A 72089-nucleotide genomic window follows, 5' to 3' on the forward strand; every position below is an offset into this window, starting at 1 on the left:
CCATCCTTTGAAATCAAACAACCTTTTGATTTAGAGTTTACTGCCCTATGCTGCCCCCTACTGGAGGTATTAGCTACTGCACGAAGAAGAAGAAGAAAGGTAAAGCTCAAGAGGAGCAGAATAAAACATTGATGCAGGACATGCAAGTCGGTGAATGCTGAGCCAGCCTCGTCTCTTATTAAGGGACGTCTTAAAGGTTTTGGTCGTTCTCATGGAAACGGTGGAGATGGTCAGAGTACCTGAGTGGAGAAATTAATATAATTTAAAAAAAGTACTGAAGGTATTTGCTAATATGATCAAAATGGGGTTTTGAGTTCATTTAGTTGTGGGTTGAAAACTCACTTTTTAGCACAAAAAGCGGAGCAGTCTCTGCCGATACTCTCGCTCCAAGCAGTCTTGTACAGAACCTGAAAAAAACATAAATCACAGTGAGCGGTTTAGATGCGTTTCAGTGAGGTCGTTAATGGTGTAACAGCAGAAGCTCCTTGGCGGTTGAGAGGAGACCCACCAAGAAGACCAAACAATGCAGGAACAGAGTGTAGAAGAACGCAACGGTTCTGGCTATCTTGTTGGAGAGAATCACACGACCCTGAGAGACACAGGTAAACATGGGGATTAGTCAACAGGTTGCACTGAATGTGTGTGTGTGTGTGTGTGTGTGTTTGAGGCTTACTAGGCTCAGAGTTGCTTTATCCCAGGGGCTCAGGCTCAGGTATCGGCGCTGACGTTCCTGCAAACACAGAGCAGTTTCCCTCAACAAAAACGCACCATCTTTGGAAAGTGTGAATACATGCTGGCTTTACGCTTTCAGACGTTTTATATCCTGTGGGTTCTTCAAGGTATTTTCCTCAGAAAAATATTTGAATAATGAGGTGCAATTTTAGAATATTCATTTGTTTCAATTTGCCTGTGGATGGACTTTTAATTCAGCGCCTACATTTCTCAGAATGACTTTCAACAATGCCCAAAGAATTTGACAGGACATGCTGTGTATATGCCATCATCAATAATGTGACAGCGATAAAAATCACAGCTTTTTGAGTCACCTAGTTAAAGCACAACACGCCTGACACACAATACTTTATGTTTAATGTAGAGAATCTACAAATAAGAATTTGGCCTTTGATTGTGTAGGACTGACACCAGATCTACTGTAGCTGTGCTGGAAACACGGAGCTCTGTCATCCATGTTCGGTCAGTTATCAGAGTGATAAACTACAAACTAACAGTAATAGACCAAGAATTGTCGGGTGGGTTCATGAGATTTTCATTTCTGTGTGCGTCTTGTACCTTCTTGCTGAAGGAAGCAAATGGATCCAGTCTCTCCTCGTACTGGGAGGAGTAGCGCATCACAGTGTCGTCACTACCTCCAGCCTAGCGTGCAAAGAAAACATCGAAAATTTCCACCAAAATACTTGAAGGCTCATATTCCACTAAATCAACGAAACATCAACAAGAACGTCATACATGCAGAGCACATTCATTCACATACACACACGCATGCACACGCATAGACGCACTCTGCCAGGGTAGCTCTGCAGGAATTTTATTTTTTCGTAGAGCTTGATGTTGTCTGCTCTCAGGCTGTCCAGTTCATTCTGCAGGGCCTGCATGGTCTGCTGCATGGAACGATTCTCCTGCAGGGGAGCAGAGGAAACAAAGAGATGAGAAATACATTCCCACAGAAAAAGACACAGGAAAACAGAAGGCGTGTGTGTGTGTGTGTGTGTGTGTGTGTGTGTGTGTGTGTGTGTGTGTGTGTGTGTGTGTGTGTGTGTGTGTGTGTGTGAGAGAGATCGTGACTCACAGCTTCCAGCTCCTGATTGCGGGAGCGAAACCTCTCCCTCTGGCTGGAGATGATGGAGAGCAGAGAGTCCATCTGGCCCTGAGGAAGCTCAGGATGGGGGCTCACACCTGAACCTGGAGATTAATCAAATCATTATAATTCTTTTCCTCTACTAACTTGCAGTATATGGTTATAGATACTGTACAATCTACAAAAAAAACTGGTAAATATAACTATGGTCTGTGGTTAAAGGAATAGCTTGGATTATTCAAAGTGAAGCTGCTAACAATCACCTCAAAACTCCACTCTGTCTTGACTGTCACATGTAAGAAACACTTAAATCCTTCTAATCAGGCTAGTTTTAAGTATGTAAACAAGACAACCCCCCACAGGGCCTCAGCGCAGCAAGTTTTCCTCATTTCAATCAGAGGTTGCGGAGTTGGCAGCACAGCGCCAGACTTCAGTGTCGTCACCATTTTTGCCTGCGAGAACTGACACTACATTTGTGCGCTCCCACCTCTTTTACGGCAAAGACTTTTCATTGTGGAAATTTCAGAACTTAAAAGTTGGGAGATTAAGCCACAGGGCTTGCCTTAATTAAAAAAAAAACGTTGTGAGCTAGCTTACAGCTAACATCAGTACAGTCGATACAGTACCGTGGCTGTTCGGGGCCCATTAGCACGATTAACAGTCCTGCAAGTCAAATTGTCTGCATACACCCCCACAGTTTAAATTTAAGCTTTAAATGTAAATAAATGAGTTCTTATTAGCTTATTTGTACTAATTCAAACAAGTTCAGTTCACTTTGAGATATTGTGGGCAGGATGCTGCAATTTTTACCTTAGTAAAGGGTAAAATTGTTAATTCTTGTACAGTAAAACCAAGTCAACTTTTGAAATACAACAACCCACCAGTAAACATTGCAGTGGCCTCTTTGATGGGCTGCGGGATGTTCCCCATGTCGCTGACATCTGACCCGTCTGCGTCGGGGCGCGGCAGGGAGGACATGCCCTGGATGGTGCTCAGGTCGTACTCCAGCTTCAGGATGAGCTCCTTCTGCTCCGCACTTGTCCGCACTGCAGACGAAAACTCCACCTGCAGCTCTGCATAGCGGGCTGTCGAGAGCAGAGAGATGAGAGAAAGACCATTTGTGGATTATTTCTAAATCAGGTTTTTTGTTTGTCTTCAGATTTTATTTATTTGGGTGGCAAAATAACTCACCTGTGGAAGCTGTAAATGGCAGAAGCAGTCGAACATCACTGACACCCCTGAAAGATTCCCCTGACTGACACACACTCCTACCGAGTCTTCCCTGATTTTATAACTGGTCTTTTTCTCTGAGAATACTTATTTTACAGAACCATCCATGTGTTCAACACAGTACATTTCATTTTTGGCAAAGAAAAAAACAAAAAAAACCAAAAAAAAAAAAAACACCACAGCAAACTTTTAGTATTTGTATAAAAGAGATTTACTTCAATTATCACACCTAGGGTGCATGTGAATAATAATGATGATGAATCAAATGTCAATCATAACAAATACATTGTGAACGTTTCATACAGTGATATTGCTTTTCAATGTTGTAGAAGGGACTGTTTTACAGTGCTGAGAACAAACAACATGATACGTTTAGTAAATAGAAAGATAAAGAAACAATGATACATGAGGAAAAACGAAAGGGAGGGAGACCCCAAAGGAGAAAAAGCATCTCAGGAGTGACAGAAGTGCTAGGGAAACGACTTTCAAAAAACATCTTAACCATCCCTTTACAGTCATGCAGCCTTTTGTACTACAACACACATGTACGCGCACACACACTCACAAAAATTCTTAAAAAAAAGCAGTGGGAGAAGTTATGACAATTATTACTTCCACATTGTTGATGACAGGTGTGAAATCATCTAAAAACACTCTGAACTCGCTAAAGCCTCAACAAGCATTTTAAAGCTTTCCAAAACGGGGGAGTGAAGATCTCCCCAGGTCATTTGGTTGTCAGACTACACTGTGGGTTTAAGCTATGGGTGAACTGAAGCGACGACACAAGGTAGCAACATTCAGAAAACTGTAAGCTACCTTTCAACAGAGGTGGACAACTATTTCACTATTTGGCTTTTTGCTTCCTGTTTTTAAGTCTTGCGAGCGTTCACTGAAATGTTTGTTGTTCCAGAGTTGATCTCCGGGTGTTAAAATTGTACGGCTGAGCATGAAATAACTGAAGCAATAAGAGCAAATGGTTTAAGACTTAAAATTAGCTGAAGCCAATGTGAGGGGTGAGCGAAAACAACAAAAAAAAAGCACGCAAGTTGAGGGGGGGAGTTTAAAGGATGAGTGTATTGTGCTGTATTATGTGTGTACGTATTACTGAGTGTGCTATGCATACAGCACCACTGATTCGGAAAGTGTTTCCTTACAAAACCCACTTCATAAGATATATTCTAAAAGTATTACAAAAAACATCTGAGGTTTTTCTTTCTTTCTTTTTTTTTTCCTGAATATGGTGACCAGTGCTGCTGTTCGGGCTTCCATTACAACTAATATGTCAAATGAATAACCACTACTTCAACAGATCATACAGTAAAGCTTTACAACTTCAGAAAACATGATATGATATACAGCATCTGTTACACCTTTACAATGTTATTCAACAGTGTATAGAATCATCTGATTTAAATTTGTAGAAAAATATCTGTGGATCATGGAAAAGTCCTGAATCGTCCCTTCTCTCCTCCTGCCTTCAAACAAAAGCATACTGTGACAATAGTGAATCAATAGCTACTTGATTGACTGTATTTACACGCCTCTTTTCCAAATAACCATTAGAATTGGCACACGTCATTATCAATACCTGTAGTGCCGTTATTAATGTCACAGCAAACCTGACACAAACAGAAAAATACAAAATGCCCTATGAATAAATTCAGTGTTATTACAGTGTACGCTGTTTCTGCATGCTTCCTCCTTCATTCAATGCTCTGGCCTTTCGCTGCTAGTTAGGTTCTGTACAACGTAAGAAATGCATTGTGGGAAAATTGTCTGAAATAAGACCCGGACCGAAGCACGTCTGCAGGTCAGTCATAAGATCACACAAGTTCGTTCTCTCCTTTTGCTCTTTCACTGCACTCCAGCAATTATGTACAACCCTCTCCAGAGGGCTGAGAAACCTCGACTTTAAAGTACCAATAGTGAAGTCTATGAGAAATAAATTTGGATCAGGATGTGGAATATATTATGAACAAATCAGGTGAAACCGTCTACATCTAATGACATCACTAGTTTGGTGCCCTGCTTGGCAGTTAAAGGCACAAATCTGATGATCTCACATGGTTTAGGTGGAGTTGATGGATCTGGCTATAAAATGGCTAATGGGTTAAGTGCTTATACTATACAGTAGCTATTCATCACCATAAAACATACTGTGGTTGTCCAGTCCGAGCAGTCCGACAGAAGGCAACAAGCCTTCAGGATTCTGCAGAAGACGGATGTTTCACATCAGTCGCCCACAGCAAGAGCCAACGTTTGTGGAATTTTACAATTATTAGATACATTAGAAAATCCAATTTTAGCTAATGCATCTGAATGCAGTGCAATGAGTTTATCAGTATGTTTTGATAGGCTGCCAATATATCTGGATGTACATTCAGGGAAAGGGGAGGCTTAAGGATGGACTGAGGAGATTTTGGACAGAAACCATGACAGGTGTTTACTCATAATATCTACAACTGTACAGGACAACGGCCTTTTCTGTCACACAGCTATGTGAAGTTTGAAATAACGGGCTGCTGTATAAGAGTCTCTCAGTTCATCATGTAGAAAAGATGGGCACAGCTATCTTGTGATTTAATTTTAGTGTTAGGATGCGGATTAAGAGTCTGTGCTTGGTTCACAACCACTTTTAAAAAAAGGCATACATTTCCCAGGATCCTGGGATCGTACTCTGTTGTAGTGTTTACAGACCCTGTCCTCGGTACGTCTTCGAAAAAAGATCCTAATAAGTGCTTTGTCACGGACTGCAATAAAAATTCTGCATAATCATAGGCTGGCTATCTGTTCAATCTGGCTTAGCACACCTGCTAGCTGGTACACTTCTCTAATCTCAATTTGGCAGATATGACCTCTTTCAAGTTAACATGTGTTCTCAAGTTTAGGTAATTTCATTTGACCTATTTGACAAAGTGTATACATTTGGACCTGTTAATTATGTTAATGTGATTAACGAGTGGGCGAACTCTATCTAAAGAAAGCTGCATGCCCTGCCGAGCGTTAGTGTTGGGCTTGCCCAAGAAACAGCCAAAAATAAAAAAAAAACCTTATGGGAGATAGAAAACAGGAAAAGAGATATGCTATCATATATTCACTGATCTTGATATGTCCTTTGATTCTCTAGCTAGCAATTTAAAAGCATAACTGTTGTGGTAAAAGCTTTATGCTTATGGGAGCATGAACTGTAGCAAACACATTTTTCAAAGCTATTGAAATGACACTAAACTTTAGGATTCATGAATATACAAACAAATGAGAACTAGTACATCTTTGTAAATATTAACCAATACTGCCGGCAGTCTATACGTCTAATAAAAATGTTACTTGCCCTCAGGAACAGTATAATCCCTTAAAAAATAGACAACTCAAATGATAAGACATTAAATGAAAAATACAGCACCTATAAATAAGCAGAATAAAAACCAAACTATAAATGCAAAATAGCAATAAAACCAAGCTACAGTAAATCATAGTATTACACTACTTTGTGAGAAGATTAATGTAATGGTAACGCATCAAACAGCTTAAAGAAGGGTGTCAGTTGTGCACTAGTAGTGTGTGCAAGTAGATACGAAATATGACCCCACTCATTGAAAACACTGAACACTCCTCAATCGCACACACGCATGTTTTGACAGGCATGTGTGTACACGCACCCACGCAAACACACGCGCGCACACACACACACACACACGCACGCACACACACAAAGGGGAGGCAGTAGGCTGACAGGCACTGAGGGCTTGTGTGGGACAGGGAGGAAGTGATATGCCTTATAATTTGTAGTGTATACAGTAGAATTCAATGCAAAAGACTTACATCCCTGGATACAGGATAGACTGGAGGAGAGTGGTAACTACTCATACCAGGGTTGGGGTGAATTCACTTTCAATCAACAGAAAGTACAGATTAATCAGGTACTGTACTGCAATATATTCGCTAAAACCCAGGTTTTCAGTCAGGAATTTCATTATTGATAATCTACGTCTTAAAATTAATTCTGAGTGAATTGACCTCTACCCTGACTTACATGCAGGCAGATACAAATGCACACAAGACAAACAAACACACACACACACACACACACACACACTCTTCCTGATTTGGCCTATAAAAAGATGTGTGTTTGTGAACAGAGAAAATTTGTCGGTGGTGCAGACACACACACATACACACCCAGCTGGTTCAGTGCTGGGTAACGCTGTGATGTGCACAACCTAAAACAACAAGAGACACGTATAGCATCACCATGTCAGACAGCTACAGTACTACGTGAATTCATTGTATCGTATTTCAAGAACGCAACATTATTCCATTCTAATTTGTTTTTTTGTTTTTTTAAACAGTAACTTGTTATTCTCTTATTTTCTGCTCTCATTTTATACTAATTAAAAATGCTTCCTAAAATTCCCTATTTTGTACTCTTTAGAGTCAATAGACTGTGCAATCTCTTATTGGCAACCAAATTGCAATATCAAAAAAAGAGATCATCCTTCATCCTTAAAAGAAGGGCTTAAGGAGGCAAAAAGAGGGTTCCTTCCTTCCTCTTCAGATGAGTGCGTGTGTTTGTGAGGAATTAAGAGATCCTTCTGGCCATCACATGGCTGTCAGCAGGATAGGATATGGGACACAACAGGTCAAAGTTCATCTTTCTTACATCAGTAACCATGGCAGCTCAGCCGGCAGGCCTTCCACTACCCTCTTAAGAGTGTAGGAGTGAGATAAAAAAGAAAACATGCTGCCATTGAGAAGAGAAAATATACACACACACACACACACACACACACACACACACACACCATTTTTGGGCGTGTGTACACACACACACACACAAACACACACACAGGTGCACACTGACACAACCCCTAACATACAAATACGCACACACACACACGCAGTGAGTGAAAAAGGCAAAGGGTTTGTAACAGTCACTCTACAGTGTGAAAAATGAGGCGTCTCACTGAGTGAGGGGAGGTTTGTGGACACTTGGGAGGTGAGAAGAAGAGCGGAAAAAATCTCCTTTAAGAAAGTGAGAGTTCTTGTAAGAGAGTTCCTGTCTCTATCTATCATCTATCAGTGTCTATCACTGTGACAGCTGCTGTGTCAGGCCTTGCCTGTTTTACTGAGTCCAGGTTTCAACCCCAGCTGTGGGTCAGACCCGAGCTCAGGACTAACCAGTCTGGTGCACCAGTGGCTGGTGATAGGGGGAGGTACAGCAGGGCCGGAGGCCAGCAGGACGGCTAAGTGCTTTTCTCAGTACAAAAACAAAACTCAGTTTAAAAAAAAGGAGAGACACGTAAGTTCTCTTATTTTGTTCTTCTAGGTATTCAGTAAATCTTCTTTTTAAGGGTTTTGCCAACCACTCTTTGTTTCTTTCCTCTTTTCGGAAAGCTTCTATGTAATAAAAATGGCTGCTGAGCTTGACTTTGGCTGTGTCCACTCTCCAACTGGAACAGAGCAGGAGGGGTCCAAGGTTAGAGGTCGTGAGGTTATGAGACAAGAGGGATGAAGGATGGTCAGAGGGAGCTAGAACTCCCACTCTGAGGGATCCTCTTTGCTGGCAGCCTTCTCCAGCCTGTGGATGATGTTATTGAGATTGGCTGCTTTCTTCTTGCGCAGATTGTTGTCCCTGGGGTTTCTGGCAGGGCCAGAGGCTGGGATGTTAGTACTAGAGGCAGAGCTACTGGAGGATGCCTCTGTGAGGCTGAAGAGCCCCAGTCCACCCTGTCCACAGCTGGAGCCTGGCCCGGCTAAGCCTGAGGTGGTGCAGTCTAGCTGGGCAGGGGAGTTATTGGAGCCCCCTGCCTCAGACTCAGCCTCCATGTCGTGGTCTTTGCATGCTCCTCTGTGATCCTCCAGGCCAATGCCCAGTCCCTGGCGTGTCTCCACTGTGCCCTCTGATTCTGTCCCGTCACAGCTGTCCCCCTCTCCTGATTTGGACCCGCGAAGGGAAGGGGAGCCCCCCTCACTGCCAGGCCCTACCCCTCCAGCGGCCTGGATCTCCTCTATGAAGAGCTCTCGCCGGATACGTGACCTAATACAGACACATGAGTTCAGTCATGCTACTCACAAACTGAAAAGAAGTGTGAAGATGTGTCAAATGTGACACATTTCAAACTTTAATGATCCCAAAATGTCGTTAACAGCGCAGCATGATTCATTGTGCAATCAAATACAAAAACTGTCCTTGATAATTGACTTATTCAAAATGAGATTATAAATCACAAACCTGCTAATCGATTTCACTGAAATGAATGATTTTACAAGCAACAAAAATGCTGTTTTTATATGGACATGCCCTTTAACGAACAGCTTATGAAGCAAACACTAGAGGGCGGTGTTCAAACGTGTCACTTTTCCCAGAGCTGACCTGTAATTGTGGAACCAGTTGATGACTGTGCTGGTCTTCAGGTTGAGCTGGGAGGCCAGCTCCTCAATGGTTTTGGGGGAGGGGTAGGGCTTCTGCTGGTAGGCCTTTTTCAGGGCCTCCTTCTCCTCAGGGCCCAACACCACCCTGGGCTTCTTAAGGTGCTGCTGTCCCGGGCTCTGGGAGCCCTGCATGTAATCTGGCCCCACTAAACCCCCGTCCACAGAGTGGCCATCACTCAAGGAGCTCAGCCGCCTCTTCATGTAAGCTGAACAGAGACACAAAAACAAGATGGGGAAGTCAGGACCTCAGAAAACACATTCACTTAATGAATAAATATGGAGCAATTAAATCAATCAAATCAGCAGCAGATTCATATTTTGGTCTAGAATTTGAGTGATGTCTATAGACTCTGTGCTGTAGTTAACAGTGGCTGGTTTCTTTGTTGATGAGCATGAAATTTGACATGAAATCTTCAGGATTCATTGATTGGACTATAGACACAACACAACTACAGGACAGACAGAAAATTAATCAGCACCAATCAGCTTTGCTTGTTGTCTTTCTCTACTATGATAATAAATTGAACATAAGTTCGGGACCTTTTGTCAGACAAAACAAGGCATTTGAAGGCGTCACTGTGGACATTTTTCTCAATTTGCTGTATGTGTTGAGACAAAACATTTAACTGATTACTCAATAATGGAAATAATTAGTTCCATTAGTCGCAGCCCTACTCTGATCTGTATTGACTAGACTGTTTTCTAATATTTTGCAAATGTATGGGCATTTTCAACTTCGGCAGACTGTAAACAGTAAACCTTTTCAACATTTGGGTCAGACAGTCACGTTCATCAGGCATCGGTCACAGTGGATGTTCCGTGTTTTTTTCCATGTCCTTAAAGAATGCATGCCATCAGTTCATGTTATGAGCTGACTGTTGTACAAGGTTCTAAAAGAAAAAAACTAAATGGCCATCCCCTTCAAGAACCACTAGGTGGTGCTATCCCCTTTCTTACAAATTCTAACAATGAAAGCATCTCTTCCATTTTACAGCAAACAGGCAGCGCCATTCACTCCGGGCACCGGCGGCTGAAAATGAACAGCTCATGGCAGCTTTGCATGAGGTTGACATTTTCTCAACCCCAATACATGCTACCAGATATATTAGTGTTGCAGGGAAAAACCCCTCAGAGCAAGGTTAGACCACTCTGAAAGTTATGTGCTGCCTCGCAGGCTTGTACCACAAGGGTGAGAGGTCAAATATGGCTGCTCTAGACTAGGTCCATGTCTTTCCTCTGGGCTCTGCTGTTGGCCAGGACTATTCCCCATTGCTATTTGGATGCATTATTTTGGGGTCAATAATCTAAAACGAAGTTGAATGGAGAGTAACCCCACCCGTCCAAACCCTGAATACACTGGTGTAAGGTCAGCTTTGTTTTTTGCCCTTGTGCGTAGTCTGCGATATCAGGAGGGTAAACCGATCCTGGATGCTTGTGCCTACTGGCAGGTTCAAATGTGCACATCCCATCTCTGCAGAAAGAGCTTCAAGTGGGCAGTCAGGGGTCACTCTGAGGTAGCGGGGAGGGTGAGGCCTCTTGGCTTTGCTGATTCTTAAACGCATCATGCAGGCAGAGGGGAATAAAGAATGATGGAGCGATAGAGCGGGCTATGGGCTACCAAATGACAAAAATACGAGCTTATAGACACTGGTGATTATTATGATGATGACGATGATGAAGAGGAGTGCTGATGACTGTGAGTAAGCAGGCCCCCGGCAGTCCCCTAGCTGTCACATCTAATACAGTATGTGATGTCTGCAGTCCTGATTGGTACTGACATCACACCAAGATGACTGTGATCTGCACAACATGCTCTGCTGTCCTGCACAAAGGATATTGTGTGTGCAGATGTGCATGTGTAATTCAAAGGCTGCTGCTCATGTTTTTTTTGGGAATGTGTTTAGAAAATAATTGCATGTTTAAGCTGACAATATGAGGGATTTGTCTTTCTTTAGTCGTTCAGTAGGCATGCTGCTCTGTATGGATGTGTACATTTCTTTCTCATAATTGAGCTTTTACTACACACCTTTCTTCTCCAGCCGTTTCATGTCCATGAGTTTCTCCACACTGTGTGGGTCCTGGAGCCAGAGCTGCATGCGGACGAAGGGCTCTCTGCCCTTCAGGCTGAGCTTGTGCCAGGGTTTGGGCCTGGCCAGCAGGTCTGAGACAGAACCTTGAGTCAGACCCAGGATAGTCTCCCCAAACAAACGCTGGCCTGGTTAGGCGAGACAGAGGGGCGGGGGGATAAAATGGTTATTCCACAGTACTGATGCAAAGGCTGAATAATTAATCAATAGGAAGGGAAGGGGAAAGAGCAACTAATCCACACACACCCCTTGTGTTTCTTACCAAGGTTATTATCAGTCAGCACCTCCTTAACCTTCTTGGTGATGGCATACGTGTCAAGCTCAGGGGACATTGCGACCATTTCCTGGATGCTGAGACCCGAGTGACCAGGTACAGGCAGCGGAGTGCCAGGCTGAGATTCCCCACCTGAGGGATCCTCAGACAGAGGTTTGAGACTGGAGGACTGTGAAGCGAGTGGATCCCCTCCGAGACCGTTGACAGACTCCTCAGCTGAACTGAGAGGCGACTCTGGTGCAGGGCTGCAGCTTGCCGATGTCTTGGGAGTACCCTCTGCTTGAACAGAACAGACAGAGCGAGAAAGATCATACAGGTTAGAAGACATGTTACTATGTAAGAAAACAGAGTTTCATCTCCTTTCCCTGCTGGGTGTGGGAGGGACTTCAGTCATACTACATCAATGAATTTAATTCCTGTTAAACAAACAGCAAAGGTGCTTAAGTTTTCAGTTTGAAGCTTTTTTGGCTTCCTCCTCCTATTCCTTCATCTCCCTGTCTCTGTCTGTGTAGTACTGCTGTGCAGCTCAGCAGGCTGGAAGAGAGCAGTCATGAGGAGCTGTCAGTGTACATTAGCTGCTGTTTACACCCCCAGAGAGAAAGAGAGGCACGCACGCGCACACATGCACGCATACACACACACACACACACACACACACACACACATAGAGCTGCCATCTGGCGCTGCAACACTAACTTGTCTATGACATGACAAACCAGCAGCTTGCTGGCTGACACTGCCACAGCACTGAGGATGGGGGGATGGTGGGAGGAAGAGGGAGGGGGGAGTGGGAGGGGGAGGGGGAGGAGGAGCAGGAGGAGGGTGGGTGGGGTGAGTGACAGACTGACAGTAACAACTAGCCACTAGCTCTAATCAGGCTTTCAGAGTAATGCTCCAGCCGAAGGAGCCTAGTTGTGTGAAGCCACGTATTCTATGTACTGGTGTGTGGTTGTGTGTGTGTGTACGTGCTTTGTTTACCTTGGTTCTGAGCTTGCTGGATATGTGTGTTTTGCCCCTGGTCTCCATTGAGCCACGGCTGCAAGCGTAGGTATGGCTCTCTGCTCCTCTGGTTCAACTTGTTCCACGGTTTGTGTCGAGACAGACTGTCACTCAATATTCCCTGAAACACACAACCGGAGAATGGCTCAGACATGCAACCACTGTGGAGTAAAATCAGAGCAATACATACAGAGCAAGGGCAGAACGAAAAAAAATAGCAGACACACAAGCTTTTTCTGCCTCCCTCACCTCTTTGGAGTCCTCCAGGTTGTGGTTCTCCTCTCCAGTCTGGCTGGCTATGGCCCTGCGGGGGTCTGTATGCATGTTACTCCACCACTGCTCTCTCCAGTAACCCACTCCTCCTGAACTTCCAGAGCGGGCCGACCCATCAGAGCTCCGACCCAGCTTGAAAGCTATGTCAGTAGACATGTCAATCCCTGAAGAAGCCCTGCCCTCTCTCTTCACGTTGGAGCTGAAGTCCAGGATGGGAGACGGGGATGAGGGGGAGGATATGAGGGAGCTGGGAGGCTTCTTGAGGGAGTGTGCCAGGGGGTTATAAGGGGGGAGGGGAGCAGTGAGCTGGGAGCTCAGGAGGTCCCTGTGAGATAGTGATGCTGTGGAGGAGGAAGAGGAAGACGAGGCTTTGAGTATGGGCTCCAGTGCAGCCTGTTGGGCCTCCATCTCTCTGCGAGCTTGCTCTAGGATGGAGCGGATCGCTTCATCTGATCCGCTGCCCCCTCCACCTCCTACTCCGCCCCCTCCTTTCAGTCCTGCATACAAGGGTTGAGCATGGGACAAGTCTGTCGAGGGAGGAGAAAAGGGCCGTCATGAGACACAGACTAACACTCACAGCCACAATGCATCATCTTCAATGCTTTGAGTCCTCTGGAGATGAGGGGGGGAAAAAAAAAACCTACGACTCACCAGCTTTCTGCACCTGCAGCTCTCTTTTGGCCTGCTCCAGAATGGACTTGATAGCCTCATCTGAACCTGCCTCTGGGGTGCGAACACGGGCAGTAATGTTACCTGGAAGGAGACGAAGAGGGAATGGGAGGAGATGAAAAATCTTGTCAGATTACAAAGCAGCCATAACCAGCAATAACGAAGCCTATAAGGACATCAAATGATTACACCATAGCACAGCACAAAGAACAACATTCCCACCACTGAGCTACAAGGCAACTACACTGGAGGGATTGTCATAATTTCTCTGGTCCCTGTGGAGCTCACACATGCACACGTGCTACAGGGTTCATACAGTAAATGCTCCCCACAGAATAACAACTACCAATAAAATCCCTAAATACACATGCTGGCTTTTCCTTTGACGCAAGTCACTGAAACTGTGTGGTTACCTTCAAGGCACATGTATATCTGTATGCCTGCCCGCAAATTAATAAACGCCAACTCGCACGCACACACGCACCATAGGCACAGTACACCCCAACACAAACATGCCACACAGACAGAACGTGCTAGAATCTCTGTGTGTGAAGGGGACAGACCTGTGTGTGAAGCTGTATTGGAGTGGGCTCTCCGCTTCGGAACATCCTGAAACATTCGGCTAAGCTGGGGCTGGCCTGAGCCCTCTGTTAAAAACAATATACCACACACTATGTTATAGCACTTTCTTTTACAGCTAGACTATATGGTGCCCTATAATGCTCTGCAAATAAATGGAATGTGTGGATACTTCCATCCAGTGCACATTATAGTACCATAAATGCATTGATCTTCCCCATCTGTGACCCCAGTAGGAATCAAACCTCTACCGCTAACAGGAATATTAAACTACAACAAAGACGGAGTAATGAGGGCTAAATTATATAATAGTACATATAAAACAGGGGATTACAAACTGCAGCCCTATTTTTAACACGGACTAGAGTGGTAGACATTGCTACATTTTTTGTACCACTGAGACCACCTTCAATCAGAAAAGTCCTGATGCGTTAACAAAAGCAGGCCCAGACCTAATCGAATCTACCCGTAGTTAACAGTACCCCTGCCTTCCTCCTAGTTCCCAGCGATCAATACTATTGATGTGTAAAAGGTTTCTGTATTGACCACGATAGCTAGGAAAGGCTCTTGGGATCGGTGCATGACTAGGAACTCACTCAAAACACACAGGTGTGGCACAGGATGGGAGTTAGGAAAGAGAAAGAAAAATAAAAAGCTAGTCCATATTGACAAGCTAATCAATGGCTCTGTGCAGGGCTGTACACGCACACACATGCAAGACACACACACGCACGCGCGCACACCACTCTCTCACGCACGCGCAGACACATTAAAGATACACAGACTCACCTCTCTGCCGTCCCTGGATGCTGCGCAGTGCGAGGATGTTCTGCTCATCAGCGAGGAACTGCCTCATCTTGTGGAAAGGCTCCTTCCCTCGAATGGTTAGCTTGTTCCACGGCTTTGGTCTGGCCAGGATCTCACTGACCGAACCCTGGGACAGTCCCAACACGTAGTGGCCAAACACACGCTGACCAATGTTGTGCTTGATCAGCTGCTCTTTCACCTGCCGAGCAATCTCTGCTGTGTCCATGTCCTCCCCGTCCAAAATACTTCCCGTGGTGGCATCAGAGTGGCTGGGTGACGGGGATGGGGCGCTGCCAGCAGTGCTGCTCCCGTTAACAGGAGCCATGTCTGGGCTGGCTGGGGGTGGCTGGGGGCTGCTAGCTGCCAATGGGATGGCAGCAGACCCAGAGCCAGGGGTGGAGGTAGGGATGGAGCTGAGGGTTGGGGTGAAAGGGGTGAACAGTAGAGCCCCACTGGGGATTCCAGACGACTCCTGCAAGGCTTTGGAGTAGAAGGTCTGGAGCAGCTGCCGCTGGATCAGGGAGTTCAAAGCCATCTTACCACCCACCAGAGGGAACACAGGGGAGTAGAAGTCCTGTCCAATGCCCGTAGGAGTGAAAGGGTGCGTTTCACCGCTGCTGGTGGAGGTGGCAGTGTTGAGGGGGTCCGTATGAGTGCGAGACAGGGGGAGCTGGGAGGAAGAAGGAAGAGAGGGAGGGGGAGGAGGGGGCGAGGAAGAGGGGTCGCAGGGCACGGTCTCCTCCTTCGATGTGGACTCTTCTGTCCCTTTTCGCCCGGCTGACCCTACAAGAAAGGTCAAACACACCATGCATTATGGGGGAGTCAACAAAAAAGGGGTTCCAAAAAGAGAGAGAAAAAAAATTAACAAAAGTTGAAAGTTATCTTAATCAAGTCTCTTCCAAATTAGTGAACTTTGTTTTCCTTTTTTGCCAACCCCCCCAGACAAAGCGCCCATGCATTTGTGATTTCAACCTTTCTTGTAAGCCACAGCCTGGAAGAAAAAAAGGACAAACAAAACAATTGACACTGTGCCACTTAGGCAGATTAGCTTGGCCCAGGGCTCAGTCGCTCTCTCTCTCGCAGGCAAAGTGGAAGTAACTGGACAGGGTAAAATGATGTCCTTAGATAGCCAATTCACCATACGAGTCCTCTTCCATGCTGCTGCAGCGTGTTCCTAAACACTGAATCATTCCATTGTAGACGCAGTATCATAGTCTTTAGTTCATAAAAGATACATTCAGGAAAAAAAAAAAACGGCGCAATAAAACTCTTGAAAAACAATTTTTATGGCTGAACAAAAAACAGATGAATGTTACCAAAAACTGTGCAGCTCTGCTGACTCTGAGTAAAGGCCTTATTTCACTTCTTTTCTGAATAGTAAAGACTGATTTAATGTTTACATTCACCAAAACAAATAAAGAAATAAACTATATTTCCTCAGTCTTGTAACTACTAGAATCCATTTTGATTATAAGCGCTGGGAGAAATATTATTCTAATGCATAACCATTGAGACTTAACATGATTGAGTAAGACAGTAAGCTCCCCTTACTGTGAATGTTAATCAATTCAAAGCTATTTAACTATTCAAGCCTAAAGCCATGACATTTCAAACCCATAAACACTGTTGCAGAGGGCAAGAGCCCCGATGTAGGAGCGATAGTATCGTGTCCTCATTTTTGTGTACTGCAACTTTGTTACTGTTCAGGTTGACCTCCTGCTGTGGTATTCAAAGACACCAGATATGCATTTTCTTCCTTTCCATAAAGTGAACAACATTTCAGTACCATGATAACATTGTGCATTTCTTTTGTATACTGCGGACCCAATATTGCAAATCATTCCCAAAAAAATGAAACGGTTAAGTATTCTCAGAGAAAAAGAACCTGTTACATACATACATACAGTATGTATGCACTTCACTGGTGGAATCTCTCCACAGCCTTACCTGCAGCTCATCTAAACTCCCATGAATACTGGACTCCACCTCTGTGGGCATTCTTTCATGGTTGCTGGTCTGATTGAAGGTTTTGCAAAAACAGTCTAGCCAGTGTTGACGAACCCAGCCCTTGACTTTAACCTAACATTTGGGCAGACTTACCGCTGAGCTCAGTGTTGGCAATGCGCAGAGAGGCGCTCTCAGACTGAAGACTACGGTTCCTCTCCAGTAACAGCACCTCCAGAGGTTTGGATGAGTCCTGATGGGGGGACGAATGGAACAGAAATTAAAATGAGACATTAATATAACTTTGCTCTGGCCATGTTCATTCTTACTGATCTACTTGTACAACTTTATTTCTAGTGCTACAACATTATGTGTTGAGATCCTAATCCTAATCATAATCTGTGAATTGGCATGGTCACTTTTACCTGCACAGAGTCAGATGTTCCAAACTCCATAGACTTGAGGATACTGAGGAGAGAGAGAGAGAGAGAAAAATCCATATGAACACTCTACAAAGACACACGCACGCACACATCTATTGCATGGCAGGCTTGCCTTTCTATTTCTGTCTCTTTAAGGACAAAGAAAGGATAGAAGGGCAGGGAGCGACAGGCACAATATAAAGCTACGACCATACAAGCTTCACCTTCATAAGGGCACTCAATTGAGTTACACATGTTAAATGAAGACACACATCTTGTTTAACATCGTTAAAGACATCAAACACATGCAATAAATACATCTGTGCTGACACAGACACACACTCCTCTGTGCCTGCTCCTCACCTCAACTCCTTCTTCACCTCCTCATAGTCAGCTTGTTTCTGCAGTTTCTCCTCCAGTTCCTGTAGATTAGAACAGATGAAATTACATGAAAATTAATTCAATAATAAAACAGTCCTGGGATCTTTGTGTGTCATGTACTTATTTCAGTGACTTAGCTCGAGATAACAAAACAGAGTGAGTACATTTGTGACAATAGTTACAGGTGTGATCAGAATACACAATAAAGCAGGAAAAAGACAAGAACACAGAGAGCCTTATTGAAAATGAATAGCTAAAATATAGTTGAAAACAACTTAAAATCCTTGGAAAACTGCAGCTGTGTGCCCTGTACCTTGAGAATGGCAGTCTTGCTGCTTAGCTGCTGCTCCAGCTGTGCAATCTGGGAGCTGGTGGTCTCTCGGAGTTTGGTCAGGCTGGCCTGCAGTCTCTGGACGTCCTCCACCAGCTGGGCAGTCTCCCTTTCTTTGGCCCTGAGCTCCGCCTCCAGACTTGAGTGGGATGCCCCCTCCGCCGCCTGCTCCTAAAGACCAAAGAGAACAGCAGTTAAATCTAATGAGCAAAATAAAACCTACACGAGTATTCATAAAACCACGCATACAAAGTCATGCTGTCAGATACATTCGATTAATCATTAAAGCAATCAGACAGAAGCTGATCTATTTACTGATTATCGTCTCAAAAGAGCCTTCCCCCTTCAGATCAATAATCAGAGGGTAACTTATCAACCAGTCACAACCATCCAAAGCTGAAGGATCAATGAAGTGGATACTTTAACCAAGCCTCGCCCTGCAGGCTGGTAAACAGGTCAATAAATCAGTTAATCAATACACCAATCACCTATTGACTCTAATGCCTGACCTTTAAGATCAATGATCACAGTGATCCATAAATTGAAGCTTTAATCAGCTGATCTCCTCTGCTTTAAAAGGACCAAGCTGATCTTTGGCCTATCAATACCTCTTTGTCAGCCATCCAGTAAATCAGTGCGGCAGTGAAATGTGTTACCGTGTCAGCGTCGGCCTTGGCCGGGCTGCTGAGCTGCTGGGATTGGTTACTCAAGGACAGCTGCTCTCTGAGTGACTCCGCCTCTCTCTGAGCTGCTTCTGCTCGCTGGAAGGAGAGAAGGAAAATTTAGGGTGAAATAACTAGTGGAGGTTCTAACAATGTCAAACATGATCATCTAATGGTCAGTTCAGTGCTACTGTGTAGCGTTGTTCTTTTGGTGCACACACAACTGTTGTTTTTAGACAATTTTTTTGCTAAGTGTATGGATGAATTCATTGTATTGCACAGCTGCTGGGCAAGTGGCGATCCAAAAAGGCAATCAAATTGAAGGAATAAAGTTTTCCAATACACCATCTTCTTCTACCTGCCAAATGTGTGTCTGTGTGGAAACGGAGTCCAGCCCCTTCCAGCACAAACAAATGCATACCCCTGAGTGGGGGAGGGCAGGGAGAATGCAAAGTAAGCGTGGAACCATAGCCGAGGGTGGATTTTTCCTTAATTGAAAATATTAAATTAGTCCTGGGAATTGAGATGATACCCGATGCCTCGTATTTATGGCCAAAGTGCCATGCTCCAGTTGGGAATCATCTGCAACGCTGGCCAACTTGCCATCATTAGGAGTTACAGGGAGCCGATTCCACAGTGTTCCTAATTGCAACCATATTGAGAGCCGTTATTGACTGGGTGGGAGTTGGACTGCTAGTCGCAAAAGAAAAATCCTGTTTTCCATTTTCTCCTTATAAAAGCGTATAAAAAGTCTGTGACTGAGCTGGAGGCCATGCTGTCATCCTCTGTAAACCTCAAATCAGAAGTGTGAATAGTGCGTGTGTGTGTGGCATTATAGTTGGAGTGCTAACCTTTAGGCTAATATTAACATTACATGCCTATGCTACCCCTTTAGCCACAAATCATACTCTTGGGCTAATAATGAAAGTTAACAACAATGACATTAACAGATACCACTGGAATATTTACAACACGAGGGCAGAGGGCGCGCTAGGGGGCTTATTTCAGCTGGATGGGTTTAGTAGGTGTGTAATAAACATGTAAAACAAACAGCAGCCATCACAGTGATAAGCAAGTCATTATTTGTTAACCTAAGCCACATTTCATAGATTGTGAACAGATAATATTTGTATTGTAAAGGCTAGGGCTAGTGATGTTCTATAGTTTTGGTATTTTTAACAAATACCATGAAAATAGACAAAGACAAACCAAGTCCAGTACTTCCCAATTTCACCTCCTCTCTCAGCCCCAAGCCCTTTGTTTTTACAGAAGGTACAACTCTTTAAAAAAGGGTCGAGAATATATAGTTTGATTTTTAGATAAAGTTGAATAATAAAACAGCTGGGCACTGTAGTTCTTAACAAATGTTAATGTTATTTGTTGGGGACTATTTTAAGCCGCAGATTAATACACACATGGCGCTTTAGTGAATATTTATGGCAGCAGGATGGTGTACATGGGATCAACTCAAAATAAACTAAAGTGTGGAACTTGTGACCCGGTGCATCGCTGTGGCTAAGTGATGTGTTTTTATGGTTTTTGGATGACAATAGAGGCCTACGGTGCAGAGCAATAAGCTACACCGGGCTTTGGGTACACAGACAATACTTGTTGGTAGAAGAAATTCATTGTTGGTTTCAGTCTTGACAGCTAGAAAAACATAGAATATCACTAGAAGAAATCCTTTAAATCAAATTTACTTGCATCAGTAAGTTCTTTTCCCATGTAACCATTTCTAATTTAACAATTTTAGTCAAACATCTTTAGTCAAACAACAGTTGTTTTTTGTCTGTATTTTAACAGAAAAACGTGGGAAGCCTGGTGTGACGGACAATTTGGACAATTCTGTGTAAAAATGTGCTGTTACGATGTTGAGCGGGTTACCTGATTGGCTCTTTCCAGGTCTGTCATCACCATCTCAATCTCATCGGCCCTGAGGAAGACGTTTATTGTTAGAACACGTGATGCGACAGCGCTCATAAAACAGACTCACTGAAACACAGCACACAAATAAAAAAATTTAAAAAATGGATGAATGGATAGATGATTCCCAGGAAGAAAAGTACACAGTGCAAACATCACATGTGTGCAATTGTTCAGAGAGAACACATTTAGAGAATGCTGGTGTCGTGCCCATTAAGCTACTGTCTAAATTTCACCTTAATCCATTGATTGTGAACTCCATAACCCAAACAGCTTGTATGTGTGCGTGCATACATGTATTTAAGTGTGTGTGTGCGTGTATATGCGTGTATTTCTATGTGTGTGGGTGCGCACATGTAAGCCCCTAAACCCAGGCCACACTAAAACAGAGGGATTACATTAATAGAGCTCTAAGTCCTAATACAGCAGACTAATCTGCTATGAAGCTGTGTGATTGTGTCTGACTAATGGTCTGGATGGAGGCCATGGTTCACCTCTCACTTGCTAGAGGTCAGACAACAGGAATACATCCCCATAATACCACGTATCATTGGACTTTAGAAAGATTGTTTAATAACCCTCTTTCGTGAATGACGCGAATACCTGTCACTTTTCGACAAACAATGACTAAGATGTGGGAAAAAAATACTGGGAACAAGGACGAAGCAGCCGCGAACACAGAAATGCAATGGATGTAAATTTTTTGGTAAGACTTGCACTAAATTTCAGGTTTAACACTGCACCTGAATAATTAACTAAATATGATCAACTTCTCCATTAATTAGTCATCAGTGTGTGTGTTCGTGTGCGCACCAAAAGATAAAGTTTGAATACATTTCGTATTTCGTTTTGCCGTATGAGCAAGTTACAACAAACGAATGCATGAAAATCCTGACAAAATTCCTTAGTTGCTGTTCAATGCAGTGCAAAGGCACGGTGTGTGTGCATGTGTGTTTAAGACATTATTTGCTGATAAGAAAACATGGGCGGCATTGAATGCAAAGACGTGAACGCGAATGTGCACTGCGGCGTCCATTAAGACCTTTTGATTTCACTGCAATCCTTTGATAGTGAACCCAATAACCCAAGCAGCTTTTGTATTTGTGTGTCACAGTATGAGAAACAGTGTTATGTCCCATAGGCTTGAGTACTACTGATTTGAATGTGTTTAACAAAACAGACACAGTTGATATTAGGTCAACATTGTGCCACAGGCACTGCAGCAAAAAGAATCAGATGTGGGTGGGAGAGCTTTTCACTCTCTGCTTTTATTCTTTCCCTAACAGTTAAAAGGATCTAGTATGCATTTAAGCAACATAATAGTTCGCTACCTCACCAGCTTTTATCCTGTCTTAAGCTATAGTGTGCGGGACCCACGTGCGCACTCAATCGCATTCCCGTACACACAAATGTAAGGTCAGAGAGCCAACAAGCCAGAAAAGCTTGTAATGGAGAGCGTTTATGGGTAGTAATGCAACCCAAATACACCACCGCTCCTGCTCCAAATGTGATCATTTAATCAAAGTACAGATGCACAAAGTCTTCTTAAATAACCTTTGGATTTGGCTGTATTTGGGAATTATAAAGGCAAAGCTAGAGGCTGAGGGCCAAAGCAGATCACAGGGAAGGGATTTTCTGCATATCCTGATACAGTCAGTCAGTCGCTGGGCAGGGCAGGAACTGTCCACGGCCAGCCAATGCGCCCAGTAGAATTAATTCATCAAACACTCAGCAGTAAAGGGTGGGACCTTCTTAATGATAAATCCTGATTTTATGCCACCAAAACTTATCTACAAAGCTCTGTATAGCAGCCACAGGGAGGAGCTATAGAGTAGACGCACAGCTGTACTTGAAATTGCATGCACAAACAACACACACTCACACACACACACTCTTTTGTACCATGAAAGCCAATGGGTGCACCCAGTGACATCAGTGAGTACTGTAGGACTTCTGAAACAAGCCCAGAGCCTCTAAGCCCCTACTGTACTTCCTCCATCTCAGACAGGCCTTTTCATCTCTTATCATCTTCTCTCTCTTGCTCCTCACTCAACTGCTCCTTTTCTTTTCCACCCTCTGCCTGCCTCTATCCTTTCCCCTCAACCCGTTCCCTTCCCATTGCCCTCTCACTTTTTCTCCTTTCATCTTTTTTTCCTTCCACCTCCCCTCTCTCATCTTTCGCCCTCTCTTCCTCGGCCTCTGTCCTCGGTGCCAGCAGGATATTCCCCTGATTTAGATTTTCATTTCCCTCCTCTATCACACTCTTATCCCCTCTTCCTCGCTGTAGCCTCCAGCCCGACTTGCTTTTTGCCCTCTAGCTTTCATCACTCCATTCCTTTTCTTTCCTTGGCTTTCTCCACATTGCATTTTCACAGTGTGTTACCTTGGGGATTTCAAGGAGGCTTAAAAAGAAGCTAGCACACAGAGTGTGTCTGTCTGTGTGTATGTGTGTGTGTGTGTGTGTGTGTGTTGTGCGCCATTTTGTGTTTGCGTGTGCTTGAGATGGACAAAGGAAACACTTACTGACTGTTGCCTAATTAGCAGCAATTAAATGGGTTTTCTCAAAATGGTATCAATCCTTTACATACAGATAAAGACACACACAAACATACAGAAGAGCATGCACACACACACACACACACACACACAGCATCCTGTGGGGCTGTGGATCAATATATCATTAATCTTTAACAGGGACTAAACGGGTAAAATGCGGCCAGCCAGACCCTCACAGCGCCAACACACAGACGAGGTCTACACTACATCTGCAGGCCCGCCTCCCGCTGAAGCTCACAAACTCTGGGCACTGCAACATCGACCAAATTCTCAGGGAGTGTGTGTGTACAGCTGTGTGTTTGTGTGTGTGAGTGTTAGTGTGTATTTTAAAAGGCAGATTACCCGAATGCAGCAAGAGGATGGGGGATTTGTCACGCAATGTCCTCCTTAGTGGAAAGTTTAGAGCAAGTGTGTGTGTGCGTGTGTGTGTGTGCATGTTTGTGAGAAAAAGTGCATGATATGTATGGCGTTTGTATTTTGCAGTGCCAAATATATGCAGTCAAAGGGTTAAAAGTTGTGTTCAGCCAAACACTGGCGATTTGCTCAGCCAAGCAGTAAACGGGGGAAGGACTCCAAGGACTGGGAGGGTGCAGGGTTAGAGAGGGTTTGTGTGTGCTTTAAAGCGTTGCATTAAAATTTCAGATCACAGCACGCCACATAGTCAAGGACCCTGACTGCCTCAGGCTCACGAGTGCGTGTGTATTTGTATGTGTGTGTGTGTGTGTGTGTGTGTGTGAGCGCATGTGTGGATGCGGGCCGGCATGTGTTTATTAGCTTCTGTAAGCAAATGGGGTCTACTATATGTGTCTTTTCAAAATGTGTTCTTCTGACATAAAAGGAACAGACAAGGGTGAAAAAAGGAAGGAGGAAGTGTAAAGAAATGAGAGAAAGTAGAGGAGCGGTGCAGTCATGGGGGAAGAAAATAAAGAGAGGCTCTCTGATAGACTATGAAACCTATTGATTAGTGCCATTATACTACATGCAATGTCTTCCTGTGGCCTTTCCTCTGATGCTCGAACACAAAATGTAGGAGATAAAAGACAAAGTGTGAGGGAGGGAGAAAGGGGGGAAAAAAAGTATTGTGAGGGAGAGAGAGGAGAGATCGATCTGTTTTTAACAGCCAATCAATTTAACAACTCTGTTAATGGAGAGACACAGTGAGTTTGGGGCATGGTAAATGGGATGGGGGGGGGGGGGCCTTAAAAGCCAAGTTGATACCCTGTTGTACTTCGCGTACGAGGCTCATGCAGGATGCCCTTGACCATTTAGACACAGTCTTGGATTTACAGAAAGAGTTAATGTTTCAAGGAAAGTGTGATCTCCTCTTGTACAGCGCCAATTACCAATAAAACACCATGAAAAGCTTTGTTTTTCTTCTCAGAATTTAAAACCTTCTGAATGTGGTTCAGTAACTCGAGTGGGTCTGGTTCCCAGTTACTAAGCCTGAGGGAACGAGGAGTGTGAATGTCATAAAGTGCCACTTCACAGTGTGGAGTGCTGACATGGAAAAGCTTCTGTTCTCATCCTCGCCACTACTATGAGATCAATAATGATAGATGCCTACAGCTCAAGTAATTGAGGCTCCCTTATCTTACAGGTCCTGTTGGAAGCCTGTGTGGCTTTAAGTCAGAGATCTCAAAATGACCCTCGACAGCCTTTCCTCTACGTCATGACCCTGATGAATCACATGGCACTTTAGACTACGCCACACACACAAAAAAAAAATCTCTGTTTTGGTGCTTGCTGTGGCGGCAGAATGCATCACAATCCATGTCCGTATTTACAGTGTGCCGGTAATGCTGGGATTTGGAGGCTGCTGAGCGTTGTGGGAGACAGTCCAGCTGTTAGGGAGAGAAGGGGGAGTTTCCAGGCAAAGAGATTCACTAAACAGGATGATTATGTCAGGAACAGACTATGGAGGCCAGAGGAGAGAAGTCACCAGCAAACACACACACATAGATCAGCGAGACACGTACTTTGCTGTGGACTCCTCGTCATACTTGGTCTTCAAATCAAAGAGCTCGGCCTGAGTTGTTTCAAGTGCTGTGAAAGGCAGTGGGGGGGGGGGGGTCAGTTGTGAGTTTTCCTGCTCCAAATGAAGTACTTACATCCAAACATGAACAGTACACATAAACAGCCTCTTACTATGAGCAACGGACTCTTGTATAAACACAATGATCTGACGAAGACACATTCTGGTCATTTCACATGACAGATTTCTGTATTTGAGTTTTTGCCTGTGCTTTTCTCACTTGTTTCAAGTGTAAGATGTGGAGCTATTCGCTTATGTTGCCAGGTTACTGTCAATTTGATCTAACCACACCCACCTAGCCCAGATGAACCAGATTAAGTATTGAGTGTTAAACTTCCCCAAACGTTAGCAATGAATCAACATTTCATGAGAAATATGTACTTGAAACCAGGCTTTGAGAAGCACCACCTCATATTCAGAGAAGAAGTTGCCATTTTATCTGAGCTGGTTAAAACAGAACCCAGGCCTGTAAGGACTAAGTAGGCTGGTACCTGTCTGTAGGGACTGGGCCTTGTGTTCAGCCTCTTCCAACCTTGAGGACATGGAGTCCTGGCTCTCCTGGAGTTTCCTACAGAGGCAGACAGAAAGCAAGAAAAAGAAAGCAGGGAGCAGAGAGTCACAGATAGAGATACTGAGTCAGTAAATCTTGGGTTCACACATTGTGGCAACTGCAACTATTCTCTATTTTCCCACCATTTCTGAAGTGTTTTCCCCACTAAAATCCTCCCAACACAACCCACTCCTCATTAAGCAGCCCTATTAGGCAGGAATGTCTGGCCACTGGGGCACACTGCACCCGGGGGGAGGGAGAGAGGGGAGAGAGAGAGGTTGAGTAAGAGAGGGGGGAGGGGGCGTCAGAAACCACAAGGATAAAATAGATTCATTCTTAGCATATAAAAAGTTGGGCTCTGCTGAGAAATTGCCACTGCGTGTAAAAACATCAATAATCTAGCACAAAGACAGGCTTTATGGCACTCTTTGATGCCCCCCTTCTCCGCCAATCTGTCTCTCCTGTCATCTCTATTTTTCTGCCCTCTCCTTCTTCCTTTCATCTCTCTCTCTCTCCCTCCTTCCCTCACTCCTTGCAGGATAAAATGCATCAGAGGTGCCATCCATTTACTGCCCCTCTCAGACACAGGAAGTCAGCTCTCTGCAGACAGGAAGAGGCCTATAAAACACTGACGTAAAGGAAATACAGTTGGACAATTGATCTTCTACTCAACGTCTGAAAGGGGCAATGAGCTTTAACACGGCTTCACAGCAAACAAGATGATTGACAAGAGAGGAAATATGAAATCTGTAATGTAAGTTTAGCAAACAAACCCAATCTTATAAATCCACTTCAAGTGGGCCGTGGACTTACTAAAAAATGATCATTGAGAAAGATTTCTACTAAAGTGCTTTAATGATGGTAATGGAAAGTGAAGAAAGCAGCAGCGTGCACTGGCAGTGCTTCATGCTTTGGAATTAAAGTAAAATATCTAAGGAAGGAATATTAACCAACACTTTCTCTTGACTTTAGACTTTTTGATAACTCATTTGCAGGTGAAAGTTGCTGAAAGGTGACAGTAAGCAGTACTCAAAATACTGTTAAATGATCAACCACCACAGAGGAAGTCATTTCCTGTGCGAACAAAAAAACGGGTGCAGTGGAAAAATCTCTTACTCTTTACTTTTTTCTTTTGTAAGGACACGTGTAACTCACTGTGCTTTTTGTATGCAGTAATTCAGAAATTACACTCCACAACTCCATCATTATTATATCTGCGTGCTGTGTTGTTGAGCTCTATGACTCATGTACTTAATCTGTTACTTCAGAGTATTGATTTTAAGAGTTTGGCAGTGCTTCATTTAAGAAGCTAAGATACACTTTCAGGTTTGATACATCCATCATAGCCTTTAACTCCTGTTCAGCCTCAGTAAAAATATGCTATCTCTTTAAGCCCTGAGGCTGCACCAGCTAATCGTATGAGTGCTCATCATTTCTGCACAAATGTTTATTTATGCCTTTAATTCAAAATAGGAGCACACAGTTATCCAGGATAACTACATTTAAGACTGACAAGTCAATGCTCTACCTGCATTTGAAAAACTGAACCAAATGTGGATTCACGTGATCATTTAAACTGGCCACAATCATATTAATCTGGATTTTCTGAGGAGGAGGAGTACAGTCTGTCATTAAGTGGACTAATATAATGGCTGCCCGCACATTGGGCAATTAGTTTCATCATCTTTATGTTGAATGGGCTCCTGTGTGGTAAAGGAGTGAGTCACTCTAGCCTTTGTAAAGAGTTAATATATCATCTGAGAAGTCAGAATTTGTTTTCATGTTCTTAAAATATATGGCAGCAATTTTCAGCTTATTTGTTACCGCCACAGGCTTCCTGTGTAGCTGAAAATCACACACTTCAAAATGTTTTGAAAATGGGTTTGAAAAGGAGGCAACCTATTAAATCAAAATATATTATGTCATGTCAAAATAAAGTGACACCTAAGCACATTTGTAGTCATTATAGTAACTTGGTGGGTATCATTTAGTTATTGTATATTTTAAGACACAGTAGATGACTGTGGCAGCAATTATTCCGAGCGAGGAGACTGCACCATGCCCTGGTAAAGACAGAAAATGGGAGTCTGAGGTGTCGATTCCCATCGAGACAAGAATGGCAAGCACCCACATGACAAAAATGCTGGCATTGTCTTTTATGTAGGTTACTTTCCATTCCTGCACTCATCTGCAAAGGGAAAGCAAGGTCGGGGAGGCAATAAGCAACAATTTGGCGATCAAACTGATAACTGTGAGAAAACGTTCAAGGACTATTAGCTCTGCTAAATAAAGCCAGAAACCTTAAACCTATCATTCAAAGATTAGAACCATAGCAGATCTGCCTCAGGGCGCAGGGACCCAAAGCTTTAAAATTGCAAAATAATGCAGAGGTTATTACTTAAAACACAGCTGGTCTAACACAGAAACACACACACACAAAGTTTTACCTCTCCTTCTCTGCATAGTCGTTGTGTAGCTGGAGCTGCTTTTCTTGGGCCAGGTTCTCAGCTTGATTCTTCAGAGACTGCTCATACTCGCGAATCTTCTCCTTCAAGGCCTTAATGGTCACCTCTGGAGGAGGTAAAACGCAGAAAGCCGGGCGTTCAGAGAAAAGGAAGGAGGCGTTAAAATATGGGCAATTTCCAAAATATGTTAAAAAAAAAACAGACCATCACAGTTTCTGAGATGTGATAAATGGCAGTGATGACGATAATGCTTTCAACGGGGGGGTTTGACCTTTGCTTAAGGAACAGCGTTTCATATCCCACATTCTTCCTCTGTCAGCACAGACGAAGGCCGTGGCCCCTACGGCTCCTGCCTAATCTTTACATCCATGAGTGGTATAGAATATTCAGCGTTCACCAACAGTAGATATGCTGTATTCATTAGGACTGCATTAGTGCTGAAACCCCATAACCTGCTGACGGCTGAGCTCTGTATGGGGCAGCCTGAAATAAATCTAACACATAACTGGGGTAATAAATAGGCCTCCGTGTACGTCTGTGTGTGTGTGTGTGTGTGTGTGTGTGTGTGTGTGTCTGTCTGTGTACGTATGTGTGTTTCTCAGAGAAAGATATAAGTGAGTGAGACAATGATAAAGAGCATTGCTGCTTGCTGCCTTTGACTGAGGGCTCTTAGCATTGTGTGTGTATATGTATGTGTGTGTGTGTGTGTGTGTGTGTGCGCGTGATTTAAACTCCAGTCTCACTGCTCTGACACATAATCAATAGAGGAGAGTCCCCTCAGAGCCCTCTTACCCCTTAACTGCTTAACTGAACTTTAAACATTTAGGTTGCGGGGATCAATGGCCCCTGCACTCTTTATATGTGTGTGCGTGCGCAAGTGTGCAAGTGTGCGGGCGGGTCCGTGTGTGTGTTTAACAGGAGTGGGAGTTCCACAGTGTGTTTTGGGGTTTAAATATCCCCCATCTATTGAGGCGGGAAGGAGGGATAAAGGATGAGGGAACAGGAAAATCAATGGCAGAATGGAACCCTGCCGTTATCGAGCTGTTCCAATTAACTCTCACTGAGGAAAGGGGGATTCCAAAACATTCCCTGCTCGCTCACTCACGCCTCCTTTTCGACTGAAATTACACCACTTTTATTACTGCTTCTCACTCATCTCTCTCTGCCTTTGTCAGTTTTTCCATCTTTCTTTACCCTGAGGTAGCCTGTCGTTTTTTATTCATGAAACTGTGCCTCATGTTTTTCCCCCTGAAAACCTATTTGAAAATGTAAAACCTTGTACATTTTTTGTGTGTTTCAAAAATTTATGAGGTATTAAAATATGTTGAAAAAGGGCTTCTAAATATGTCTCTTTGACCTTAAATTTGCACTTTAAAAACGCCTACATATACATCAACATAGAGCACCGAATGGTGAGGTTAACCACAAGCATAACTGGGAAAAATAAGAATCCCAATATTTTTCTTAATAAACAGTTTTTCATTAGGAAATAATGCTGTAGTTTTGCGCTTGAACATTTTAATTTACACATTTTTACTCATATTTACAAAGTGGAATTACAAAATTAGGAGCAGTTTGAGGGTCTATTTACCACATTAATACTTTTTTTGCAGCCAAAATCCAAATAGAAAATGTACAATTTGTTTGTCATCTTGCTTTGTGCATTATTTCTGAAACACACACTTTGATCACTTCAAAACTACATTTTCATGTTCATGACTGCACAGATCCGGTCTTTTCACCTTCCTTACAGGTCACCTGGAATTTTTTTGATTTTATGTATTTTTGCAAGAACAATGCGCACTGATCAACATCACCGTAGCTGTGTCAGTGTTGGCCAAAGGCGGTTGTTCCTAAATTAGCAATGTGATATTAAATTAGCTATTTAAATAACAATATTGGTAGGAATTTTCTCATTCTCACTGGAGCCGCTGCTTAACCATCTCTGCAGATCCAGTGGTTGTGACTGGTCACGTAATACGAGAGAGAATGTAACATTAAAACACTGCTGAACTACACAAATACTAATCGTAGGTATATGAAATTTTGATGTGTGGTCATCTGTGATTAATTGCATGGCCTACATCCATGCCCCTCTCAATGTCGGTAAAATCCCAAAATGTGTCCCTCTGCATGTGTCCTGTCTCTAACCTTGGTTTTTGACCTCTGCAAACTCTTTGTTGTAGTCCTCCAGTGTCTCTCGAAGTTTGGTGTTCTCTGTCTCAATGTCGTGCATCCTCTGGAGCTTCAGCTGCAGCTGCTGAGCCAGCTCCAACACAGGTACAGGATCTGTCAGAGACAACACACACCACGTTAACACGCTGCAAAGCAGATTACACAAACAAGGGCGGTGAGGTGGTGTAGTGAGCTAGGAATAACCACATTCAAGGCCCTGTGAGAGCAAGCGTTTGCCCTGGTGAAGTGTCCTTGAGCAAGGCAATGAATCTCTAACTGCTCCAGGAGAACCGTTCTGGGGCTGACCCTGACCTTTGAACTCCCCGCGGAGAATTACTGGTTCCAGCAAGGACCAAAAACTATCACACTTACTAGCAATATTATGACAAGGTGAGTTATATCTAGAGACACTGCTATGGCGACAGACCGCTGTAGGTCAGAGCCTGACTGTATTTACAGAACTAATATTATCATCTCATGTTGGATTATCACAGATTAATAAATGATCAAAGAGATCTGTGTTTATTTTAACAGATATGTAGTGCAGTAAATCAAGTTACAACTATGTGAAAAAATGCATTTGTCTGTACTGTACTTCACTGTATTTTCCTGATTCAAGTTCAATGTGTTTTCATTAATATGCAATCATTTATTTTCCAGCTAGGTTTAGTGTTCAATAATGCATCCGGTACTCTACTTATCACACTCTCATCTTTGATTATAAACCACATTGTTGTTCAGCGGTAAAATATCCTACCCTGAACATGTCTTTGTCATGAAACTTTAACACCCGTATCTAAAAACCGGTCAATTAATTTTCATTGGGTTTGAACTATTCTCAATATCGACCTCAAACACACCCAGCACTGGTCAGGCTCTACTGTCAACACTAAATGTTAGTGCACTCCACTGATTAGAAAGAAAAGAACAGAACGGAGATTTGGCTTCCTACAACTGTTTACAACACTGAAAGGTCATGGCTAGTTTTCACATTCTGTATCAACAAAACTTTATCCATAAAGGTTATTGAATGATATACTATCAGTCTTTGTATCAACAGAAACTATTGTCGGTGTACGAGATAAACTTTGGTTTTGTATGGGAAAAATAACGAATGCGTCAGCTGCTGACACAGCAAGGGAACCAGATAAGTGATACTCATAAAGAGACACAGAGAGTGGATGAGACACATTAACAACAGAGATTACTGGGCTGTGATCAGTTAAAGTGTTCACTATGATGCAGCTTGAAACAAGAAAAAAAGAGAAACATGGGAGCAGACAGATGGACAAAGTGGAGCCGTAAACTAGTCGATGCAAAAGGTAACTGAGAGATTAAAGAAGCAGAGACAGAAGGAAAAAAGACAACTTTCTGGAGGCATTTTACTAACGTCTCTGTGAACACACAGCAGGGTTAACTGTCAGTGTGATGAAGAGAGAGCCCTGTCAGTCAGGCCAATCACATCTGATTGGTGCTCATGGGTGGCAGACTGGTGACAGGCAGCCAAGAGACGCAGGCGACGCTCATCAGCATGCCAGCTAAAAGAGCAGTTTGTGTGTGTGAGTGTGTTTATGTGTGTGTGTGTTGTACAGATAAGAGGAACTGACAGCTTACAGCTGGGGGTAAGGGCTGAGTGTGTGTGTGTGTGTGTGTGTGTGTGTGTCTCATGTCTGACGCAGTTAGATATCTTAACTATGCTAATGAGAGATCAGCAGAGAACGATTGGGGAATTTCATGCTGATTTTGTGCTGTCAAGGTGACACACCATGCAGGGCTAAGCTCTGACACACACACAGTCAAGCACACACACACACACACACGCACACCTTGTCACAAACACACATGTGCACACTTGCATAGAGTCTCATAACTCCACACAATTGCAAACAAACATTAAGAAACATAACTGTATGCCCTGAATTTGGACTCCCATGTGCCTCTGCGCCCTTGAAAATCAACTTTCTCTCCCTCTTATCAAACCTTTGTCCTTCACATAGGCCCCCCTCCAAATCAACCGTACAGCCTGTTAAAAGCAGTTTGACTTGTGGGCCACTGGTGCTGAGCGCTCTCGCCAGACACCTTTAATCTAAAGCAGAGCACACTGGGCTGACTAACCAGGCCTTCAGCTGATAGAAGACAGAACAAAACACACTGTTTCCTCTTTCAAGACTGCTGCATTAGTCAGGCTGGTCTGTGTCTGTGTGCGTGTGTGCATCAGGCATTACATCATTGTCTCGCTGCAAGTTAAGAATAGCCCCGTCAGAGCTGGCGCTGACTTATTGGGAGCAGTACAATCCAAAGATATTACTGTAGGTCTATCCATGTGGGAATATGATGACCTCCTTACGCTATAGATGAACTCAACTCTTCTCTCATTCCTACATGCACAGCCCCTCCAGGGCTCCCATACAGCTGAAAATCTCCAACCAGTAGCTCTGTGACTGCGTGTGTTCTGTAACACTCTGTGCTGCGCAGCCCTCCTCGGCCTCAGTGTGCTGAACGTGACTGCTCATGTGTGCACTTCTCAGCAGCCAATCGTGGAGCGCACTTGTCATCCATATCAGGACGCACCTTCTGTTAAGACCCTCTAAAGGCTTCACCAGTAGGGATGAGAGCTCATGGGGACATATTAAGGCGTCGCACACGCCTGGATGCACAGTGAAGGAGCACCAGAGGGATGGTGTCATGCTTTTTCTCTTCCCCTGTTGGTGCTGTCTGCATGGATAAGGGGGTCTCTTGATCATGTTTTTGGACTCGGGAGGTGTCTAGACAAACACATTGAACACGGACATTCACAAGGATGCACACAGCACAGACATTAAATGTGGTCTTACCTGGGACATCGATTATTTTCTTGTACACATTCAAGAAGGCGGCTTCTGCTTCTTTACTTCTCTTACTCAACGCATCGATCTACGGGGGGAGAGAAGGGAAAAAGAATGGTTAATTGTCAGTTACACTGCCTCACATCTGAGTGTCACATCCCTACACTCCAAAGGCAGGCCCATTAATTTCACAGTAAGAGTAGTCCACATATCTGTCTATCCTCACTATGCGTCGGTATGTTGCATGCGATCATGGTTGTCTTGACAGTGGCTGCGTTGGTGTTTCCTTCCCGTGGAGTCAGTTCAGCTGTTCAGTCGATGACGGATGCGTTTCGTTTGCCGCGTGCCCGTGCGTGTCCGCGTCGGTCTGTCCTCGAGTGAGTGTGCCTAAGTCCGTCAGTCGGTCGGTGTGTGTGAGCTCGTGTGCGAATGTGTGTGTTCGTTTCCCCTCCAGCACGCTGACATCATTAAACAGCTGGCTCAGTCTTTCCAGCCACAGCAGGGGCAGATTATTCAGTCAGCTCTTAGCAGCAATACAGTGTGGATCCATTACTGATGCAGCCATTAACACAAGAGGGCACGGCATGCATTCCATCACTGATATTATTGAAATGGACAGCATTAGAATGGATCCATAAGAGATTAATGCTAAAATCAAACTGGGGGAACTTTTGCTCTGTTGTCAATGCTGAAACATGAGGCAACAAGCTCAACTATAGTCCCTGTGTCACACTTCAATATGAGAAACAGACAGAGTAGGCGAAACACATCTGAAATCAAGTCTAAATCGAGGGAAACAGATGCCAAATAAAGACATTCAGAGGGTGCTACTGTACTGGGCAGAGCTACAGCTGACTACTCTGGCTCACGCACTTAGACTAAACAGCCTTGTGTTTCTCTTCCAACTCCTCCAGCACACTCGCTGAGAGAAAAAGAATAAAGACAAAAGCCTATATAAGTCCAAATATAAAGTCTTCACATTCCCAGCCAAGCCAGTAGTGTAGTTGATGGGTGGTTTAGGGGTTCTTGCCACTGTAAACAGAGCGGGCTACATGTAATACTGCCTGGGCTCCTATGGGAACCTAATAAATCTCTTCACATGGCTTTGATTCATCTCTAGTTTTTTAGCCGCAAAACATCTGGCCCTGAGTAGGCTGGTGCCAGCACCCCTCCCTACACCCCCCCCCTTACTTCTCTATGTCTTTTGCTCAGTCTCTCTCTCACTCGATTCTCCCTCTTGTCACTTCCACGTTTCTCTGACTCATTTTTTTTTCTTTCCCTCAATCTTTTTCAGTGTCAATCTTTCTCACATGTTTCTCTGTCACACAATCATGTCTAACTGGCATGCACAGGGCTCCTGTCTTGCTCTCTTGCTCACTCACACACACACACACACACACACACACACACACACACACACACACAGTCACACACTATCCCCCCCACTATATCTCATCCTCACATCATGCTGCATCATGTACTTTACCCTCTTCATGTCCTGTGTGACATTGAGTGATCAGAATCCTCAAATGCAAGGCCATTAATGGGAGATTACTGATGCTGAGCACTAATACCTCTCACACACCAACACCAAACCTGTTCATCAGTGTTGAAATGTGTGTGCATGTGTGTATATAAGAGTATTTGTGTTATGGAACTCTGAGCCTCTGATCAATCTCACGATAAAGAAGAAACACTCACAAATCAACGCAAAAAAAATGATCTGCCGATGGCACTGAAGGAAGCCAGCTGCGTGACTGTACAATGACTGGGCCAAGGTCAGTGGTACAGCAGCTTTATATAGCCCAACATGGGAGGCAGGAAATAGACATTTAATGTAGGACACACCCTACAGTTAGAGGCAGGTTAACTGCAGGACCAGAGCCATTAGAAGACCACCCAGGATTTGCAAATACATCCCTGCTGTTCCAAACTGCAGCTCTTTCAACCAGTCCCAATGACATCTGCTATTACATGCTCCCCTGCCCCCATCCCACACACACACACACACACACACACACGAGCACACAGGCCAAGCAAAACAAATGAAGTGACACAAATGATACCTCACCAGTATCAGTAGGTTACCGATGAGAAGTGCTTGCAATTGCAAAAGGTATCCCTGACACATCCACACACACAAACACATACGTACATACGTCAGCACCTTGTGCCACCATCACTCAGCACCGCCTCGCTCCCCTATCTAACCCACAGTGTGTGAAGGGCATCGGGCTGACCTGCGTATGTGCGTGCGTGTGTGTGTGTGCGTGTGTGAGTGTTTGTGTGTGTGGCCCCAGTGGAGTCTGATAAGGGGAGGCTATGGGAAGCAGAGACTGAAGCCTTGGATAATGGAAAAGCTTATCTGATCGATGGACCAACAAGGAACACTGAGCATGCAACATACACACACAAACACACACACACACACACACACACATAACCCGTTTACCAAACTGAGGCCTTGTGGAAACAGTACTGTTATTGGTAATAATTATGACCCGAGGGCATCCACCTTTCAATGACAAAGATTAAACATAGTATCAAGACCTCCAAGTTCCTGGGCTTAAAACTTTTATTGTTCTGTCTGGGTTCCACATTCACTTAGTAAAGATTCAGGCTCCTGGGTAAAATGCTTAAGGATGAGTTACTGTGGGACTTCCAACAGGAAGACCCTCTGGTTTCTGGTACTGTCTTGTCCTTGATCAAAGCACGGAGGGGTAAGCAAACAAAGCCAGGCTAAAATTACACATTCTCAGAGCTGCTCATGTTGTGGCATGTGAGCGCACAGAATAGTCGACTGATTGATGGGCTGCTCAAAGACTGGCGCGGGTGTACAGTATTATCTCAATAATCATAAGATAATGTCTTTCTCAGTTCCGCGACCACCCACTATGCGCCTCAGCGTGTTCTGGTGTGCACGCCGTCGAGGTGTGTCAACATGAGGATGGTGGAAACAGCTGACAAAGCCCCAATTATATTGCTGCTGTTTCTATTCTCTAAATAGACTGTGGATCATCAGCAGAACATGGTGGAACCACTATAAATTACAGCATTTTTACATAACCACTGGCTGTGGCTGCTGCTCTAACACAAGAATATGGAAACTAACCCAGTGTTAAACTGTAATATTCTATGGCCAGTAGCAAAGCAGCCCTGTCACTATCCATTGAGATGATTTTGTTTCTGCTCATGTGTGTGTCCGTGTGTGTGTGCGCGTGAGCGTCCTGGGGAAGAGATAGTGTTGGGCTGAGTGTCCACCCACTCCAACCCCAAATAACGCCCCAGTCTAAACCAGCCGCTTCCACTCCTACCCTCTGACTTTCACATATGGGAGTGAACTGGAAATGCGTGGCTGCCAGAAAGGAGGAGTCATGATGGAAGTAGGCCAAAATGATGGAGGAGGAGATAGAGGGGAACGGTGGGAGTATGATATAGCGAGCGCGCACACACACAAAAGTCACCTCTAATGGGTCAAGGTAAACAAAAACTAAGGGCACAACATTAAATTGAAAGTAAATAAATGTGCCACAATGAACAAAAATGACTCATGGTTCACCAGATCAACAAAAAACTGCACATATCCCCACCGAATCATGCAGGCAAACATAGTCTGAGGAAATAGCATTCGGTGAGTTGTGACTGGCTAGAGCCGGGGTTTTGTGGTGCCTTTTTTTGCAGGATGCAATTTAAACACACCCTCGGGCTACAGGACTTCATGAATAGGACAGAAAATCAAGAGCAGAGCAGAGCGAAGAAAAGAGGGAGAGGAAAGAGGGGAAATGAGATAGTGGCAAGAGAAAGAACAGGAGATGGCGGAGAGAAGAGACGAGAGGGAGAAGTGAGAGAGAAGACGATTTAAGAGAAAAGAAGGGCACTGAACGGGGAGCAAGACCAGTTAACGAATGTCAAACAGGCTTTATAAAATGCACTGTTAGTATGCCGTGCTTGAGCATGTACGTCTAACACTATGTCAACACAAGTTTTCAATGACACACTCACCTCTCCTTGGAAGCTCTTGAGCAAAGGGGCAACCTGTTTCCGTAAATCCTACAAAACAAAAAGGGGAGATTAGTCAGATAATTAACAAATCAATTTTAGAATACACACTTAACACAGGAATATGTGGTATTGATGTTCAGAAGCAGCTCTTCCAAGTTTTATACTAAAAGACCAACGAGACCAAGTAATTTACTCATTGAAATCAAGCAGCGACCATTCTTGCCAAAGCCAATGAATCACGAGTGATGCGTGAGCACTGATAAACATGAGGGTAGGGAGGAGGCCAGGTTTGTACCCTGAGGTGCTCTGGCGGATTGCGTTCCTCATCAGAACAGGTGCAGCACCACCTGGGCCACCCAGAGGCACCACTAGTGCGTGTGAGACAGAGAGTGAGTGAGCCAGAGAGTAGGCCTACAGTTAATGCAAATTGTCTGCGCACACCAAGTTTTTACTATAAAGCAAATGCTTTTCATCCTGCAAGTCCCATTGCATGACTTTCCAGTACGAGTCAGCGGTTTTAGATTAGATAGCCAGTCGAGTATGTATCTGGGGAACATGCAAATCACCATGCTGTTAGCTGAGCCTACATCCTGACAAACTGAACTGGAGCGTACGGTAAAAAGCACGGCAGAATAGGACATTCTGTACAGGAACATTTGATTTGCACAGTTTGTGGACACACACATACTCACAAAACTGCCTAATGAAGATGTGAAGTAGGGCAACGACAGATGTGAGCTCGGGAGACTCTGCGCCTTTTAGAAACCTCCGCCTAAAAGCCTAACCGATGCTGCAGGGAGCATGCGTCCCAAACTGACCTGGGACCAGTGTCTGGGGCTGGTCTAATCCCAGGTTGGTCCAGACAGGCCGCTTGTCTGGGGCTGAGGACAGGTCATGACCTCAGTGACCCTGCCCTATTGTTACCTCATCAGGGGTCGTTGTGGCTGTTTGTCTGGGCCAATTCAATATTCCCCTGCTGGGGATAATGACCTCCACCCCGCCCCTGCCGTCTCTCCCCCTTCCCTGCTCTGGCTCTCCCCTTCTCTCACACACACACACACACACACACACACACACACACACACACACACACACACACAGAGGATGAGCATACACAAAAAGACACCCACACAAAACACCAGAGAAGTGGCAGTTCTGTCATTTGCATTTGATTCTGATTATATCCTATTTTTTTCATTTCAGAGCTCTGTTTCCTTTCAGTTAGTTTTGAGATGACAGGCACGGGTTCCTCTTTGGATTAATACATTTTTATCTTATTTTGCTTCAGTTTAGGCTCCATTGTTTGGTGAGAGCCAAGCAAAACGCACTCACACATCTGTCTGATAAAGCGTGAATTAATGTTAAAGACCTTTTTCATTTCACCATTTTACTCATGGTTTACTATTAAAACTGTGGCATCAAATTTATGTATTTGTGTATGGTCTGTGATCAAAAAAGCAAGAAACTTCTATATAATGTAATGCAGTCTGGTCCAGTAATCCACCAATAATGTTTGTTCAAATCATGTTTAACTTTTGGGGACCATCTCAACACTTCCATTTTTTAAAACAATACTCTGAAGCTGCTATTTTACTGAATTTTTAATTAAAGTGCTAATGTCATTTGAGTTGAGATGTATATCCTCTCATCTTGCATTTTCATAGTCCAGGTTTTGGGGGCGACAAAACACTGCAGCTTGATAAGCTTGTGTGCGCACACACACACACTCACACTCACAGAACATACACTGCACCCAAAAAACAAACACATTCAAATAACATGCAGAGGCAAGCCGCTGCTTTTGCAGGAGACCCGAGCTCTGAACCCCTTTGGTCCACTCTCGGGTGCTCCCCTCCCTGCCCCCTCCACTTCTCAAGATTTATGACCATATAACATAACAATGCACACAGACACCATGGTCAATCTGTGTGTGTGTGTGTGTAGTAAGGGGAGTGGAGGGGGCCAGGCAGCAGGAGATGGATGGCTGGTGTGTGAGCTGCCGGCAGACAGCAGACAGGCCAGCCCGAGGAATCCTCCAGGGAGTATGGAACTCCCATTCGCTGTCTGTCTGCCCTGCAGCTAAACACAAACGTGTGTATGTGCATGCGTGCACACACACACACACAAGCACACACAAAGTTGTTTTACTACCAGTGCCTCTGGCTAGCAATCTTTGGGACATTTTACAACCATTCCCACCCTTGCCTTTATAACAGTGTGGTAGAGGAGACTTGACTAACTAAAAGGAAATTAAGAACTGGATGAATAATTCAGGCAACTTAGGAAGCACAGTGAGATGTAGTCTCAAAAAAAAAATTTAACAGTGTGTCAGTCCTAATGAATTATGAAAACTTTGTTTTCACGCTGCATTTCTTTGCACTACTTTCAAAATGCTACAAAAGCCTGCCTGTGTGTGTGTGTGTGTATGTGTGTTATTATGCAGACCATGAGTGCAGTTCACGCCAAGTACAGCTCAGCAGACTAGACACAGTCAACGTGGGCCGGTCTCCTGGTTGTTGAATAATGGATCAGAGACGGACTCCCGCTCAGCCTAATGCAGTCTGATCTGATGTGACTGTGATCTCCGCTGACTGGTGCAGACCACAGAGAGCTGACAGCCCGCTCTATAGGCTGGTCAACCACACACAGCCACGCAAGAGACAGAAAACACAGCTCCGCGAACGCACACAAGACGATCGGGGCATTTTTAATCAAGCGCGGGCCATCACGCCTTATGAAGCAGCCTATTTGGTAGGCAGCCTCGATGCTTACACACATCCAAACGCCGGGAGTTTTAGTGCCGATTCCTATTGAGCCTGTTACAGCCCTGTAATGAATCCTGTCGCTCGTCTGGCCTGGCTCAGATTCCTCCTCCACATACCAGGGAGATGCCAGGGGCCACACAGACGCCAGAGGAGCCTTCCTAAATCACAGCCTTGTTACACTGATGAATGTGTGTGTCCTGTTCTGTGATCTAGGCTATCTGCCTCCGTGTGTTTGTGTGTGCGCCTCTGCTCCTCTGCATGTTTTCTTTGTGTGCATGTCTCTCTCTGCCTGCGTATGTGTGTCTCTCTAGTTATGTGGTTATGCTTGAAATGAGATTAGAGATGACTGTGTAGGGTAAAGTGAAATTAGTGTCTTTTATATGCAGGTACAGTTTCCTCTGGTGTATATTCCTCTACACCAGGTGGGCTACAACCTGAAGTCAATAGTCGCAGTCCTCATCCTGTGGTAACTATAATAGGCCTACTGTCAACTCCACCGAGAGTTGACAATTTTCTATCCACCGTCTACTCCATTCATACATAATTCATACTACCATCAATAATTCACCATGGTGACATTACCAATAATAACACAACAATACTTTGTTTTCGCTGTGTGGTTTAAAATGTGTTGCCTTGGTAACAGAGATGAAACAAATATTCCCAGGAGGAGTGATGGGAACACAGGAACAGGACAGAATTCCCTCCTGATCCCACTTAGTAGTGTTGTCACACTCTTTCTTTCTCTCCCTCCTGCTCTGGCGCTCTCTCTCTCTCTCTCTCTCTCTGTCTTTCTCTCTCTCTCTCTCTCTCTCTCTCTCTCTCTCTCACACATACACACTCACAGACCACACTTTCTGCACGCATAAAAAACTAGGTCAGATAATACAAACTCCTGAGGGGTTTTCTGTTTTGTCTCTTTAGGATTTCAGGGAAACTAATGGAGAGACTATTTTTGGGAGCCAAGCCCGCATCTCTGCGCCGTCTACTCCTCCCCTGCTTTCTTAGTAAATAATCACCGCTACATTTATGAGGAGGAGAAGAGACGAAGAGAAACACTGAGGCAAACTATGATTGTCAAAAGAATTGCGGGATATATGCGTGGTTGTGTGTGTCTGTGAATATCGGATTTTCTCACCTCTGGTGTGTTCTTCTTGAACTCGCGGCTCAGGTCGATTAGTTTCTTCCTGGACTGTTCACTCTCGTCCTGTCTGTTGGCAAGCTGTGTGGCGGTGGCGTCTAGTTCTTTCTGCAACGCAAACACACAACTTTTTTAATTTGCTGAGAAGAGAGCTGCCTATTTTAATCATGCTTGGCATTATTGTTACTGTCATTACAATCAGCATCATTGTCATCATTCTGAATTTAAAAAAAAAAAAGACAGGAGCTGTTTTCCGACTAGACAGCAGACTCCTTGACCCATCTGGCATGCTGCAGACTACCCGGCTTGCCTCAGCTGAACTTGGCCAGTATACTGCGGCAGCAGAGGCAGAGAACAGAACCACAACACCGATGCCACGCCAAGGAAAACCCGTCTCCACCAGTAGTTCACTCTGCTACCAGCACAAGCAACATCTGAGCCATTCAGCCTGTCAGTCAATCAGTCACCACGGTGTCGGACATAACAACCTCTGTAGCAATAGACTACTACTACGACTACTACTACTACTACTGCACACACAGTTCACTACAATTATTGACTGTCTGCACCAGACGACGCCTCCCCTCCCCACATAACAACGACAACAGCACAATTATCAACAACAGCAGTGTTGTCAAGGCTGCGGCAGGACCCGCCTCTATCCACATCCATTTTGTATTGTTATTAATAGCTATTTATGGGACTTGTTCCAGATGATGGGCCAAGTGCTGACATTAACAAGACGTTCAGGCCTTGTAAAGATTGTATCTCTCTCTGCCGAGTGTGTGAGTGTTGCTGGATTATGTTTCTGTTGGATTCTTGCCCTCTGTCACGCTCACTCCTTTTTTCCCCCTCATTTTTCCGTACTCTCTACAGATCATCCACTCACTCATTCAACCAGCAATAGCTTCTCCTCAGTTTAAATCTCTCTTTGCTCCCCTCACTCCGCCTCTCTCCCCTTTTCGCCCCCCCCTCCCATCCACCTCCTGTGAGGCCGCCCACCCCTGAGAGTGATTAAACGCTGCTGAAGGGCCGTTATGCTAACTAACACACTAATCATTTAATACACACATTACCACAGGGGCCCTTGTGGCTCAGTCTGCTGACAAGGTCCCAAAACACACTCACGCACACATGCCCACCTCCCCACATTGCCTACACCCCCAACACAGACAAGAAAATACAACCCTCTACAGAAATAGTGTGATCAAGTACTAATTAGGAGATTTTTTCCCCCATCAGCATTAAGTTTAATTCCCTGACCAGCCATGATCGCGATTTATCCACAAACCATTAAAAAAATATAACAAATGTTGGTCGACTGTCCTCTGCAATGGATTCTACGCAGAAGCACAGGACGCTTGAAAAAAGAAAAAAAAAAAAGGAAAAAAAACTGCTCACTTGCTTACATGCCATCTTGCTCTCGCTGCCCGTGGAGCAGTTGATGTAGCAGCCTGTCTGCCCATGGCCATGGAGCAGCTGCACTATCTGTTAGTGAACTCGAGCGTGCGCAGAAGCTTGTGCAACGCTTGATGAAAGGAGGAACCTAATAAATTTTAATCATGTTAAATTAATTGTCAAAAAATGAATGCTCTAGTTCATGAACAGAGGTGTAATTATTATATTGGTAAAGATTAGCTACAGGAACAAGAATATGAGGCCCTGTTGGTTCAAGATAGTAACAGATAGTAGTCGATGGCTGATATTAATCACACTTTATGTTATTAGGCCTTAAGACTCACTTTAATCATTTAAATTTAATAACTCGGTGGAGCACTTCAGTTTAAAGGCAGAAGGAGTAGGATTTTCCTAAAAAATGTACAACGATCATCACTTCTGACCCACTAGAAGTGTATGGTGGTGTCTATATCTGCAGAGACTCTTCCTGCTGCCTGTACTTTCTTATTTTGCCACGTTTGGGATGGTTCTGGGTGTCAATCTTCAATGGGGCAGTGGGTGTGGCGCCCAGCCAATAACAGCACACAGGGTGTGAGGGCGGTACTCTGTAAAAACGTAGCGACCGGGCACCAGATCGTAAGCACACACTGAACAGGATGTGTTGAAGGGAAGGAGTGGCCAACTTTGAGCCACATTCAACAAATCCTATTCATTCTGCCTTTAAAGCCTGATCTGAAATCAGAAAGCGTGCGCAGCAACCAGGACAATTTTAGGTATATCCCAAAAGCAAAGAGATAATGCGGTTAATCATCTAAGTATTAAACACTAGGACTTAATTTTGAAAATATAGAATCTGCCTCTGAGAGTGCATGATCGAAATCACTACAGAAGTGAAATACCATGGACGGCTTATTACAGAGCACAGGTTTTTGATTATGAGCTGTGTGTGTGTGTGTGTGTGTTATGTACCTCAGGACACAATTAAGTGCATCAACTTGAATAATAACGTGAAATGAAGTTTGGTTTGCATTACATCTAAAATTACCACTGCCTCTAAAGCACTGTTTATTTAGCACTTATATGTTTTACTCCTATCTCTGCTTGCTGGGTTCATAAAAGTGAGGACATAACCTTCACACTATATGATAACACTATTTCATTATACACTATTGCTTTTCTGGTCATTGTTAATGACGGTAGTAAATGCACAGCTCAAATTGTTGCTTATTGAGTTGAAATAAATAACCTCGTAAACAATATCTTCGTTATTAAACTTGTCAGAATGCCCTTTGATATGCAAATGAGCTCATGCAAACTTCAGGTACACTTGTTTCCAGCTAAACAGAGGTATCCAAAAGTCAAAATAATTCAACACAATAAGCCAGACTGTTCATATACATTGATTAATGAGCTCTGTCTCTGAGCAAAACTGAAATAACCACTAGGGTCCTGCTTAGGAGGTCATGTGCCAATCCCTGACGCCCTTGATTCTGTCCAATCCCTGTCCAAAACCCTGCACATATCCCAATGTGTTACCAAATCCCCATTCCAAAAAAAATTCTCACTGCTAAGCTAAATAAACACATCACACATGGAAGAGGATTGATTCAATGCCAAGTGGGCAAGTAATTATGGGCATGGTCTCAGTTTATAAAAAAAAAAAAAGGAAAAAAAGCAAAAAAAAAAAAAAAAAAAAAGGGACCCTCAGACCCAGTCAGGTTTTGGCTATGCAGCAAACTCTCTGCCCACATCAGCAGACATGGGCAGACTTTACACTCATCTTGCTGATGGAGCGTAACATCCAAAAGTGCACAATCCCTGCTGCCTGCCCCTTGTTCGCACACATCAGATCTAACTGACCGTTAGGACACTGACACTATTTCCATTTTAAGCAACATATTACAGACATGATACGTAGTCATATTCAAGTAGGTTAAGTGAAATCCTGAATAGGTATGTTTGGGTATTTTCTCTGCTGAATGTTGTTTTTGTAAAACGAGGCATCATGGCTAAATAAAAGTGGACTGAACTGTGGTCAGTGTACATGTTGCAAAAGGTGCAGACTTAAGCTTAAAAAAAGATGAGAGGTGTCCTTTTTCTCTTTAAACTTTTGTTCTTTGTTTCAACTATAAAAACACACTGGTGCAAATATCGGTTTGTTTTAAAGAAATATTTTTACACTTTTTTCAGTTTAGAAAAACAATTTTGAGCTTGCAAAGTGTTTGACACAGGCTTTTCCCTAAGCAACTTTTTTTCCAATGACCAAATGTGTACTTATGGTGTCAAACTGACTTTCTACATCCCCTCTGAAACTTTGTTTCAAACATTTACTTAGGACCAACAGATGCAGCGTCCTCACAAGGTAACATTCTCGTATGTATTACGGGCATACAGTTGCAGAGCCCACGATTAAAACCAGTATTAGTATTATGGATGATCTGTTTGAATTCTTTGCAGCAACGACTGTCAGTGCCCAATTGGTCCGGCTACCCGATCCTTGCTAACACCCCACATAGCAGTTTATATTACTGCCGTGACTAAAGATAGCAGGAAGCTAGATTAATAGATAGCTAAATAGAAAGATGAAGACCATTTCATGTTTATAATAACTGGAATGGTGGCATCTGTCACTATCCATCTAATGTCATGACAGTGAACGGCGTCACTGTGAGCAGACTGGGCAGAGCCTTTGCCTGTTTCAAACAGGTCAGGAGTGCAGACGTGGCCTGTTTCAGAGCAGAACTAAATAATATCTGTCAATACATGCCTAATGAGGTAGACAGACATATCAAAGCTATGGTGCAACAAAACTTTCAACAAAGACTCATTTACTGTAGGGTTTATTAGGAATTTATTATGAAGCATCCACTAACAGCAAGTCAATTCAGCTATTTTGTTGACTTTGACAAGCTCCAAACTTTGGGCAAGGCTGCTCTACGGGGGCTCTGCCATCTGGCATACCGCAGGGATTTTCTGTCTATCATGTTCGACATCAACGATTGATATCGTGCTAGTTTGATAAACCTTCCAAATTAACATGTCTGACAAGGAGCCCAGACATGAATGAAGAAACTCTAATTAACAAAAAAATCCAAAAAACATGCAAATGAATGGAGTCTATATTTCACAATACATGACTAATTTAGTGACAAGAAATATAATTAATTGTGCTGGCAAAGTGGAAATAGTTGCGCTTGTGTTGATGCTTCAATGTAGCGCCTGCAGTGCACCACAGAGCACCAAACAACATGCATGAGAAACTTGTGTACTCTGCTTGGGCCTTCAGGCTCAGTCTCTAGGGTCAACGCTCTCCGGCTCTCCTTGGACTGACTTTGAAATGTCTAACTTTTCAAGTCTGAAAACAGTTTAATTTACTGGTGAATTAATTCATTTAACCATTCACATTAACTCCATAGCTATTTTTAAATCTGGCTACGGCTGGTTAGGACTGCACTGTCTAGTTTAGCAGACGATGGAATATGGTGTGTGCAGGGGAGCATTAAGTGGGCTGTAATGTCTGTGTGATTGCTGTAACAGCCCTGCTTGGCTTGGCTGGACTGGCCCACAGCAGCAGTCCCTGTCCTGGTTCATTTGGTCGTCTGGTCAGCTGTAAAGACGATTGGAACAGATTGCCAACACTCCCTAGAGAGACTTCAACACCGACTTGGCCAAGAAGCCTCCCGCACACTGCTCCACACACGCGTGTGCTCTCACATGAATGCACAGACAGGCCGCTGCAGTAACTTGGGGAGCCCAGTCTTTCCACATTCTTTTGAACTCCGTTTCAAAAGAGGAAGTCTGCTAACATGTTCACCCAGCGAAATTTGGCATGGAAAGCCATGTTTGCAGCTAAGAAGGGAGTCTGGGCCAAAAGAAAATGAGTATCTCTCCATCCTACCACTGTGGTAATAATACTAATCACAGATAACAGTCACGGTAAACAAATCCTATTACCACTGGCCATCGGACCCAAGGTGTATGTGTGTGTGTTCATCTCTCCTAATGAAATTCCTTCCACTCGTCTGCAGGCAGAGAGAGGCCTTCTATCTGACTAATTCGCTCTAATTACTCTAATGAGCCACAGGTGATGATACAGTGAGACTGATTAATTAAATGGGAGGCACCAATCAGGCATGTCTGATTATGCCAATCATATCGACTACAGACTAAATGAGATAACAGGAGACAGACGCACTTTAATTGAGGTATCAAAACTTCATGGAATTCCTTATACCCTCACGCTCCGACGATGCCGAGACAGATAGGCTAGTGGAATGACAACAAAGTTATTGTTATGTACACAGTATGAAGTCAATCTGCAGCTGCCGTCTGTGCTGCCACGGTGACCAGGAGTGCACACAGAGGAGAGCACACCACACAGGGATTTGCTTCAGATCTCATCCTCTGTAGAATAATTGGGACTGTAACTGCTAGAAACACTTTGTTTACACCTAGTCTGCAGTCACACATGCCAAGTAGTCTGCCACTACTCGTTTAGTCCAAACACAGAGTAGGTTAACTGCTCCACATTCGGTGTATGTTTTACACATTAATCTAATGGAGTACCACTCTTGAATTCAAGCCAGGCGTAGACACAGACAGAGAAAAATACATTTACTTCTTCGCGGTAATACTAACACAATATTAGTCACATTAGAGAAGAGGCTAATATTTCAAAATAAAACATTTCTGTGTGCATTACGAAGTGTGAAGCCTTTTGCAGCCGCTGTACTTGGCAACATGACACAAAGGTTTAAGAGATGAAGTTTTCTGTCCCGCCAGTGCACTCAGTAATGTTTCCTTTTATCTCTGACATGTCTGAGGCTGTTATGTGGTTATGATAGTAAACAGTAAAGGCGTCTGGAAAGATGTCTTATCTGAAATCTACGAGGCCTACCTATGAAGCTCCCCCTCCATCTCCCCATCGCAGCTTTCCACCTCCTATGCGGCTGACTGTTCTGTATGCCAAACCTACTGTGTGGGGGTGGAGTCGTGGGGTGGCGGCTCAGTCAGGAGCGACAGCCACGCTTGCTACAACGACACGGTACATGATCACAGATCACAGGAACGCCCCCTCAAAACACAGCACAACAGCAGCACAGATAAGAGACTACAATCCTGGCTGCCTGTCTGCCTTCCTACCTTTGACATAGCAGGGTGCAAAACTTTAAATGTGCCAGCAGACGCTGCTTTCACAAACCACGCAGGGTTTGAAGACACAAGTCATATCCTCCTGAATCTTCGTATTTTGCTTTTCCTCTCACCCACTGGAGTCGAAGCCGCAAAGTTTTCTTAACCGCAAGCTAAAACAATAGTTTCACCGTGACAACTGAGGCCTAAACACTTGTATGTGTGAATGTGTGTGTGTGTGTGTGTGTGTGTGCGCGTGTGTTTGTGCAAATGTGTGTGGATCTGTGTTTGTGTGCAGAACGGTTGGGGGCGGGGGTCAGCCTACCACTCTCCACAGTCTAACAAGACGCTTGTGGTCCCTGAGCGTTTTGCTCCTTTTTTTGAACACAGATCCATATCTACCAACAGCACAGGAGCTGTCAAGACTCACCTCACTGACGCTGACGCAAGCCTGGATCAAAAACAGCCTTTTTACACCGCAGCCTCGTTTGTATTGATCCATGTTTCTCTGCTGAGAGACTGGTTGTTGTTTTATCTCCCCAACATCCAAGCCTTAACTCTCCTGAAGCTTACTGAGAGCTAGTCATTATTTTGCTCGACCTATTGTCTGACAAGGGGTTTCAGAGGCCAGGCCTAAGCCTAACTACAAATATAATGAGACTAAGATGGTTTCTGGCATGGAGGAAGTGTAGCTCACTTGGTCTCATTTTGCAGAGTTCGAATTTAGCTGGAGGCCTGTGTCACAAAGGGTGAGTGGTGTGGAGGGTGCAATGGGAGGAGAGGGGTATGGCGATATGCTAGGGTGTAATGCATTGGTGAAAGGGCAAGATTTTTCATCCCTGCGTTTACAGGGTGGAACGGCTAGGATATTGAGATCTGAGATAGGATCAGAGGGTAGTGAGCTGTTTCAGCTACGATAAAGGCCACGCATTACAAACAGAGCAGAGATAGAGAAAGAGCCCAAATATATATATATATATATATATATATATATATATATATATATATATATATATATATATATATGTGTGTGTGTGTGTGTGTGTGTGTGTGTATATATATTTTTGAGAGAGAGAGAGAGAGAGAGAGAGAGAGAGAGAGAGAGAGAGAGAGAGAGAGTATCACACCTCTCATCCCTGAATTAATGCCTCCATTCTGCCAGGAAGCCATTCTGTGCCAGTGAGAGGAGATTGGGAAGGGGATGAGTACACAGATATGGACTAAAAAATGGAAACTGTGATCATGGAGAGGGGCGATAGGGATTAATCAAGTCTGGGAGAAGAGTGGGGCTCTCCAAGCCCTGAAGCACACATACAAGCCTGGGTCCCAAGGACTCTGGCAACAACTGACATTGGTGCTATTATGAGACATCAAATGTACATGCCAGTAACAATCAGTGGATAATGACAGGGTCACAGGTGTAGGCTAGCAATGTTGTAATGTCCTATCTACTTATCATCATATACTTGTATCTGGGCTAGTCTTTTTGGGCCAGAAAGTTTAAGACCCTTGATAATGGAGCAGTGTCTAAAGTTGCGCTAATGTAGTTAAGATCTGATCTGTTCGCAAGTTGTTAGCCTATTCGATTTGTTGTAATTCACTTAGATTTCCATTTAAGGCCCACAAGCAGCTTCATGCTATTGGCATAGGACAGTGAACAAGGTCTGCATCACCCTCATGTGCCTCTGGTACATTAAATCCCTGCACTGCATGATGCCCTTTTCCGCATTTTAATTTAGCCATGTCTATCTGTTGTATCCAGTAATTTTCAAGACGCCTGATGATGACACATCAGCGGGAGTTGTGCCACAGCCTATAAAAGCAGCATGTTGACTTCTACACATAAATCAAAAGCATATATCAAAATGTCCCATTAGGTTAGATATATCTAGACTCTTTAATGTGTCCAGCTCATGCCGTCAGTATTTTCAAGCACGGCCTAGCCTTCTGACAGAGTTTGACACTGATGGTCTATACGATCAACGTCAACAGAGCATGTCCTGGGGCTATGTCTGACTCAGCCTTTATGAGTAAGAGTTTTCTGCTCTGCTTGCACGACTTTTGAGAGGAAAATGCAGAGAAACACAGTGAGAAAGAGAGAATAAGCGTAGCTAATCCTTACAGTAATGACAGAATAATTAGCTTGCATTAGGCTACGTAATGGGTTGTAATTATATCATTTATTCTGTGTTGTGAGAATGTAACATACAGCCTGCACAATGAAGGAAGAGGAACTGAGCTCAGTGGGAAGTAGGATGGAGCATGTGTAAGAGCTCAGGCTTTTTCTATTGATTGATCCAAACATCAAACGAACCACTAGAGTAATGGGGGGAGTGAAGGACAGCTAAAAGCTATTTGGAGCCTTCACTGCATAAAAGACTTGACCTGTTCCACACAGCCTACATATCAAAACCATCAAACAGCAATCAATAGACCAAAGCGGTCAACTCAACAAACCGTCACCCTACTAAAACATCAAACCCCCAGCCCAAGCGTCAGATGATAGGCTACACTCAGCTTATCCATTACCATCAGATAAAGAGGAGATAAAACACAGAGCCTAATCCTTTCATGTGTCGTGACAGCCACAGCAGCCTCCAAGGCATTCCTTCAGTCTGGCTCTCAAATAGTTTTATGGCGGAAGGCAGCCATTCAGTCAGCAAGCCAGCCAGTCAGGGCTGTTCTGGTCTGTTTGTCTTATTTCACAGTTTACACGCTGTTTTATAGGTAGTTATTATGGTCACCATGGTGATGCCATACATTTTTATAGTCTTTGGTCTGAGGGCAGAGAGTGTAATAAACGAAAAAAAACACACACACACGTGAAAACAAAGACTCACAAAACACACTCCTGCTGTGGAAAGGTCTCCTGTCCCTCCCTTCCTACCTCCCTCACTCTTTATCAGTCTCACCAAATGCCTATCTCCCTACTTTCTTGTTCATGTGAAACATGGATAGGCTAACGCAGAATTGTCCTCTCTCATTCCACATCTGGAGCTGATCAGAGGCCTCCTGGAAGTTGAGGCCTCTGGGCCTATTAATAACCATACCGCTGAACTCAGGGTCAGACAGCAGTCAGCGGATGAGCCTGTGTCTACTAAACACACAGTCCCTTCCCCCTTCCCCCTTCCACAAGAGGACGACTCTCACTTTTAAAAAATGAGACGGCAGGCTAGAGAGCTTAGCATTGTACATCCAGTTAAATGCTTTTTAAATTGGGACATACAGAAGAGTCCTCCAACTCAAGCAGCAACTAAAGTTTTTCACAAATACATAAAAGACTTCATTTTGAAATTCATCCTTTTAAAAACAAAATACACGAACACAGGAAAACAGCCAGCGCTAATTGTGAGACGATTTTTTCTCCCTTGAGAAAAGACATGAGAAAATAGCTTCTTCTTTACACGTCCAAACAAGTTCAAGTTCGAGGAGGCTAGACCTGTTAAAGGCAAGACAGATGGTAAAGTCATCATCTGTTGGCTCTCAAGGTTAGGCCAGTCAGACAGCCCAGGTCATACTGAGGTCTGCAGGGTCAGGACACCTCTGAACCCAGACTCCAGCCTGACAGCTGCTCAGGTCAAATGTCAGGGAGAGGTTAAGGTACCGTCTGAGGACGTCCAACGAATTTAACAGATACAGGACTGTGCATCATTTGTATAGAATTTCCAATGTTTTGGTAGACAAAGCCATGGACCAGTCAAACCTTAATTAAACCTCCATTAGGCCAAGCGTGTGAGGTAATAATAGCAGGGTGCTCGTAGTCTACACTACTTCATCTGAATCCCTCTACAATCTAAATTAAGTATATAAATGATTTTGCTTCACTACACTTAAAAACAGCCGTCCTCTCCCTCAATGATTATACCTTAAAAACTGAAAATACACACGAGCAGTCAGTGTGTGCTGTTCCTCAACAGTTTGTAAGTTTGTATGCTGAAAGTTCGCCAGCCTACAACAGAAAACTAGACCATACTGAATGCAAAGAACAATTTGTTAAGTATAACCCACCCCCAATGAACACACACACACACTCACTCACACATACATACACGCACCTGTGAATACAGGGTAGTTGAATCATCATAATCGGTGGTAGTTTTCTGCTGAGCCCAGCCAGCAGTCTGTGTTATTTTTAGAGGGCTGACACAGAAGCAGGCCGTCCATTTACTCTGTGAGCTGGCAGCAGGACCATCACAGCTCTGGTTGCTTTTAAACTACCAAAATGGGAATGAGCTCAACATAAACACTGCAAAGGTGTGGACACTTACAGAAATGAAATTAGCTCAGATTCAGGGGCTATTATGATTCCATTACTTTAACATTAGGCTCCTTATAACACAAGGTGGTGTGAGAAAATGCCAGTTCCACACACATTAAACCATCACACCTCACATCATCTTATAGCTGTGACGATACCTGCTTAACTTTATAACGGGAGTCAGACTTTTAAGTAATTTTAGATCACACAGTGTACTGAGTAATAGTAGGATGATGTGAAAGTTTGAGGGAGTCACAGGAAACTGGAGAGAGAGCTGAGGCTAAAGGTTGAAGGCTGTTCCCATCTGATGTGACTGATGGGCTGAGCCTGAAGACCGGCTATGGATCTAGCAACTGAGGCCATGATTGACATTGAAAATCACACAGTGTGAGCTATTAGCAGATAGCAATTCATATCATAATTCAATCCCTACACCATTAAAGTGCACCAATATCATAATTCAATACTAAGAAGCATTAGCCTGTAGCACACCAATATCATAATTCAATCCTGAGGCCATCAGCCCATGCCAATATCATAATTCAATACTTGGACCATTAGGACACGCCAATAGGCCTATTAGAATTCAATACCTGTGGTCAATGATCTAACAGGACACTGATACTGGAGTCATGGGTTGACATGAGATGAGGTCTGCACATAAGGATCCTCAGGCCTTATTTAGCCCAGACTCCTTGATAACAGCGAGATAAACAACACTAAAATTAGGTAGGGCAAGTGGTTCACCAATAAGCTTGGCTTCACCAGACGCTGAAGGCCACAGAGTGTTTGCTGCAGGAATAAATTTTCAGCAGGCTTATTCAGAGGGACACGTTTGTTGAACAAAATGAAGCGCTGCATTAGCTTCAAACTCAGCAGTGCGCTCAGCCAAACTTGTCAAAAATGTTTCAAACACTGGCCCCCAGTGTGTGACCGTCTGCAGTTGGTCTAAATTATCACATTGTGGTACCTTGTGGAAATGGGACTCCTTTTCGTTTTCTGGTCCATTGCCTCTGTTTATATTTCCATGTTAACATCTTGTTTAACTCCTCTAAAATACTGCAAATCTCATCCAGACTCGGCTTGCTGGGTCATCAGAAATCTGCACCCTAACAACCAATCAAATGGTTTTTAAAGGCTCAGATTTCCTCGGCTGCTTTAAGTCAATTTTTCACCAAAGTTGTCATTATTCAAAAGTTATTCCCACCACACATTTCTTAGGTTTCCTCGCCCAACTCTAATCCTCATGTACTGCACGTATAGAGTAAAATGACTGGAGTGGAAAATACAGGAAAGAACGATGTTTTTCTAAAAAAAAAAAAAAAAAGTGACAAGTGATAGAAGATTAACCAGAAACTATTTTGACAACTGATTAACCATTTTTCTTGTAAAAACAAACAAAAAAGTATACTGCTTCCAGCTCCTCAGATTGGAGGATTTTTGCATTTAAATATCATTGTAAACTGAATAGCTTCTGGTTTGTAGCTGTTAGTTGGACAAAAAAAGCAATCTGAGGATATCATCCAGGGCTTTAGGAAACTGACAGGCATTTTTCACTATTTTCTGACATTTTATAGACCAAACAATCATATGCTTAATTAAGAGAATAATCATTGGCTCGTTAATAAAAAAAATCATCTTCTGTTAAGGCTCTAAAATAATCGTTTACTGCACTATGCAACACATATTTTGAATGAATTATTAAAAAGGGTTTATTTGTAGGTCACATAGCTCTGAAATCCTATATAATATATCTATCTATCTATATATATATATATATACTGTCCATTTAATAAAAAGCTACCATTTTTAATTAGATCATCTTGCTGAAGGTGAGATGGTTGAAACCATGTGGTAGACAAGTAAAAAGACAAAGAACTAAGAGAAGAGTGTGTGACTGGATTGTTTTGTTGCACTATGAAACTGCCCACTGCTGCTGTGCACCTCGCCTTGTGTGCGTTCTCACTTCACCACTCAACTATGGACGAGAGAAGACATTTTTCCCCCTTGGGAATGTAAGATTTTTGTGTACTGAAAACCGTAGGCTTACTTTTACCAGATGAACAATAGACCTTACAAGATTACTTCGGCCTTGGAGGCACCATTTCAAGTGTATGCTTGATTTTTAAATAAAAGGGGTATCATCCCCAAACTTACAAGTGGATACAGCCAGTGTATACCACAGTGAGCCTAAAGAGAAGTGTCCAGTCAGTGAAGCCCAGGCTCTCTCTGCTGGAATACAGAGCAGCAGAATAATGGATGCTTCTGTCATGAGATACGGTGAAACTCTATGATGCTGTAGGTGAGAGAGACTCCAAGTGGGTCTGTAAATAATGCCGGCCACTTGAAAATAGGTCTCTGGAAACTGCCCCCTGTGCTCCCTTTGCTGGTTGTTGGGTGGAAGTTTTGCCTGTGTAGTAACATTCAAGTGTTTTAGTTTAATGTGGTGGGAAATTTGAAGTAGTAAGATTTTTTTTGAGGGGATGAATTTCTGTGACATTTCAATGCACATTACAACAACATCTTAAGAGCTGCATTGAGACGAGGGTTCAACTTATTAAAGGTAAAGCAAAGCTTGTGAGGAGCACCAACAGCATTGGGAACAAATTAATGATTTTATTTAGATGTTTATTGAGCATACCAAGACATAAAGTACTTTTTTTTTTTTTTTTAATATTGGCTGTTCACCCCCTGAAATCCATTTTTATTTCCATTTTCATGACTTCTTCACAGGGATTAATTTAACTGAAACTGAAAGTCTGAGTCTCAGGATGTTTGTGTGCAGGAAAGTTGGTAAAAAGTTAGGTGAGAGGTGATATATATACACACATATATATATATATATATATGTTTTAACAGAAGCCAGATACAGACCTGTCACATGGGCTGTAGGCCCCTCTAATATATCAGGATGTCCACAGTTGGCCTGTGGAGAAACACTGCCACGTAAATCTGAACTGCTTTCAATGAGTCTTTTGTGAAACAAGTTGTGATGATTATTTTCAAAGTGTAAGAAGACATAAAGGTCTGCAACAAAAAACACTTTCTTTGTGATGTCAGTTGGCCCTGTTTTTAGCCATCTCTCATATGTTGTAGCATATTTTCATTTTATGAATGAAATTTTAAAAAACTGTTTTCTTGGGAGCAGAAAATTAGCATTCACGGTAATTGAATGATAACTTCGTAAGTATCATGACCGGGATTATTATTAGAGATTTCTGCTCTGTACAAGAGGGAACAACATTTTATTGTTATCTTGTATCACAATATTTGCACGTTATATTAACTTTTAGACCATCTTAACAGCAGGCGGTTTCAGTGAAATGCAGCCACATTAAATGTTTTAATATTGCTTAATCTAGAACTTCAATTTGTGAAAAATAAAAACAGATATACAAGATATTTTTAATAGCAAGCAGAGACTTCAACACCTCCAAATTTTACAAGCAAACATGTCTGTTTGGCATACACGTTTGCATAAAGCCTGCATTAAGAGCCGCTGACTCCATCTGTTTGGTTACCCCTATTTTTAGACTTCAGTTAAGTGCTTTTTGTCTTTTGTTCAGACATCAGACGACATTGGTCAAAAAGATTTTCACCGTGCGAGGTAAAATTGTTTAGTTAAATACTCTGGTATCAATTACCACAGAGTAGAATATATTTTATGTTTTTGGGTGAAAATCTAGTGCGGACTCTCCTGAAAGTGGAGGGAGGGTGAAGAAACTGAACCCAAGTGTGACGTACAATAAATCACTGAGGAGTTGGGGAGTATGGGCCTCCGTTGAGAATTAGCCACTGATAAGGTAGATGAGGAGAAGGTTTTTTTTCAGTTTCCTAAGAGCTGTACATTCTTCTCAGCCGTATGCAGTGCAACGTTGGCAGGAATAGTCTATAACCTCGTAGAAAGTGGGATGACATAGTCCTGCCCAAAGCAGACCGAGGGCAGACCAAAGACCTGACATGCACTCGTCCCTCTCTCTGACTCATGCTTAGTCGCTCACCACCCACCAACACACAGTGAAACCTCAGTCCCAATGCCAGGTTTTGTCACTGGGCAGAGAAGCGGTTGGCTACAGTAAAAGCATGACGTGATGCCCCTTCCTCTATGCTCCCCCAGCCTGTGCAGCAACAGAGGGGTAAAAATATCCCACCAGTGAGTTCAGACAACCAGCTCATAAATTAACACTAAAACTCCTACAGACAACAGCGGGCCAGTCGCTGAGAGATTTAAACCACTCAGGTTGCCACTGACCACAGCTCTGGGATCAGCTTACAAAACCCTTTTCCTAAATTTACCCATTAGGAGGTGGTGAATAAGAACGAGCGCTAGATCGGTTTTCATCCAAGTCACTATTTAGCTGTACGCTAACATAGTGAACTATTTTTCAAAATGGCTCTAGGGTGCTTTGTTCCAGGAAATGTTATGAGGTGAGATGCAGGCTATTAGGCCTAAATTGGGAATTGTGTATAATGGAAAGGTCTGTTCCCAATTTTCCGAGCTTACACAGAAAATATAAAGTATAGGTTTAGGCTCAGCTATTTACTCATATCTTATTAAGGCTCGCCTGTAATGAAGCGCAATCTCACGTCGCTCTCAAGTAGAAACACAATGTTCCAGCAAACTGCTTGGCTGGGTCAAAAAAAAAAAAGGAAAAAAGAAAAAACAACAGGAGAGAAGAGTGATGATCCCCTCTAAAGAAACTCAACTCTGTAATGGACGGACAGGGATTACAGACGTTAAAACCTCCTCCATCTGTAATTCACTGTCACCCTGCCATCATCTCTGAATCACTGATCCATTTTGCAAGTGTGCGAGACCTTGCTAAAAGCATCACTGTTGCACCCATTTGTGTTTGTAGTGGTGGGGAGGCGAGGGGGGGGGCAGATGGGGAAAAAAAAAGCATACAGAAAAGACAAGTTAACAGCTCGCTGTGCCGTTTCAAAGCACTCTCTGTCCTGTAACAACCACCTAGCTAGGTTCTCACACAGGGAATGGGACACACTGATCAAATAGGATTTTAATGAACATCAGCAGTTGGAGCCTGAGGAATAGACGCTATGATGGCTTAAAGCTACTGACATCTAGGTTGGGTTGGATTTTCATCATCAAAAGAAACAAAAAAAAGAGAAAACATTCCTTTGCTGGTGTCTCTCGCACAGACCGTGAATCTAAGTACGCACTGTCCGTCCGATCACAAGGAAGAAGCAAATGAGAAGGCAATTGGCTGACAAGGCCTTGTGTAGACCATGATCATATCATACTAACTCCACGTTATCCTCAGAAACTAGATAAGAAAAAAAAAAAAAGGTTGTTCTCTGAAGGCTTTCCTCTAGGAGCCTCTCAGTGGGAGGGAGAGTAAATAAGATGTCATCAATAATAGACAGTGAATGTTCTGAGCAGTTCTGCACACGCACACATATACACACACACATGCACGCCAGCACACGAGCACAGACTGATTCCTATCCTGCAGACAGGCCTGCCAACCGCCAGGCTTTTTGCACACGCTCAGATTCACTGTCCTGACTAATCGCTTGTGATAGGGGCCTTTGCCATAATTACCCAGGGCCTTATCACAAACTTATGCGATGCATTTTTCATGTCCTGGCTGCTGGCAGTGCCTTCACTGTCCGTGCTGGCAGTCAATCTACGAAAAAGACTGATCTCAGACAAATTCACACACACACACAGACCAGTCCTAACAGGGTGAAATGGGTGAAAGCAGGGTGAAGGGCCAGGGAAGAGCGAGGAAAAAAAAAAATCAGAAAGAAGAGGAGGGGGGAGGTGAGGGGAGAGGAAGATTGAGAGGGGGGGGGGGGGGCAGGCAGGCAGGAAGGGGGTGGGAGATAGATAGTGAGGAAAAGAAAAGAGAAAGCAGTCTCAAATTTTTTACATAATGCATGAACAAGGGGGCACGAGTAGGAGGCCCAAACAGGATCAAATAAATAGGAGAAGTGAAGCCTTGATGATGTGGCATAAGTGCGACACAAAGCCCGCTGGGAAGACTTGTTCACTGTCCTTTTGTCTACCCAGTCACAGGGGCATCATGACCTAAATAAAAGTTTAAATCCCAAGCCTGTGCAATTCACAAAATAATGTATGAACAATTGGGCTAGCCTACATAATGCAATCGTATGTTAATGACGACGGCGACTGGGCTACTAATATTCATAAATTGTGATTTGAAATTCAGCAATGCACGTTAAATGCCACGGGAAAAACACAACAGTGCCATTGTCTGCATGTCTTGTGATGGGTCAAACACGCTCTAATATACACAGGCTATATTCACACACACACACACAAACACATACACACACACATACTGAATAGGCCCAATATTTTCCTCATATCCTCCACAGTGCCATGGATCTCCTCCGTGCACGCCGGGATTAGCGCCGTGCGTGAGGCTGGGGGGGCATTTCTGGAGTTCATTATAATCAACAAGGTCATGATCTTTCATATTTCTACCACCAATGTATTCAAATGCATCGCGTCAACACACACACTCACACACTGTCCCGTCCCGTCCACTTTCACAGACGTGGCAATGTCTGTAAAAAAAAAAAAAAAAAAAAAAAAAAAAACCCTCTCTGTGTATAATTGCCGTCAGGAGAAACCGAGAGAGAGAAAAAAAACAACGACCGAGTTGATCAACCACCACCGCGGAGACGACTTCAATATAAACTGCTTCAAACCCGCTAGCCGATAAGCTTGCTAATGTTTCCACTCGCCTTCAAATAAACTTAGCAAAATGACATAAAAGCGGTAAAAACACACACGGGAGCAGAGCGCTGTTGTGTGTCTGAGCTGCCCGTCTCCACGGTTGGTGTCACCACAGCGCCACCGTATAATGAGTCGCACTTATTTTTCCCCCAAATTATCCAACCTTACAGCGGCTAAAGCGTCGGGCTAACTACGGCTACTCGCTCCGGTAAAAGTTGAAGAAGACGCAATAAAGGTAGCGGACCGAGAGCTTTCCGCTAAAGCCCCGCCGATTTTGGTTTTATTTCGGCGCATCCCCGCGGCGTCGCCCCGGCTTTGCCCAGTTGCAGTGTCCGATCGATGTTGAATTGAACAAAGAGGATCAATTTCTGATCAGCGAGAGAGCCACTTTCATCAATGTGAGGAAGAGGTCTTGAATTCTCTTCCCAAACACCTCCGAGACGGCGGCGGAAAAAACGCCAAACACAGCGGCCCGGCGGAGGCGACACGGCCGCGGCGAGTGAGGGGGAAGACGGTTTAGAGAGAGGCTGGACTGACCTGTAGTTGTTGTAAGTCAAAGCGCTTCCAATATTGAAACATCGATCCTGCATTGGCCGCCATCTTGAGACATATTGAGACAGGAATGAGATGCTGATAGAGAGCGCGGGGGTTGGAGTTCAGTGGAGAGGACCGGCCGGCGGGAACACCCGGACCGGATCACCCCCACCGCCCTGCCCGCTACCGGCCGGAGCACGGAGCGGAGTCAGCGCTCAGCAGTGTTGCCTTAATAACGCCATTATAATTGCTTAAATAGCTTTTTTTTTATTATCAACAATTCAGATATTACAGGTAAATAACCGAGCAGGCGTTAAATTACTCTTCTTTTCATAACGCTAGTTCACATGAAATCGTGAGCGACACACGAGTCCCTGTTGGATGTTGTAGTTTGTGTCATTGTTGTGTTGCTATAATGGAGAGCAAAGATCACACAAAAATAGAGCCAGGAGGCTACTTGGAAGCCATATCTGAAAAGAAATAATATATGATATGTATACATATACAAAAGAGAGTGTCTGTGTGTGTTTATATATATATATATATATATATATATATACACACATACATACATACATGTCTCACCAGGGGAGCATTTTGGACCAATGTTTCCTCTGAGCAAGGAGCAAGGATTTACACCAACATCTAATAATCAACAAAAAAGTCAATTTGTCAACCTAAGAAGTGATTTTTTTTTTTACATGCACATACTCCACCTAACAATTTACACCAGTCACCTTTTCTGTTACAACTATATTGATGTAATGAACAAAAACTTGAATTCAATTTATGAATACACATCGTTTCTGTTCTGAAGTTTATTTATTTATTTACTTTTTTGGGTGATACCAGTGACAGGCGTTTGTTTTGTTCCAGTTTGGACACGTATTAAGGTCAATTGGAGGGCAAAAAAAAGTCAAATCTTAAATAATTAGGGCTGGTGAAAGTAGAATCCAGGCTGATAGTGTCTGTCTTAATTGTTAAAGCAAAACACTCATTTCAAATCAATAATAAAAAAAATAACCACAATAATTCAAGTTTCGTGATACATGTATTTTATATTCTTTATTAAAAGGATGGATCCACTGTACAACCTAAGCAAATGCAACAAAGCAGAGTTTCTGAGGACCTGCTGACCATTAAAGATAAGATAAGATTAGATAAAATAAGATATTCCTTTATTAGTCCCACAGTGGGGAAATTCACTCTTACAGCATCAAGTGGGTAGCACAAGTAGAACATTCAACAGGAGGAGATATAAGAAATATAAAAGCAATATGTACAATTTCAACAAGAGGATGTATGAAATAGGGACAATGTAAACAGGAGAGAATTTAAAAAAGGGGGGGAATATGAAAAGCTAAGCCATTAAGAATGGGTGAAAGATGGAGCGGAGTTACACTTGGCACAAGGTATGTCCAAGTTCACGACTGAACGACAAACTGATCTTCTCTTTCAAGGCATTCTTTTGCTGCACAGATATTAATCAGATTATTCAAATAATATTGCTGTGTTGTTAATCCAGACAAGCCATTGCTGCAGCAGGGCAGCCCAGTGGTTAGACTGTCACTGTGCATACATATCTGTTGTTGAAGTGACCTTGAGCAACACACTGAACCCTGGCTGCTCCTCAGGCGTCACTCCTGCTGACCATGACCTCCTCGGCTTGTGGATACGCAAAGAATTTCTAATTACCCTGTACGTATGGAGTGGCCTAAATACCTGCGTCACACTGTGCACCTTAAAACACATCACGCCTCAGCTTCGGCCTCCAGTCACACCAAACCTGAGTCGAGCTGCTCAGGTTCATCTGGGTGACACATCTGTTGCACACGTTGTTTTCATTTTAAGCATTTTGCGGGCTCCCAAATTTGACTTGTCGGGCCTGTGTATGTAGAAAACCCTCACCTGCGTTCACACTTTGGGTTTTTCTTTCTTTCTCTGAATGCTCAGAGCTTTTAAGAAAACTATTTAGCCTTATTTTTCTCCCTCCAATCATTTTCATTTCTTCGCAGCCATTGCCATTTAATTGCATTCACTAAAAATAACACAAGAATTTGCCATAGATAATAATGGCTCTTTCACTGCATATGTGTGGATACAAAGGTGGGTATTATTGTGCTTTGAATTATCTCGACTTTCAGGTCATTACTTGATTTGATTTGAAGCGGTTTGTGGCTCCCTCCTTCTACGGTATGAATGGTGCTCAGTGCCCAATTGATATGTAGCCTCACTAGCTTTGCCTTATTTTATAGCTCATTTATAAACATAGTACAGTGAATTAAAGGCTGGCTTTAGTTTGCCGATCACGCCCAGTAACATGCTTTTAATAACAAGCAGAATTACACTGTATGCCCCAAATAGGTACAGCTGCTTTAAAAGAATTGCTATGAAAACAGACGGAAAAGCAGCATGATTCGTGCTACAGTGTCAATTTCTGGCTATTTCTTTATCATGATTGGGTTTTTTTTTAAAACTATGACCACAGATCTAAGCAATGAGATACACAATGAACACTCTTTGACAAAATACTGCATATGAACTAATGAATCCTGAGTTTAATCCTCTCATTTGTGTGTTGCATTGACTTGGCTGCATGACTTGTGATGCTACCTATCATTAAGCCAAACCAGAAATACAGGTTTGAGATAATCTGTACAGGCTTAGTAGCTTAGCAGTGTGTCCATTATGCTGTGTTTGTGTAGTTTTCTCTTACTCTCACACAAAGAAAACGGACAACTAAAAGGAATATGATATATTTTTATGCCACTGATATTAAGATGAAAGTAAAAGTATTCAACAATACTCTATCAATCAATAACATCTGAAAGTAACGCCAACATGTGTGCTATTTGTATTGAGTAATGTTTTATTATGAGAACACATTATACCACAATGATTAAATGTTTCAAATACTGAGTTGTTTATTAATCATGTGATTTATTGTGTTATGCACACACAAGACACCAGAATACTGTTGCAGACATTGATGAAATATATGTCACACATGAACATAATACATTCTTCCATATAGCATTACATCGCAAACAAAGATCTTCGCCTTCTGTCCCAGTTTCTACAAATATAATCTGCCCATTAGATAAATATCTCATTCCTAAATATGGTTCTTTTATAATCAAACCCAAAAATATTATTTAGAAAGGAAGGACATTTTACTAAAAGGTGCCACCCTTGAATCATCATGCAATGAACAATAAAGCATGAGATGGATTTCATCTCTGATCTCAACTAAAACACAAAATAAATGAAGCATTTTCTCATCAGGAAGATATTAAATCTGCCTGTTTCTATAGTTTATGGTAAATTACTTGAGCAGAACTGTGAAAGCAGGGATGTTTGACTTTTGGTTAAATTATGCCTCACATACGGATCTACCAATCAATTCTTGCACACACATATAGGATCTTCAGATCTTCAGATCCCACATGTTTTGCTACATAATCATGTTCAGTAAAGTAATAATATAATTTGGTATCATTATCTCAATGCAAACAATACCGTGGACATTACAGATGAGTTGGTTTTGCACTGCCAGTCTCTCTCCTCAGACTCTGTATTCCAGCCCACAGTATCTCCATGAGGATTTGACTGTAGCTTCACTCGGCTCTGGATTACTTTGAAGCAGTAGGTGGTGCATCGTGTAAGTCGGAACAAGTAAGTAAGTCTGAGTTATCAATCCACCTACAAATGATCATGTTCCTGCTACGGAGGCTCATATATGTCTGGCATTAATGACTTGAGAGGATTTTTTCCCCCTCTCCTCGCTTGTCTTTTTATTACACTCTATGGTAAAATTAAAGAGGAGGGAAAAAAACAACGTAAATTGTTCTTGACAAAGACAGCAGAAGGAACATGTTGGGACCCACAGTCTCAGCCTCTAAAAAGCCTCATCAGTTCATGTACATTTGGTTAAAGTTTAAATATAGAGAAATAAACACACATTCTTTGTGTCAGTGCTATTATACAACTAGATCTTATACCCTGACAGAGCCACAGGGTATGAAATAAAACAGCCTTTCTGTCCTTTAGCTTTCCCACTTTTCTCTGTTTGTGTCCCTTTTCCTCCTGCTCATTGACTCTGCCTGCAAGGTGCTTTTAGCGGGCCTTGTGCGGCCGGGTTAGAGATGGATGTGTGGCCCTTGGGAGCCGCAGGCAGAGAGCAACACTGATCATGTCAGACAGGCTGGGGAGGCTGCATAAGATCATCATCACCCAGCAGTGGAGTGAATCGCCGCAGTGGCACTTTCACACAACCTCTGACCTCTGGGGTAACCTCTGAGGTCATGATCAAGGTCAGGGGTCAGCGAGGGCCTCTGTGATCACGGAGCTCGCAGGCCCCTCCTGCCGCTTCCTCCTCTTTCTCTCTCTACGTTCTCTCCGTCATTTTTTTCTTTTTCCTGTCTCCTACCTTTCTCCCTCCCTCATCTTCTATCTGTTTCTCTATCGCTCATATTCTCCTTCACTGGCTGGGACCAATTGAGACATCCCCTCTCCTGGGAGCGCAAAAAGGAAAGCAAGAGAAAATCAATAGGGAAGATGAGTGAAGACCTGGGGGTCCCATCAAAAACTGAATGCTTCTCTCTGTGCCGGTATGATTCACACATGCACAAAAACACATACAGAGACACAGTGGTGTTACCTCTGACAAACAGGAAGGTGGTGGTGAACATGGGATGGGAAAAATGTACAAAACTGAAGGAAAATATGTGTGAAGTCTGCAGAATATGTTGTTTTTCTCGCCTGTAACAATGCTAAAAAGTGCAGTTTCATCTCCTAATCCTTACAAGATGGCTGACATTATCCATTTAAAATGACCTGAGAAGCCCTTGTGGCCGTTTCTCTGTCTGTGTTGCATGCATGCACACATGTGGCCAGTTGCTGCAGAGATGCTTGAACAGGGAAAGATGAAGCGCTGATCCCTCCGATGGAGGTCTGCAACAGCTAAAGTCATTTTCTAGCCAGCCAAAAAATGAAGCATACATAAATGCCAAGCTTTGTGTATCACCCTGGCTGTAATTTGAGCTGAACAAAATGTCACCATATCACCAATCAGTGCAACCTTAATTATAGCACATTTCCAGCAACATTGGCATGCTTTGTGCTGCCTAAAAGGGATTAAAATAAACAAGACTGAACTGAAAGAAGACAAACAAAACTCATTCCTATGTGTCATTTCCTGACCTCAGCCACCTCTGCTATTTCTGAGGAAAGACATACATGTGTTTTTTAATGTTGAGCCTCACTATCTATCCATAACTTATGAGTTTGCTGCGCTGCTTCTTCCCAATGCAAGATAACCCTGGGCAGGACATTAAATGATCGGCTGAAAATAGAACTGTTCAGATGAAAGGGAGGATAAATAATGCAGAAAGAATACAAAACCTCTTGTGGGGATAACTAGTCACACACATGCACGCACACAAACACACAAAGAGATTTTTTTTGGTCTTTTTTTTTTTTTTTTTGCTCCATGGTGAAGAAAAGTGAATGGATGTAACAGGAAGGAGGAGGACCCAGTGGAGACACACATGCTTCTTGCTTCATCTCCTCCCACTCCTCCTTGTCTGCCATTTTTTTCCGCTCACATTCAGACTTCATGACATACTCCGTGTCTGTGGGGAGGAATAATGTTGTCCCAGTCATGGCGTGTTCTTCCTGCCCACCAGAGATCAGACAAACACACAGTGCAAGATTTCCAACCCTGCCGCCTCATCATTTTTTCATTAGTTTTGATCAGAATGTGCTCACATAGCGACGACCCGGACAGTTGATCTTTTTATGCAGGGAGGAGCAATGTGTCACCACCTGAGGGCTTGTGTTGTTTTTTACTCCTGTGTTTGTTTAGGTTAGATCACCAAATTAAAACTGTGAGTCATTTATTAAGACTTCTGGTTAGAGGGTGTTGCAATGCTGGGTCATATCTAATAAATAAAACATCCAAGACAAACCTTTTCAAAGCCTCGCTGCCGCCTGCCTAATTTCCATCTGAAATGTTTATTCATTGGCCAAATTAAACATGCATGTTTTGAGAAAAATCCCAATGTCAGTACAGTACACAGGCTGCACAAGGCACCTCACAGTGCAGCTTTGTGCTTGTGTGGAGAGACACCTAGTGGGGAATTACTTGTGTAGCATTTATATAGGGACAGAGGTTTGAAGGTCCTCTTAATAGGGTTTATTATCTTGACAAGCACAATAGATTTCATTAGTCAATACATGGGATCTGAGAGATTATTTGCTAATAAATTGAATATGAGTTTAATGGCCAGAACTCTACATTAGGCTTCAGTTTGGGTGGTTTTTCCAAACCCCACAGGCCCCACACGATTTGACCTCTGGCCTCCATCCTATAATAATAACATTGCGTAATTCACAAGTGGAAAAAAAATGGGTCTTGTTCTTTTAAAAATGACCCCTGCTTACTCCATCAGCAGAACAGCGCCTGAGCCAAGGTGTTTACCCAACCCAAAAGTGCCTGGGAGGCCGACCAGCAGTCAGCAGGCCTCACAAAAGCCCCATTCACCAGTAACAGGAGCCCAGACCAATGCTGCCACGTCAAAATGTTTGAGCATCCAGCTCTGGTGCAAGTGTTTGTTGCCCTGTTTGGACCGAGAAGACCAAGAAGGCAGACAGTTGTGGCGGACAGGTGGCACGGGAAGATAATGCAGGAGGAAGCTTGTGGACTGGTGCAAACTCCATTGTCAAATAATCTGACCTCACGTCATCCGCGCTCCTTATCTCACCTGAAACTACAACGACATTTAAAGTAGGGCAATAAGGTGTGCCAGCAGGCTGCAATGAGCACATGTGCTGTGACCTCTCTGCTTTCCCTGAGACTGGTTTAATGTGAGGACAAACGGAGGAATCTGATCCTGTACGAAGTTGCTGAACTTTGAGGGAAACTGCAGGGTGAAAGGCGTCGATGGGAGTTTGGTCTAACTGGAGACCAGCGGGCCGCTCCACAGCCACAGCACCCAGAGCAGACCGGCGCTCAGGACTGTCCCAGCGGGAGAAATGTTGTGTATTTTGCCTCAGATGGACCTGCTCCTCTGTGAGCGGGGCCACCGTCGTGTTTTTGTTAATCCTGGGAGTCTGCCTCCTCTACCTACCGGACCCCTTCACGCTGGAGCAGTTCGTCTCCGAGGAGGACCGCGCGGTGACGCTCCTGATCTGGACGCACCCCTTTGGTCGGTACCACAAACTTCCGGACTGCTCTGAGCTGTATCAGATCAGCGGATGCACGCTCACAGACGACGTGCGCGCGTACCCGCAGGCTGACGCTGTGATCATCCACCACCGGGAGGTTGCCACCGGCTTCTCTGACCTGCCACCGGAACCGAGACCCCGTGCGCAAAAGTGGATATGGATGAACTACGAGTCCCCCGCGCACTCATCCAGACTGTGGCGTTTGGAGGGTGTGTTCAACCTCACAATGAGCTACCGGACAGATTCTGATATTTTCCTGCCCTACGGGTATCTGGTCCCGCGTGAGAGCAGAACCAAGAGTGTCCCAAACAGCTCTGCGCACCCGCTCCGTGTACCCTCGCGCACGCACCTCCTCCGGCCAAGTTTCGTGGCCTGGGTCATCAGCAACTGGTCAGAGTCCCATGCGCGCGTGGCCCTCTACTACCAGCTCCGCAGGTACATCCAGGTGGATGTATTTGGGCGCGCAGGCCAACCGTTACCGGAGGACAGCGGCGGCGGCAGCGTGGTGCGCCTGGTGGGACGGTACCAGTTCTACCTGGCGCTGGAGAACTCGCAGCACACCGACTACATCACGGAGAAGCTGTGGAATGCGGTGCGGGCCGGTGCCGTCCCGGTGGTCCTGGGCCCATCCAGGCAGAACTATGAACGCTTCCTGCCCCCCGAGGCCTTCATCCATGTGGACGACTTCCCCACAGTGCGAGGGCTGGCCCGGTACCTGCTCATGCTGAGGCGCAACCCGGCCCGGCTGAGGCGGCACCTGGACTGGAGAGGGAGCTACAGCGTGCACCAGCCCTCCTTCTGGAGCGAGCACTACTGCACGGCCTGCAGGGCGGTCAGGAGGACCAGAGGCAGGACCGATGTGGTCAAGGACTTGACAGGCTGGTTTCACTCGTGAAAACAGCAGCAACACCTGCAGCAGGTGACTGAACCGATGGCAGAGCTGCGAGATTATCTGTAACCTCATGACCATCAGATCTCAATGTTTACAACAGAAATATCATCAACCATGATTGTTTGGGAGACTTAATCTATTTTAATTACATTTGTATGACTTAAACTATGTGATTTTCTATGAGTGAGTCTGTTCCTCTACTGTTTACGTCCTCAGAGTGTTACTGTTTTTACTAAAGATTCAGATGGACTCTCATCTTATCATCATCATCATCATCTCATGGTGTTTTTGCCACATTGTATTACAAATTCTGATTTATAATCGCTGTAGAGTCAAGTGAAGTTGGTTTTATTTCTACTGTATGACCCCAAATCACACATTTAACTCACCCACATAGGGGGTATCTATGTGACACCCACATAGGGTGCTATGACATGCTTGAAAAGCACATAATTATTCTTATTCTTTGCTCTTTCACATTGTTAAATGCGTTCTCAGGTAGGCACTGGTTTCAGCTACTTACATTATAATATAAAGAAAATCAGCTTGACAATTCACTTGAAATGATCCATTGCAATAAACAATGTATCTCGGCCAACATTTGTTGTTGTCAAATCCTCCCTTTCAACTGTAGCACCATGCAGCATTAGCTTGTGTGGCGCCCACAACAAAATTCACAGACAAACAACAGAGGTGGTAGAACGTTAACTGTGGCATATTATATATCTAATGCAAGTTTCACATCTATGCAAGGTGACTTTTACACAGCACTGAAATGGAAATCAAGGCTTGGAAGGTAGCCATCAGAGATAAAAAGAAAACATGTTCATGAGTTAAGGGTCAAGGACATGACGTGAATGTAATCAGAGGGAAATAGAGGGAACATGTACACCTGCCTGTTTACGTGTCTCTTCCACACGTACCTGAGGGATAAGCATTAAATCATGTTAATCACAGCACCCCTGGATCTGATCTACTATTAGTTTAACACCATACATGGTTAAAGCTTGTGTCAAAGCATGCAACGCTTCCCAAAAATAACATTCGGGGCCTTTGCTTTATGTCTGCACATGAATGATTGCAGCACTATTCCCACTCAGGGGCCTAACTAAATGACCTTGAAGGTGTTGTTAGACCCCAAATCTTGTCTTGGTTTTAATGCTCAACTAATAATTTAATTTAATGCTAGTGTATTCACATAGCACCTTTCATGCAGCTCAGAGGGCTTCACATACCACAATTACAAAAATAAAACAATAAAATCTTCAAAAACAATACATGCAAATCAATAAAATAAACCACTAGAAGATTAAAAATAACATGAAAACCAGTGATCAGAATTTAAAAACTAAACAATGCTATTCATACCTCCAGCACGACTGGTTAGAGACCACTCACATCCTCTAGTGTCTCGTTAAGTTTACACCGCCATGCTCATTTTGCTGATGTTTTTACTATCCTTTATATATTACAGTGCAGTGTGGTGCATAGTGCAGAGCAATAAGGCAGAACCTGAGAAGAGGAAGGAGGAGGTGAACATGTGTGGCTGTTTTCAAAAAAAGCTTCTAGAGTCACGTGACGGTAATCAGAAGCCGTGATGTGGATCATTTAAATTTACACCTCTTCGTTAGTGCCCTGGCACAGAATTAACACTTTACACTGTCAAATGAGACATTTCCTGCAGGCACAGGGGCAGCGAATACTGTTGCTCCCTATAATGAGCTGATGCCTCCACAGCTGTTGGAACCACTGACGTCTATCAGCAATAATGCTTTCAGACGGCCAGAACAGCCGGACGCCTCATCCCTGTCATAATCCCTTTCATGCGCAAAAGGGAATTATTAGCATTTCGAGTTACTGTGAGTAAAATCATATTCACTCTTTACGCTTTCAAATATAGATCCAGTACATGTCCTGAAGCTTGTTTGGCATGTCTTCATTCAAGGTGTCCTCCAAATGGCACGTCATACCTTTGCACTGGGGGAAGCATGTACAGCAAAGCCTCTGTTGTCTGGACAAAACAGATGCTGGACAGTCGACCCAGTAGTATATAAAGGAAGGACACTCCTCTTATTGTTTCTTTTAAGAGCTTATCTGATGACAAAGAAGACTGCAAGAAGATCCACACAATGGTAAGAGGCTTTACAGGATATCAAGCATGTTTATTGCTCTCACTATCTTGTTACTATTGTGCTACTTAACAAGTCTCTCATCTTGTATTGCTTGCAATTTTAATGCAATTACTGGTTAGCCATGCAAGAGTAATTGATGCTGAAAATCATGTAGTATCTGATCAGGAAGTGCATCTTGCAAATCAAGAAAAAAAACAGAAATATAATCAGCTCCAGGACTGAAAAAAAGGTTAATCTGCAAAGTTGTTGAGGTCACATTCTGCTGAGTGACAAACCATGGACCTCCTCTCTCATCAGACATGTCTTCTCTGTTACAGGCACACAAAAGGGCCAAGACGAAAGCAGGCAGGAGGCTCCAGCATTGTCGGCATGTTTGAGCAGAGCCAGATCCAGGAGTTCAAAGAGGCTAGAGGACAGTCAGTGTGTGTGTGTTTGTGCAGTACGTGTGTGCTCATTTAGGACACCGTCTCTCTCCTCTTGCCATGTGGAGCTGTGCTGCCTCCTCCGGTAACCCATGCAAATGTCTCATGCTTGCAGGCTTTCACAATCATGGACCGGAACAGAGACGGTTTCATTGATAAGAGCGACCAGAGGGACACATTTGCTGCCCGGGGTGACTGTTTATCAGCCATTAGTCTTAGAGGGACGGATTTGGTGAGCAGAATGAGGATTTCCACATAACATGCTTTATTTCAGAATATCAGTTGTATTTTTCTATATCTCACATTTACTTGTTATCTATGTTTATTGTAATATGAGAAGAAGTATGAAGGGTTTAATGGCAGGTCACAATGAGCTTGATGAAATGATGAAGTGTGATGAGTGTTCAGGACCCCTAAACTTCACTTTTGTTTGGAGAAAAAGTCAGAGGCCAGTCAGCACAGGGGTTGGAATGATTGTGTCTGCATTTTTTAGTCTTTATTTTTCCAAAAATATGTGATTTTAATTAGATTTCTGTTTTTGAGAATATATAATCACTATGTTGATAACAAAGTCACATGTATGTAAGAATGGATAATAATCATAGATTCAAATTATCTAATGATAGTAGTTGGATTTCTGCTATTGCTTTCTCATATACTGCACAACAATTGTAACTTAGTTGTACCTGGGAACATTAATCTAAAAATTAAATTCAAATATTTATTTTTAGTTTGGTCTGTGTTATTGTTTTATGTGAACTTGATTGCTGAAATCATCCCTTGATTGAAAGAATTGACGAGTAAAAACACAACAAAAGACACAAGCAGTCAGATATTGTCTTAGAGTGGGCAACATCATTTTCTGTAGTCAGCATCAAAATATTGACTCTTAGCATTTGCCACAAAAACAAGCCAGTAATAACACATAACGTATCATGTGAAAGTGCAGTGTGCATCATGTCTGCACAGATAAACAGTTGTTACTCGGAGCTTTACCTGTGTTTTGTCAGGAACTGACCCACAGGAGACGATTCTCAACGCCTTCAAGGTCTTTGACCCAGAAGGAACAGGAGTCCTCAGGGGGGAGGAGTGAGTGTGTGATTTTATCTGCACTGTTCTGCACAGACGCTGCAGAAATGACTCTGTGGCTTCCACTCATAGGAATTCATCCCTCAGATAACTGTGAGTTAGTTATTAAAGCACAAAAAAACGTAAATCATTAACAAAGTTCCATCATACACATAATACGTATCTTGCTCAGTGAAATACAGATCACAGTTAATTCAAAGTCAAAGAGATGGAAACAGTAATTCTTTTCCCCCCGTTCCTCTCCTGCAGGCTGAAATATCACCTCGTGTCACAGGCTGACAAGTTTACAGAGGATGAGGTGAGTTGTTGCTTGGCAACAAGGTGAAATATTGGATATATCAATATGAGATATGTGATTCAAAGGTACGGGCAGCGGCGATGTCGCTGAGCAAGTTGAAGGTGAGCGTAGATGAATATCCAGAATCTGAGCCAAATTAATTAGATTTAAACCCCTTAACTACCAGCTATGGCTTATTACAAAGATCCTTCTCAGCTCTCTTCCAGACCCCGTCTTCACCAACAGTGCCATTCATAACCTACATGGCCCCTGGCTAGAGACACAGTAATCTCATTTGTACAGCAACAGATGTTTCTCTTAAAAATATCCGTTGACTGGGGAGTGTAAAGGCTGCCTCTCATTCTCTCAAGGGATCAAAGAGACCAGTCTAATCGCTATGAAATCTGTCACGTTTCTACTGGTTTGAGGAGACATATTGACTTACAGTAGGCTTACTATGTTGTGAAACGTAAACGCTCTCCTTGTCCGTCCCTCTCACACAGTCTACACATATTTCATGAGGAAGCTTTCATGTTCTGTGCATCAAAAGGCCGCAGAAAGGGGGAGGGGGGGCAGGAAAATGCATATGAAACAACAAAACCTCTAGACAAATAAACAGCGCAGTGTTCCCATGGCAGCGCGGTGCAGTAATCTGACGGCTGG

At 43.6% G+C, this 72089-nt stretch overlaps 2 protein-coding genes and 1 pseudogene across 3 annotated transcripts; 2 read left to right on the plus strand and 1 right to left on the minus strand.

Moving 5' to 3' along the window:
• Positions 1 to 2839: 2839 nt before the first annotated feature.
• Positions 2840 to 59462, minus strand: cux1b (cut-like homeobox 1b). 2 transcript variants are annotated; one of them, XM_070829303.1, is made up of 24 exons: positions 59391 to 59462; positions 41338 to 41448; positions 37435 to 37482; positions 33442 to 33520; positions 30584 to 30721; positions 28415 to 28538; positions 25909 to 25985; positions 25362 to 25428; positions 20791 to 20839; positions 18901 to 19005; positions 18227 to 18415; positions 17896 to 17954; positions 17536 to 17578; positions 17267 to 17363; positions 15149 to 15949; positions 14344 to 14427; positions 13763 to 13864; positions 13088 to 13638; positions 12818 to 12959; positions 11828 to 12115; positions 11505 to 11693; positions 9420 to 9684; positions 3008 to 9083; positions 2840 to 2901 (listed from the first exon to the last, which is right to left on the minus strand). In XM_070829303.1, the coding sequence occupies exons 1-23, from the start codon at positions 59451 to 59453 to the stop codon at positions 8576 to 8578; spliced, it is 4179 nt and encodes a 1392-aa protein (XP_070685404.1). In that variant the 5' UTR covers positions 59454 to 59462; the 3' UTR covers positions 2840 to 2901; positions 3008 to 8575. The 2 variants fall into 2 exon arrangements, with proteins under 2 accessions (XP_070685404.1, XP_070685405.1); XM_070829304.1 differs by lacking the exon at positions 14344 to 14427.
• Positions 59463 to 66185: 6723 nt separating this feature from the next.
• On the plus strand, positions 66186 to 67839 carry LOC139200242 (alpha-(1,3)-fucosyltransferase 4-like). The gene has a single exon (XM_070829495.1). The coding sequence runs from the start codon at positions 66331 to 66333 to the stop codon at positions 67507 to 67509; it is 1179 nt and encodes a 392-aa protein (XP_070685596.1). The 5' UTR covers positions 66186 to 66330; the 3' UTR covers positions 67510 to 67839.
• A 2075-nt stretch (positions 67840 to 69914) lies between these two features.
• Positions 69915 to 72089, plus strand: part of LOC139200147 (myosin regulatory light chain 2B, cardiac muscle isoform-like) — a 3069-nt pseudogene continuing 894 nt past the window's right edge.

The sequence above is a fragment of the Pempheris klunzingeri genome, chromosome 4 (genome assembly GCF_042242105.1).
Source record: "Pempheris klunzingeri isolate RE-2024b chromosome 4, fPemKlu1.hap1, whole genome shotgun sequence".
NCBI lineage: Eukaryota > Metazoa > Chordata > Actinopteri > Acropomatiformes > Pempheridae > Pempheris > Pempheris klunzingeri.

What these genes read in the sequence shown, in the direction of transcription:
- cux1b (XM_070829303.1), bottom strand. Translation starts at nt 59,453, where the DNA reads ATGGCGGCCAATGCAGGATCGATGTTTCAATATTGGAAGCGCTTTGAC. An exon ending in GAAAATAATCGATGTCCCAG is followed by an intron (nt 30,722 to 33,441) that starts GTAAGACCACAT and finishes TGTCTCTGACAG; the next exon opens with ATCCTGTACCTGTGTTGGAG. An exon ending in CCAAGGCCGACGCTGACACG is followed by an intron (nt 18,416 to 18,900) that starts GTAACACATTTC and finishes TTTGGTCTTTAG; the next exon opens with GAGCAGGCGGCGGAGGGGGC.
- LOC139200242 (XM_070829495.1), top strand. Translation starts at nt 66,331, where the DNA reads ATGGGAGTTTGGTCTAACTGGAGACCAGCGGGCCGCTCCACAGCCACA.